The 72,089-nt window shown below is 36.7% G+C and overlaps 1 protein-coding gene, 1 long non-coding RNA gene and 6 gene segments (V, D, J or C); all 8 read left to right on the top strand.

The window, feature by feature from the left end:
* Positions 1-9,663: 9,663 nt before the first annotated feature.
* Positions 9,664-10,135, top strand: LOC120439852. The segment is given in 2 exon segments: positions 9,664-9,725; positions 9,822-10,135. Coding segments are annotated over 2 exon segments (360 nt in total).
* A 17,202-nt stretch (positions 10,136-27,337) lies between these two features.
* On the top strand, positions 27,338-27,771 carry LOC120439899. The segment is given in 2 exon segments: positions 27,338-27,389; positions 27,458-27,771. Coding segments are annotated over 2 exon segments (360 nt in total).
* Positions 27,772-29,690: 1,919 nt separating this feature from the next.
* Positions 29,691-30,158, top strand: LOC120439851. The segment is given in 2 exon segments: positions 29,691-29,752; positions 29,845-30,158. Coding segments are annotated over 2 exon segments (360 nt in total).
* Positions 30,159-37,191: 7,033 nt separating this feature from the next.
* LOC120439895 lies at positions 37,192-37,861 on the top strand. The segment is given in 2 exon segments: positions 37,192-37,414; positions 37,510-37,861. Coding segments are annotated over 2 exon segments (360 nt in total).
* A 3,230-nt stretch (positions 37,862-41,091) lies between these two features.
* On the top strand, positions 41,092-43,634 carry LOC116328192. 2 transcript variants are annotated; one of them, XR_004200065.2, is made up of 3 exons: positions 41,092-41,665; positions 42,029-42,360; positions 42,668-43,634. It is a non-coding gene; the product is annotated as an uncharacterized LOC116328192 (long non-coding RNA). The 2 variants fall into 2 exon arrangements; XR_004200066.2 differs by having other exon boundaries at positions 41,093-41,665; positions 42,843-43,634.
* Positions 43,635-48,644: 5,010 nt separating this feature from the next.
* Positions 48,645-49,198, top strand: LOC120439893. The segment is given in 2 exon segments: positions 48,645-48,773; positions 48,862-49,198. Coding segments are annotated over 2 exon segments (360 nt in total).
* A 9,980-nt stretch (positions 49,199-59,178) lies between these two features.
* LOC116328187 lies at positions 59,179-61,111 on the top strand. The gene is made up of 4 exons (XM_031749912.2): positions 59,179-59,376; positions 59,739-60,062; positions 60,392-60,421; positions 60,551-61,111. The coding sequence occupies exons 1-4, from the start codon at positions 59,331-59,333 to the stop codon at positions 60,904-60,906; spliced, it is 756 nt and encodes a 251-aa protein (XP_031605772.1). The 5' UTR covers positions 59,179-59,330; the 3' UTR covers positions 60,907-61,111.
* Positions 61,112-70,159: 9,048 nt separating this feature from the next.
* Positions 70,160-70,635, top strand: LOC120439892. The segment is given in 2 exon segments: positions 70,160-70,229; positions 70,322-70,635. Coding segments are annotated over 2 exon segments (360 nt in total).
* Positions 70,636-72,089: the final 1,454 nt, after the last annotated feature.

Raw genomic sequence — 72,089 nt, 5'->3', positions numbered from 1 at the left:
CTGGAGTGGATTCTCATCATGTGGAGTGGTGGGAGCACTGACAAAAATGATGCTTTAAAAAACAAGTTCAGTGTCAGCAGAGACACTTCTGCTCAAACGGTGACAATAACAGGACAGAATCTGCAGCCTGAGGACACAGCTGTTTATTACTGTGCACGTTACCTCACAGTGATACAAACCACTGACAGACCTGTGCAAATACTCAGCAATAAACAACAGACAACCACACACATGTTGTAAAGGGAATATGAATAATGTCTAGAGTTTGTTCATGGTGAAAATACAGAAAACCTTCCAAAACATTGGAAACAAACATAGAAAAACAGAAAGTTTTTAAGACCAGTTTACCATTTCCAAAAACAACAGTAAGTGGATCTAAATTAAAAAAAGTAATGCAAATACTGCTTTTTATCAACAGAAATAACCAAATAACAAACTGAATCACATACCAGGCTTTACAGGGAGTGCATGTGGAAGAATTTCTCTTCTACAGATAGGAAAATGTTTTACCAAATTCCTTTACAGGCACTCATTCTTAAGGCTAAAGTGTGAGTCAGTTTCTGAACAATAAACCTGATTATTTGTAGCTTGAGGTCACCAGAGGAGGAGCTCTCAGACCACTATAGATTGTGAAGAACAGTTTATCTTTCCAGTAATGAGGAACAAAGTCTCACACAGTTTCAGAAGTAAAGTTTTTAAACGTTTCTATCAGACAGAAATTTTCTTTCTCTGCCTTCTTCAGTACCAGTGTTAATTTCAACATGCATATAGAGGACAAAAACACTGTTTAATATTGAGATATTTCCCCACCAACACATACTGCCATTACTTTTTTTATTCTTAACTTATTTACAGTTCTGCACACCAAAATTACATTTGCTATATGTTGAACTTAATGCACCTCTTATTTCAGCATCATAAACTCAGGTATACTGTCAATTGGCTTTTTCAGATTAGCAGTGCATCCAAAAGTTTGTGTTTTCATCATTCAAGTGGTCTATATTACTTTCTCAAGGCACTTTTCTTTATTTAGTTTTGTTTATTTTCCTTTAAGTAAAAAAGAAAACAAGTTAAACACAAGCTTTACTCAGTGCTTTGAAATCTTTTTTGCTTGAGACATCATGCAACGTGTGATGCTACTTGATGTTGAATGTTTTAGCCATTTACATGATGGAAGAATTTTCTATTTATGCAATTATGAATAAAGAACATCGCATTAAAAAAGGATTAGACTTTTAGTTTTCTAATCTTTTTTAAAAAGTCTAACGATGTCCAGGCAATGTTTAAGAAGCACCTGAAACTGCCATGTTTGCTTTGATATAAGAAACAAGACCCTTTATTTCAGGTGTCTACACAGTCTGTTTACTTTTGTACCTATTTTTATGGAAACCAATACTTGGACGTTCGCAGTCGAGTGTGTCTCTGGCAATTCTTGTGACTTGTTCATATTCCCTGAGCTATATCCTGCATTCTTGTTTGACCTAATGTCATCATGAAGGTGATCATGTAAGCAGCACACTTAATAAACCACTGTGGTAGCATAATTAATTTGTTTGTCTTATGCGGGAATCATTTGGGGCTCACTCCTCTGATGGTGAAGGAGAGAAAGAATGATGCAGAAATGCTGACAGTTTGAATTAGTTTCTCCACATCTTTCTAGAAATCCATGCTGTTAAATTCTTGAAGAAAAAAGGATCGCAAATAGCTGTAAATAGAATCACTTTACATCTAATGCAGGATTTAAAGACTATTATAGAGAGATCTGCAAGAACATCAGTGCTCTTTTTTTAGAATTGATGAGAGTGAAAATAAGAAGCCAAGTTAAAAAAGAAAAATGACACTTTTTACACAAGAGAAAATGTATCACATAAAAAAATAACTAAAAAATACAGAACATACACATATTTCCAATTTTTAACCAGTCACTGAATCTTCACATTGAATTTTTCAAATGTAAATGCAAAGCCCCTTTATTTAAATGACCACCATGAACTTCCTCATAATTAAGCCTGTGACTGCTCCAGTGAGACTGAAGAGATGAGTCCAGCTTCATCATCAACCATGTTCTCAGTGGCTCTGATCCTGCTGCTGGCTGCTGCATCTTGTGAGAAGATTTCTTGAATTCACAACACTAAATACAATAGAAATGCTAAATAGTTAAATGAATAGTGTTTTAAATGCTGATTTCTGTCTCCACAGGTGTGTACGGTGTTGATCTCATTCAGCCAGATTCATTGATTGTGCAGCCTGGACAGTCTTTGACCATCACCTGTCGAGTCTCTGGTTATTCTTTGACTGATCGCAGCTATGCAACAAACTGGATCAGACAGCGGGATGGAAAACAAATGGATTGGATTTTTACCATTGGGTATGATGGGAGCACAAGCAAGAATGATGCTTTAAAGAACAAGTTCAGCATGAGCAGAGACACTTCTGCAAGAACAGTGACAATAACAGGACAGAATCTGCAGCCTGAGGACACAGCTGTTTATTACTGTGCACGTGACCGCACAGTGATACAAACCACTGACAGACCTGCTCAAATACTCAACAGGCAGCAACACACAACAATACAATGTTCTGTAAATATGGATATTAACAGTGAACCTCTTCCTACTGAACCACACATAAATCTATAAATGTAACCAGTATTGTGTGGTAGCATTTACAATAAAGGCAAGGAGAGTCAACAAGCTCTCACCTCACAATACCATTCAAAAACGAAACACAAAATAAATAAATAAATAAATAGATAGATAAAAATAACTAATAAGATGAACTGGGTCACAGTAAAACACATTGCTCTGTCTCTTTCTGCACATTCCTCCTGGTTGTAGAATCATTGTAACAACTGCAAGTGGTGGATGATTTCCTTTTTTTAATCATTCATTTAGCAAAAGGAACAATAAAATGCTATGAAAACATGTCACTACTACTTTTTATTCTAGAGAGAAACATCCTTCATCAGTCTTATATGGACCACTGTTACTGCCGCAGACGTTTATGAGAGAGGACCCAGGAGCAGACAACACAGGAGAATAGGAACTGGTTTAACAAAAGGCGAGCTGCTTATTAGGCAGAACTTTGAAGTACAAATTAAGGAAAACCAAAATGCAATAACTAACCTAAACTGGGAAAACACTAAAGAACATGGCACCTGAGAGACACAAGGAGTGAAGAACAGGCAACCTAACAAGGGATAAGGGGGAAACTCACACAATATATATACACACAAGGGTGATTAGGGAGAGTGGTGACACATGGGAGCACAGGAGGGATAAATCAGGCATAACAATACAGGCGAAGCAAAACTGAACATGGACACACAAGTGTCCCAATTCAGGTGCTGCATTTGAAGGCCGATTACGTCACAGCCAGGCGACGAAGGCTGTCCCAATTCTTAGGCTGCTCCAAATGCGGCTGAAAAATGCATCCTTCATTTCCCCGGATTTAAAGGATGGGTCAGGTGTGTCCTCGTGGCCCAACCTATCCCAGAATTCATAGCGCAGCCCAGCCAATTCCAGTTTCCAACAATGGTGGCAGCTACCTAGTTTTAATATTACTCTTATTATTCTTTCTGGGTCACAAAATAAACTTTTAACATATTTTCAGGGAAGAATATAGCTGTGTAAACTTCAAATATCTGCTCAGTTTATCAAGACTTCACATGTTTGCAAAGGTGCTCCGACATTTTCGGAGACGTCTGTTATGCACCAGCTCGATAGCTGACTGAGTGGTCAAGGCTCACTAGAACCAGCGAGAACACTGGACAGCTGGTGACGCAAATCTGAAGGCTAGACCGTCCCATTTCACAACCTTGCACTTCCGGCCTTCTTGGTCTTCGAAGTACCCGGCCCACGTAGACTCTGAAGGCTGGATCCTCCAAAGGATGCAGCCTCTAAATTGGGACATAGCTCAGGAGGACAATAGATTGTCAGAATAAAACAGGACATAAAAGAAATACACACTAAGACACACACTGACCAAACACAGGGAACAGACGAGGAACACTGAGGGAAGATTACATGAACACAAAGAGTAAAAGAACAAGACTCTTTTCTTTTTGATTTTACAGGTGTTGATGGTCAGACACTGATGGAGTCTGAATCAGTGATTAAAAGGCCTGGAGAATCACACAGTTTCACATACCTTATTTACCTTATTTATAAAAACAGCTGCAGTTTTTTTTAATGAACTATAAACTTTGTAAATGTGTTTTTGAGAAGAAACCTGTAAAAACTTTAAAGTTTTGGTAACATGAGATCAATTGAATAAGTAAAGGTCATTGTTGTGATTTGCCAGTCCTCTCCTACTTTTAGGAAATGCAAATATGTCATTGTCTTCACCTCTACTTATCTGGCAGCTTACAGAGTCTGACACAACAGTGGGCCGACACAGTTAAACAAGATGGACTATTGGACAGCACTGCTAATTTTAACTGTCTGTTGGGCAGGTGGCACTCTTTCTCTGTTTTTATGTTTTTATTTACTTATTTATATTCATGAATATACTTTATGTTTATTTTTTAATATGTTCCTGTTTGTGACTGTTGCCAGGTGCTGATTGTCAGACTCTGACAGAGTCTGAACCAGCAGTTAAAAGACCAGGAGAATCTCACAGACTGACCTGTACAACATCTGGGTTTAACTTTGGAAGCTACAGCATGCACTGGGTCAGACAGGCTCCTGGAAAAGGACTGGAGTGGATGGCCTATATCAGATATGACAGTGCTTACATCTACTATTCTCAGTCAGTCCAAGGCCGGTTTTCTATCTCCAGAGACAACAGCAAACAGCAGGTGTATCTGCAGATGAACAGTCTGAAGACTGAAGACTCTGCTGTTTATTATTGTGTTCGATACCCACAGTGAATTAAGTTGTTGGAGCCCCTGTACAATATCCTACACTCCTCATTATGCTTAATTTATCATGCATCTTTCAGGCATGCTCTCCATTCTTGTCTCCACTAAATAAAATAGAAATGCTAAATACTTAACCTTCCTCTCGTGTTAGGGTCGGCACTGACCCATTTTAAATTTCAAATGCATAAAAAAATCACATACATTTGTTTATTGTATCAAGGCTTTTTGACTTTGTCAGGAACCTCTATTTCTACAAAATAAAACAAAAAAAAATCTTTTCACTAAATTATAAAATGCCCTAGTTAAAATTATGACCTTTGTGTTGTTAGGGTTGGTTTCGACCCAGGTATAATATTATGAGTATAAAGCAATAATTAAAGCCAAAACTGAAATCATAAGTGCACTGTCAGCTAAAACACTGACAGCAAGCTCCTCTCCTAATCATGTGAGCTTTAGGGGATTCTTATTTTGCGTGTTTTTGCAGTATACCTGCACAAAAACAAAATAAAACAAAGACGTGCATGTCAAGACATGTGAGGTGAATTCAGTCATTTGAGTGGCCATTTGACTTCCAGAGTGCACATTTACAATTTGCAGCACACAAAAATGAGAAGAAGATTTACAGTGAGCCAAGTTCTGGATCATATTTTTGATGAAAATGAAGGCGAGGACACAGAGCAGCACAGCCATTCAGATGGGCAGGTTTCTAAGGAGGAAGACAATGTGGAGTATCATCCAGAAGACACAGACACATCTGATCAGAGGTGGAGGTCGCTGGTGCTGAAGCTACTCCTGCTGAAAGATTCAAGTCCAAAAATGGTAAGATCTTTTGGAGCTCAGTACCTCATGATGTACATAGCAGGGCAGCTGCTGCAAATGTCATCAAAATGACCCCTGGAATCACAAGGTTTGCTCTGACCAAAGTCAGTGACATCAAGAGATGTTTTGAGTTATTTATGCCATTGTCACTAAAAAGAATCATCATTACTAAGACAAACCTTGAAGGAAAAAAGTCCATGGCGACATGTGGAAAGATATTGATGAGGAATACCTGGATGCTTTCATTGGTGTTCTTCTTCTTGCTGGAGTGTACAGATGCTGCAATGAGGCCACTGATAGTCTATGGGACGCATCGACAGGCAGAAATATTTTCTGGGCAACGATGTCACTTCACACATTTGATTTAATTTTGATTCAAGAGTCCTCAGATTTGACAACAGAGAGACCAGACCGAGGTCTGACAAGCTTGCTCCCATCAGGGATGTCTGGGAGAGATGGGTGCAGCTTCTTCCGCTGATGTTCATCCCAGGGCCAGAGGTGACAGTGGATGAACGTCTTGACCACTTTTTGAGGAAAATGCCAATTTGGTGTGTCACACACACCAAATTGCAGCTCAAGTAAAAGGCTAAAAATGCTCAATTTCATCTTATAACAAAGTACATTTTTCATAGTTTTATTACAAGACCTGGTGAATGCTACAGATTGACCAGTCTCCTGTGGACATCAACTATCACTTTCAGTTACTTCAGGGCTAGTTTACCATCTATTTGCAAATAAACAGGCGACTGAAGATTTTATTTATTAGTGCACTCAGAACTTACAGTGGTAGAAGCCAACAACTGCATAAAATCTTCAAATTGCAAATGCGAGCTCTCATCATGAAACAAAATGAATGAACAGAAAAATGAAAGAAAAATGGATTTGAACAGAACAATCTGCAACCTGACGACACTTGACGTACTGTTGATAATGCACAGTGATTTTAGTGCTGAAAAATAAATTTCAGCATGGGAAAAATGACTGCAGTGGTTTAATGCTGTCACATGCGACAGGACCTACTGACATCCATTACTTCCCCAACACTGACACTTATAAAAATGATACAAGTCTGTGCTTGAAAGCAGTTTGGTTGCTAAAATCACTGTTGATCTAACACTATCAGAAATAATCACACATTTTGGGAGCTGGACTGAAAACTATTGTTGCCAATTATTGGAACACTAGAGGGCAGTCAGTGTCAAGTCTCACCTTTAAATAACTGCCAAATCAATAAAGGCTGACATTTAGCTGTGGTTCACAAGCCTGAATTTCAAAGAAAATGTGGAAGAATTACATGGCTTCTTACTGGCTGTCATTTTGAGACAATGACTTTAAATTCTAGCAGATGAAGAGTATGTTAGATTTGTCTGTTTAAGGTGAGATTTAGTGATAGCACCTTTTGTCTGTATCACATTTATCTTATGCTGAAAATCTGATAGCTTTGCTGCCATAATCAGTACAAAAGGTTACCTTTAAAAAAAAAAAAGATTAGTACCCAAGATACAGTTAAATCTCCATTCATCCTATTAAAAAAAAACATACGATGGGGCAGTTGATATTAATCTGCTGACTGATAAGTTTTATTAGTTCAGTATTATAGAATTTTTTTTTTAGGTTTTTGTTAATAGACTATAAGAAAACTCTTTAAGTAATGTTTCAATTTTTTAAATATAATTATTGACATTCTGATTTCTCAGTGTGCTGTGTTTTCTTGTAGATGACAGAGCTAAGGATATTAAAGATATGAGGCGTGAAAGTAATAGCCACATTCATTTCTGCTCAGTCTATCGAGTGAGGAGGAGTTAATGCAAACTCAGATGTCTTTTACTTCTACTTATCTGACTGTAGCGACAATGACGGATCAGTAGAGTCACATTTTGATATGATGGACTACAAGACAGGACTGCTGTTTTTAACTCTCTGCTGGGCAGGTGAAGGTTTTCACTTATTTTTTAACTGATTTGTCTTCATAAAATTGCTACTTATTATAATACACTGTTTGTTTGTTTCTGGTTTATTTTGACAGGTGTTGAAGGACAGACTCTGACTGAGTCTGAACCAGTGGTTAAAAGGCCTGGAGAATCCCACACACTGACCTGTACAGCCTCTGGATTCACATTCACTGACTACTATTTAGTCTGGGTCAGACAGGCTACTGGAAAAGGACTGGAGTGGCTTGCAAGCCATTATAACAGTGCTAACATCTATTATTCTCAGTCAGTCAGAGGCCGGTTCACCATCTCCAGAGACAACAGCAAACAGCAGGTGTATCTGCAGATGAACAGTCTGAGCACTGAAGATTCTGCTGTTTATTATTGTACTCGAGAGCCACAGTGACTGAAATTCTTTGAGCAGCCGTACAAAATCCAACAGTGGTCACTACACTTCATTTATCATATGGCAATTGTAGTATAATAAGGATATTTCTAATACTAATACTATTTATACTGATAAAACTAAGACATTTCTGTTGCACTTGTCCGAGAACCGTCTTTATCTTTCTTTACGCTATGCTCTCCTCTCTTGTCTCCTCCAATGCCATCGTAGAGCGTAGCCACTGTTCAGTTGTTCAAATGATTGGGGATTATTACAGAGCTCATCAAACATTCCAGCTGTATGAATGGATTTCCCTGTCAAGGTGTAACAATTTCTTTACCCTGATAAAAAAAACAACAAAACAAACAAACAAAAAAACAGACACACATTGTCATTTATATTTTTAAGAACCAGGATTTCAGCAGCATTACATCTTCAGTAAACATTGTTTAACTGAAAGAGAAACTTCATTTTATTATCATTATTTATCAACACTTTGAAATGTCAAGACTCCGCAACATTTTGCAGTAAACAATCAGTCTAAATCAAATAAAGCTAATTTTTAGATGATGTACATCATATGGATTAATTAATTATTTATGACTATCAGTTATTTTCTGGTTATGGCAAATCCCTTACTTACTTATGCAGGACAATGTTCCATCACATGCAATGAAGCGCCATTAAAGGCCGTGACTGGATTGACCAAAAGCATTCCAGTTATTCGAGAATAAAATTAATCCTTAAAAATAAATGCTTGTGGAATTTCTTTACTAAAATGGCAACGAAAGGGTGAAGTACTGTGAAAAATTATTGAACCACTTCTCACGTCCTTGTTTAGATAAAATTCAACGTTTATTTTATTCCACTGACTTTGTTTGAATAGCAACCATGAGTGGAAGACAGTGTTTATCTGATATTTGCTCAAGCATTAAAACTATTTCACCAGGAAAGAAAGAAAAAAACAGAGAGAGAAAATTTTAAATCTACTCAATCGTCAATCAAGTCTATCTACAAAGACTACACAAACAAACTGAATCAATCAAATGTAAATCTATTCAAATTAGCACCAAGCTAAATTATATATTATATGATAATATTATATATAATTCATCACTTACCACTTGTCAGAAAAAAATGCACCAAAATGAACTAATCTATGAGAAAAGACACGGGTATTATAAATATAGAGAAATATAATCGCAAATGAATCACCTATATTTATTTTCAATGACAACACTGTTATCATTGGAAATACATGTATAAATTTAAATAGTATACATGGTTTGATAAAATGTATCAGTAAATCTTTAAGGGACAGTGGGTAGAAAATCCAATCAAATTACGAGACATTTTCCTTTAAAATGAGCTAGATGTTAAAATTAAACAAAAAATGTACCTGTAAACACTGTAGGGCAAAAGGTTCCTGACTACAAGATACAACTGACAAAATTTATTCACTAGCAGTCAGTAAATTATGTAAATATGCCTTTGTGGTTTAAAATTAAAAGAACTAAAATTTTTATTTGTGTGACTAAAAGCTTTTCAATAGTATGTCAGCTTTCTCCTACTTTTGAGGTGGAGTCAATGCAAATATTCAGACTTCTCCTTCGTCCTCCACCTACTTATCTGTCTGCTGTAAGTATGCAGACAATAGTGGACAGACAGGCAAAGTGAAACAAAATGGACTGTAGGACAGCACTGCTACTTTTATCTGTCTACTTTGCAGGTAAAACTTTCCACTAAAACTAATTTAATTTTTTTATGTCATTTTACTTTCTAAATAATTAATTTTTTTCTTCATTCATTTTATTCTTATTGACAGGTGTTGATGGTCAGACTCTGACAGAATCTGAACCTGTGGTTAAAAGGCCTGGAGAATCCCACAGACTGACCTGTACAGGCTCTGGATTCACATTCAGCAGCTACGGTATGAGCTGGATCAGACAGGCTCCTGGAAAAGGACTGGAGTGGATTGCTCGCATTTACACTGATGGCAGTAGAACTTTCTACTCTCAGTCAGTCCAAGGTCGTTTTACCATCTCCAGAGACAACAGCAGACAGCAGCTGTATCTGCAGATGAACAGTCTGAAGACTGAAGATTCTGCTGTTTATTATTGTGCTCGAGTAGCACAGTGACTCAAAGTGTTTCAGCAGCTGTACAAAATCCTACACTGTGCTCCTGATTGTTGCATCTGTTTTGCATGATTGGTGTCTTTGGATGTGACATTTTACAGAATATTTTTAATAATCCTCTGTAAAGTCATGCCTGAATGGAAGTAGTGGCACCGAGAATGTCACCTCATTATACTCACAGTTAATAAAGCAGTTGTTTATTTATTTTGATGATCATTTCAGGCCTCATGACTCAGGAGATGAGAACAGTTAGGCCAACAGTCTGAATTGTCACTGTTCTTTCAGTAACTTTCAGTAATTCAAATTATTTAGCTGAATTAAAATGTTATTTTTTATTCCATCCATCCATTTTCTTACTCTTATCCAGTTCGGTGTAGCAGGGCCCTGGAGCCTATCACACAGGGTGAGAGGTGGAGTATACCCTGGACAGGTCAGCAGGCTGTTGCAAGGCTATTCATTATATGTAATTTAACTGATTATGTATTTCTTACACTTCTTTATTGTTAGAGTTTAAAATGGAAAAAAAAATCTAAAATTGCAAATACTAAAGTAGCAAAAAAACCATCAGCACAAAATTAATAGAGTTATCTGTGGTTGGCTTTTTTAGTCAATGTCCACAATAATTTCAATCTTTGGACAATTTTCAAAATGCTTTTGCTTACAGGAAATTAGAATGAGATCAGACTGGCCCAGTCTCTCTCAGGTTAAAAAAACAAAACAAAAAAAAAAAAAACAGTCCTGCAGACACGGTTCCATGTAACACATGGGTTTATGAAATGAGCCAGAGGACACTCTGGATTGGGAGGATGAAAGTTTTCTCCTTAAAGCCATTTCCTCCACACTTTACACATCAAGCAGCACAAAGTACGTCAAAGTCAAAAGGTTGGATGAAGGAAATTCTAACTTTTAATTCTGTGCTTGAGACACAAACACAGCCAGTAAAGAAAGTGGCAGAACTGCATAAACACTCCAGTCATCTGTTGTCAGCCACTAGACTGACATTTAATATTTAACCACTGAGTACTGAGTGAACTGCTTCACAGCAAAAACTACTATAAAGTAAAAGTGAAAAAAAAATAGCAAACAAAAAACCCCTTTAAAATCAGAGAAAAAGCATCACATCAAAAATAAGTAAGTGCAAATGCACAGTCCCTTTATTCAAATGGACATAATGCACTTCCTCATAACTGTGAAGTTTGTGGCTGCAACAGTGAGAGGACAGAAGAGTTCAGTTCAGCTTCATCATCAACCATGTTCTCTGTACCTCTGACACTGCTGCTGGCTGCTGCATCATGTGAGAACCTTTGGGTTATTAACACTACTGAAGACAACAGACATGAGAAAGTTTAAATTGATCATTTAAGTAATATTGATTTCTGTTTCCACAGGTGTGTACAGTATTGATCTCATTCAGCCAAACTCACTGGTTGTGCAGCCTGGACAGCCTTTAACCATCACCTGTCAGGTCTCTGGTTATTCTCTGACTGATAGCGGCTATGCAGCAGCTTGGATTAGACAGCGTGAAGGAAAATCCATGGAATGGATTTTCCACACATGGTATGATGGGAGCAGTAACAAAAATGATGCTTTAAAGAACAAGTTCAGCATCAGCAGAGACTCTTCGGCTCAAACAGTGACAATAACGGGACAGAATCTGCAGCCTGAGGACACAGCTGTTTATTACTGTGCACGATGTTACTACACAGTGATACAAACCACTGACAGACCTGCACAAATACTCACTCTTCAGACTGAAATATGATGATTTTATCCTAATCAAAGATAACAGCCAATGGAGTCACATTAAGTAAAACCTGGACGGTTGGGGTCAGGTGCCTGAAAAAGAACTGGAGTCGCTTACTGCTGTCACATGACTACATTCATTACAGTCTCTCAGCGCTAACCCTTGCTCACAAACATGACACAAGTCAGAGCTTGTGAAACTATTTGGTTCCTAAAATCACTGTTTTGGTATCACTAACTGATGTAGCCATATGGTTTAGATGTGGACTGAAAACTAATGTTGTCATTCTCTTTGGAACACTAGAGGGCGTCCAGTGTCAAGCTCACCCTCTAGGACAGCTAGATTATCAAGTGTCTTCCTGTTGGTTGACATTTGGGGGCAATGAATTTGGTTTCCAGCAGCAAAGAGAAACTGTTCTTTGGGTGTCTTCTTACTCACTCTCAACTACTGTCCTGTACAAAGATTAGCAGTCCTGTACATCCCTGAAGCTCGAGGTCAAAGGTCAAGACAGCAAGAGAATATTATGTCCTTTATCTATAGATAGATCTGCATGTATTTATTTATTAATTACTTTAATATTTATAAATTAAATATTTACATCATGTTATTGTTGGATTTCTGTCCTCAACAATTGTGCAATTAAAATTATACTGTAAAACAAACAAAACAGGCTTTAGGTTGTGTGAACAGTGGCAATACAGTCAGATCCCTGTGCTTCTTAAAAAAGCTCCTCCAGTGGAGACCTGTAACATAACAGAAGTTAGAGATTGTCATTAAAACTGTTAGTCTGAACAACAGTTGATGCTATTACTATTGGTTATATCTGAAAAAGATTATTGAGTTTATTTAGTTATTTTTTCGGTAGCTGAAAAAAAAAAAACAGTTTTTAAAAGTTACCGACTTGACAGATGTTGATGGCCAGTCTCTGGTGGAACCACTGGTTAAAAGGCCTGAAGAATAAAACAGACTGAAGTGCACAGCTCTGAAAATCTCATTCATCAGCTGGATCAGACAGGCTGTCAGAAAGTGAGTAGAGGTGATTGTCTGGTTTGACAGTTACAGCTGTAGCAGCAAATATTACTCTCAGTCAGTCCAAAGCAGATTTAAATCACCAGTATGAAATTATTTTATTTATTATAATTACTTTGTGCCTGGGAGCCACTGGAGGATATTTTTAGTTAATACACTTGTTAGTAGAAACAATGTCTGATCTATTTAAGGGAACTCTGATTTAAAAGCATTCAAATGTTATCTCATGTACCTTTTTTATTTTTTGATTTTTATGCTGTGTTTTCTTGTAGGTGACAGAACTGAGGATGTTATTGAGCTCAGTGTGATTTTAACACTTAAAAGTGTTGACTATATTAATTTCTGCTCAGTCTATTCAGTGAGGAGGAGTCAATGCAAACTCAGATGTCTTTTACTTCTACTTATCTCACAGTAGCGAGAATGACACATCAGTAGAGTCACAGTTTGATATGATGGACTACAAGACAGGACTGCTGTTTTTAACTCTCTGCTGGGCAGGTGAAGAGTTTCACTTCTAATTAGTTGTTTTGCCTTGAAAAATAACAACTTGTGTTGTAACTATGTTATTTTTCTTTTTCATTCATCTGACAGGTGTTGATGGTCAGACTCTGACTGAGTCTGAACCAGTGGTTAAAAGGCCTGGAGAATCCCACACACTGACCTGTACAGCCTCTGGATTCACATTCAGTGACTACTGGATGGTCTGGGTCAGACAGGCACCTGGAAAAGCACTGGAGTGGGTTGCAAGCCATTATAACAGTGCTAACATCCGCTACTCTCAGTCAGTCCAAGGACGGTTCACCATCTCCAGAGACAACAGCAAACAGCAGGTGTATCTGCAGATGAACAGTCTGAAGCCTGAAGATTCTGCTGTTTATTATTGTACTCGAGAGCCACAGTGACTGAAGTTGTTTGAGCAGCTGTACAAAATCCTGCAATCATTATTCTACTTAATTTATTTTGCATGGCAATTGTAGTATAACGAGGATTTTACTAATGCTACCAAGAAGTTCATATTGCAGATGTGTGGGAACGTTCTTTATAGTACTTTCAGCCATGGTCTCCTCCAGTTGCATCATGTAAACGATCTCATTATCAGAGGTACCCACAGTTCAGACAGTGTGGTGATTAGATGGTGGTGAGTTAACAAGCAGTTGTTCATATGTGTGGAGATCATTTCAGGCCTCATCAGACATTCCAGCTGTTCAAAGGTATTTTCTCAGGATTTCAGTATTATTACATTTTCAGTAATCTATGTACAGTACAGTTTACAGTATAGTACAGTGGTCTGAAAAAAGTCTTGAGATGCATTTGCTTATAGGGGTTAAGGAGTTTATGGGAAAAAAAAGAAAAAAGTTTTAAACCAAAGAATATTATGAATACAAAAAAGAGAAAATTCACATATTTCCAATCTGTATTCAGTTTGTAGATTTCATTATTAAATTTTTAAATTGCAGATGTACAGTCCCTTTATTCAAATGGACATAATGCTTTTCCTCATAACTGTGATGTATAAGAGGACAGAAGAGCTCACATTGGTTCAATTCAACTTCATCATCAACCATGTTCTCTGTAGCTCTGACACTGCTGCTGGCTTTGTCATCATGTGAGACGCTTTGGTCAATTCACGCCACTGAAAACAACAGAAATCCTAAATAATTAAATAAATCATTTAGATAATACTGATTTCTGTTTCCACAGGTCTCACAAACTGGGCCGTACGGTCATGACAAAAAAACCCACCACACATGGTTAGGAATGTATTCCAGGCTGCTTTATTCTTTTAAACAAATAAAACAGAAAAGAAACCCTACTGTCAAAAACAAACAATGGTGTGTGTAATCAGTACCATCAGTAGTATGTGAAGGAATGGATGAGTGGAAGATGATGCATGTAATAGTGTCAAAAGTGAAAACCAAACCTAATGCAGCCAAAGACCAACCTGGTGTCTCAGAGCCCACGAAAACTCGGCCCTAAAAGCTTTTTATATAGAGTCCTGGCACACTGGCCCAGGTGTTGCCAGTGTCACTGATTGTAAACGGGAACTCCGCCTCTCCACTGCCTGCAAACAAGACACACATGAGCCAAAAGGAAGGCAGGATGCAGTGGGTCGTCACACAGGCGTGTACAGCATTGATCACATCCAGCCAAGCTCACTGGTTGTACAGCCTGGACAATCTTTAACTATCACCTGTCAGGTCTCTGGTTATTCTTTATCTGATAGTGGCCATGGAACAGGTTGGATCAGACAAGGTGAAGAAAAACCACTGGAATGGATTTTCTACATATGGTATAGTGGGGGCACTTACCAAAATGATGCTTTAAAAAACAAGTTCAGCATCAGCAGAGACACTTCTGCTCAAACAGTGACAATAACAGGACAGCATCTGCAGCCTGAGGACACAGCTGTTTATTACTGTGTATGTTACCACACGGTAATGCAAACCACCACGGACCTGTGCAAATACTCCACAGCAACCATGCTTGTGCTGCAATTATGAATAGAAATAATACCAGTGTGAGACAGAGAGCTTACCGTATGGCAAAGGGTAGCTTTAGCTCAGGAGGGAGAACAGATAGTTTGCTAATTACAGTCATTTCATTGGAGTATAAATGTTTGTGAATATTCAATAGAAAACATACTTGGGTAAATGAGAAATGTCGTATAAAGTAAATAAGTGCCATATAAGAAACAGCTTGTTTATATGTGGTTAACTTTGTAAAATAAACTACTGTGTATTACTGTGCAGAAGTTAGCTAAAGGAAATTCTATCAATATGCCTGAGGAAATAAAAATCTTCATAGTGAACCACAACTATATATTTTTCTATATCATTTATCAGAACTTTTATTCAGTTTTGTGCTGAACAATATGAGCCAAAGAACGCCACTGACTGAACTGTATAGCCTCAGGATTCACAGTCAGTAAATCAGTAATAACACGTGTCACAAACTGGGCCACATGACCATAATAAAACAAAAAAATGCACACAAATTCCAGTTAAAAGAAGCTGTTTATTATAAGTAACAAACAAATAAATAAATAAACAAACAAACAAATAAATAAATAAGAGAAATTCAAACTAACCATAGTGTGTGTACTCAGTACAATCAGGACGATCAAAGTATGCAACATCGTTTGATGCAAAAATCCATTTGCAAATAACATATTTCTGAATACAGCTGACAATTTACTTTTTTTTCCTATAAACTTTCTAAATGTGTTTCTGTGAAGGAATCAGTGAAAAGATGACGGACTTCAGGTTAGTTAATGTAAAACATAAAACATTATCAAAGAATCAACACTTCTTCCTAGTTTTAAGGAGGAGCCAATGCAAATATTTTAATGTTTTTCATTTATACTTATCTGACTGCTTAGAGCATGACAAAACAGTGGGCAGTTGTAGTTAAACAAGATGGACTATTGGTCAGCATTGCTACTTTTAACTGTCTGCTGGACAGGTGAAACTCTTCACTGATGTTCTTTTGTTTCTATAATTTACGATGAAACTTTATTTTGTTATGATGTCCTTTTTTATTTCTGTTGACAGGTGCTGATGGTCAGACTCTGACACAATCTGAACCGACAGTTAAAAGACCAGGAGAATCCCACAGACTGACCTGTACAGCATCTGGATATAACTTTGGAGACCGCAGCCTGGTCTGGGTCAGACAAGCTCATGGAAAAGGACTGGAGTGGATTGCTTACATATACTGGGGTGATGGCAGCACTTCCTATTCTCAGTCAGTCAGAGGCCGTTTTACCATTTCCAAGGACAACAGCAAACAGCAGCTGTATCTGCAGATGAACAGTCTGAAGACTGAAGACTCTTCTGTTTATTACTGTGCTCGGATCCACAGTGACTGAAGTTGTTGAAGCAGCTGTACAAAATCCTACACTCCTCACTATGATACATTTATCTTCAATGATAATTGTAGTATAATGAAAATTTTACTAACAATAGTTCTATTCATAGTATTACTGTAAGAAAAGTGTCTGTAGTTAATATACAGACACTTTATATTTCACTCTGCTAAACTTTCCTTTGGTGTCTTCTTCAGTGACATCTATAAGGTGATTCCATTATCAAAGTTAATAAAACATGGAGGTCAGCTAAAATGGTCACAGCCAGTTTTTCTGGAGATCTTTCTTAGGTCTTATCAGGTGATTCCAGCTGATTTAATGAATGTCCAAGCTGTAACAGTGTGTTGCCCCGATGAAAAGAAACAGAACAACAAAATATCTTTTTAACAGGACACAAAGTAAAAAAAGTGCGTGAGCACACACAAACACACACCCACACAATTAATAAAAAAAAGACTTCCCTGCATTTTTCCATCACTGGGCTCCAATCAATCTAAAAAAATAAGTAAATAAATAATATCAGGTTTCAGACATGATATTTGATGCTTATGAGACACACTCTTCTTTTCTGCTAACGGGAAATTCTCTGTTCTCTTTTGTTTCTCAAACACACGGAAATGTTAAAAAGAAAAAGCTTGAATGACATCACCAAGTGACAATAATGAACCATTCTGACAGCACAGTCAGTCTCTCCATTGACATTTCAAGTGAGGGAATTTGATTTCCAGATGAGAATGAAAAAAATGATCTTTGGATTTCTCTTTTTATCACTGTCAGCTTACTATGTGTCTGATACATTAGACCAATAAAAAAAAAAATTATTCCACGATTAAAAATCTTTTCATTTATCATGGTCTACAGTGTGCACTATAGTTCCAATTTCACATTTACAATACTGTCTAAAAGTTTAATTATTTGGTTTCCAGGAAGTTTTTCTTTGGACACTGGTTGTGTTTTCATTCATTTTGAGTCCAGTTCTTGTTGGACTCAAAATGAATGAAACCCTTGTTGTGTCTATACAAAAACAGGGAGTTAGCAACAAACAATTTTAAATGGTAACATTGGGCAGTTTGTTGTCAAAACACAATTTCTGCAAATTTCATGTGTTGACTCTATGATGAATGCCACTGATGACAGTTTGACACACATAAAATAACTGTTGAACCAACAACATGATTACTAACGAGCTTTTAGCTGAAAACTTGTGTGAGTTGTGTCCTTAAAAAAAATAGGAAAATGGATTTTAGGACAAAAAAGAAGTCCTTGGATTCACATCCAGCAGCAACGTACACTCAGATCAGAGGAGGAAAGAGTTTCTGAGTCCAGCTCTGGTTAATCACCTGTCATCTGAATTAAATGAATTCTCCTCTAGACAGTTTATTTATAAAGTGCTTTACAAACCCAAATATTACAGCTAACAAGTGGATTTTCCAGTTTCAGTGCAGCTAGCCAAATAATGAAAAACCACTTACTGCATAAGAGACAGCTAGCCAAAGTGGACAGTATATCCTCAGTTTCTTAACATAATGCTCATTCTTGCTGCCGGGAGCATTTTTAGTGTTCTTATTTTCCACTAGATTATTGGTTCTGGTACTGGTTAGCTAACACACACTATGCACTGGTTTCCATTTGCACAACAGCAGACGACAGTCATATCTGCAGATGAACAGTCTGAAAACTAATTTAAAAAAATACTGTTTAGAAATCAAGTCAAAATGAAATGCATTATGAAAGACATAATAAGACAAATATCTTATATCTGTCATCAGTCACTGAAGCTTTGTGTAAATGGACAGTCTGTTTATTCAAATGAATTTAAAGCACTTGCTTATAACTTTGAGGTGTGTTGCTGCATCAGTGAGAGGGCAGAAGAGCTCACATCAGTTCAGTTCAGCTTCATCATCAACCATGTTCTCTGTTGCTCTGATACTGCTGCTGGCTGCTGGTTCATGTAAGAAGCTTTGGTCAATTCACACTAATAAATACAACAGAAATACTAGATGATTAAATTAATAATTATTATATCTGTTTCCACAGGTGTGTACAGCATTGATCACATCCAGCCAAGCTCACTGGTTGTACAGCCTGGACAATCTTTAACTATCACCTGTCAGGTCTCTGGTTATTCTCTGACTGATAGTGGTTATGGAACAGGTTGGATCAGACAACGTGAAGGGAAACTACTGGACTGGATTTTCTACATATGGTATGATGGGAACACTTACCAAAATGATGCTTTAAAGAACAAGTTCAGCATGAGCAGAGACACTTCTGCTCAAACAGTGACAATAACAGGACAGCATCTGCAGCCTGAGGACACAGCTGTTTATTACTGTGCACGTTACCTCACAGTGATACAAACCACTGACAGACCTGCACAAATACTCAGCAACAAGCAACACACAACCACACACATGCTGTAATTGTAAATCTGTATAATGAGAACTCTTTTGCAGCCAATATCAGGACTGTGTTTATTTTTTAACTTAATTCTAACCATATGTGCTACAACACAGGAATGTTGCTTTTAACTAGTTTTCATCTTCATATAGTTACCAACTTAAAGCAAATTAGTTTTCTTTTCTTTTATATTTGAAAAGTGCTTACAGTCAGACTCTGATTCAGGCCTTGAGAACTGGCTCCTGAAAAAAGACTGAACTAGAATGCTGCTATTCTACTGACAATCACAGCCAATGGATTCACATTCAGTAAATCTTGGATGGAAGAACCGAAGTTGTTTGCTGCTGTTACATGTGACAGTGATTACACCAATTACTCTATCAGCTCTAATCAGGTTAAGCCAAAGGTTGGACCCAGGGTGCGAACTCACAAACACGAGTTTGAAGTGAATGCAGTCTTTATATACAGTTGCAGTGTATTTAAACAGACAGAAATGACACAGACTTCTCTGGGAAAATCGGAAACAGGGAGACCGGGAGGGGGGCTGGCAACTGAGTGGGAGATAGACCGGCTGAGCAGGTCTGCAGAGGAGAACAGGCTGGAAGGCAGGATGACAGTGGAGGAAGCTGGTTGATCTGAGGGCTCGAGCGCAGCACATCACCCAAACAGCTGAGGCAGTCAAAGGATGGAGAACAGGCGCTGGAGATCACACATAGATAGGTTAACAGGAAGCTTGGAATAAAGATGGTAAATAACGGATTGAGGAGACAAGTGTTACCACAGAGGTAGTAGTACAATGTGGTGGAATTTGCCTCTTAAGAAACGCTGACCTGATGAAGGCAATCCCGAACAGTTGGGAGAGGTCCTCATCTGAGGCAGCTCCACCCTGGTAACGTCTGCTTACCGAACAAAACACTAAAGGACAAAACAACAACACATAACCCATCCTGCTCATACCCTAACAGAGCTGACTCTTGCTCAAATGACACAAGTCAGAGTTGTAAAACTGTTTGAATTCTAAAATAACTGTTGACAAATCGCTACCATAAACAAAAATATACTTTAGGATTTAGACTGAAAACTAATGTTTTCATTCTTTTTGGAACGCTGGAGGGCAGTCAGCGTGAAGTCTCACCCTTTAGATAACAGCTAGATGAGCAGACAGAGAGGTTTGCTGTGATTGTAAAACAGTTAGGTACAGTTAAGTACATCTTCTTCAATTTTAAGAGAACTCCGAAACTGATAAAGTAACTTTCAAATGTTTTATCATTTTACCTTTTTAATTATTTAATTTCTGTGCTGTGTTTTCTTATAGGTGACAGAACTGAGGATGTTATTAATCACAGTGTGATTTTCAACTAGTAAGACTCAGTCCATCCAGAGAGGAGGAGTTAATGCAAAACTGTCTTTCACATCTATGTATTTGACTGTAGAAAGAATGACAGATCAGTTTTCACATTTTGATATGATGGACTGTAGAATTGTTGTTTTTCACTCCCTGCTGGGCAAAATCAATGCTGATTATGTGGGTTTTATTGAAACTGGTAATATTTAATCTTAGAAAGATGAGGCAAAAAGAAAAAGGAAACAAAAACACACGTCTTTTGTACAGTAAATTGTGCTGCTTAATGCATTGTCCAAGTATGAGAAAAAAACAACACCAACAACAAAACAAACAAACAAAAATAAAAACCCCACTAGAGGACAGTCAATGTCAAGTTGCTCCCTTTAGAGAACAGTGAGTGTAGCTGTAGTTCACTATGTTAAATTTGTAGAGCAGCAGTCAGAAGACTGTGAAAGCCGATGTTTATTAAACCACAATGACTGCGATATTTTTAAAGATGCAATAGCCTATATTAGATTGGAGTGTAGAATGAAATGTGTAATAAGCTGTTTCTTTTTCTTTTTAATAGAAAAAAAAATCTTTATCACATCAAAACAACAATGATTTAGAAACGAATATGAACCATAATAGATACATTTGTTCTAACAGAAGTTTGGAGAGTTAAATAAAATTTTGAAAAGACCCCAAAATATCATATCTGTGTTTGCTACAACAGGAGAAATCCAGTGTATGGCCGAGGCTAGGAAAGTGTTTTGAATGGATACAGGTGGAACAGCATTCCCCTCACTGTCAAATCTACTCTCTCCACTGAATCTTTTAAAACAAGGCTCACAAAACTTTTTTTCATTGGCATTTGAGATCTGAATTGCCCACCGTCTCTTTTGTGGCTTTATTGCCACTATATGTTTAGCACCTATTAACATGTATTTTACTTTCCATTCCCTTATGTATTTTATCCATTTTATATTTAGCAGAGCACGTTGGTTAACATGAGTTGTTTTATGTGCTTTATAAATAGATTTGAGTTGAGAACTTGAAAGAATCACTTCCAGCTGTTGGATCTTCTCAAAGCAGTTTTGTCAGAACTAAAGACGTCCTCAGCAGCACTTCATACCTGAAAGTCAAACACATTACAGCAGATAGCTTTATAGTGTAATGTTTTTTTTTTATTTGGAACCACTAAAAACTACTGGTTCACACTGAAGTTTTTGTAACTTCACAATAAAATAGTTCATTTTACGTTAGAACCACTTGTTAATGACTTACTAGTTCTTTCCTGCTTTTAAGGAGGAGTCAATGCAAATGTTTCATTGCCTTCTACATTTATTTGTCTGACTGCTTAGAATATGACAGCATAGTGGGCAGGAACAGTTATACAAGATGGACTACTGGACAGCACTGCTACTGTTAACTGTCTGCTGGGCAGGTGAAACTTTTTGCCAAAGCTCTTATGTTTTTTTAATTTATGATAGTACTTTCTTTGTCATGATTTTTTTTATTTCTGTTGACAGGTGTTGATGGTCAGACTCTGACACAATCTGAACCAGCAGTTAAAAGACCAGGAGAATCCCACAGACTGACCTGTACAGCATCTGGATATACCTTTGGAAGCTACAGCCTGGTCTGGGTCAGACAGGCTCCTGGAAAAGGACTGGAGTGGATTGCTTACATATATTGGAGTGATGGCAGCACTTCCTATTCTCAGTCAGTTCAAGGCCGGTTTACCATCTCCAAGGACAACAGCAAACAGCAGGTGTATCTGCAGATGAACAGTCTGAAGACTGAAGATTCTGCTGTTTATTATTGTGCTCGAAATCCACAGTGACTGAAGTTGTTTAAGCAGCTGTACAAAATCATGCAGTCCTCATTATGCATCATAATTGTAGTATAATGAAAACATTATCCATACTAATACAATTAAACCTAATCCTGAGAGAGGAAATGGGCACATCAAGGCCTGAAGATGAACTTATATCCAATCTGTGTCAATATATTATCTGATAATAAGGGAGCCAAATCCTTGGAAGTTATAATGTAGCAGGAGGCTATAGTCCAACATGGGAAAGAAGAGCAGAGAAAAAGACAAAATATATAAATCCAGTTTGTGAGTCCACAGTGTTTGTCAGTGGTTGATCCTCTCGTGTTTCTTGGTTTAATCTAAGAGATGGATCTTAGGAAGTTATTGTCTGCCCATCGAGGGAAATTAGAGGAAGAATAAAATATTCCTCTAGTCAGCAATCCACAGTCATGTCACTCTCTGTCCCTCTCAACACTCATATTGTTGAATATGTAAGGATCTGATGTTTTCAAATGTCTGACTTGCTCCAGTTAAACTGCAATACAGATCAGAAACTAACTTAAACGGGGCTTCACCAAAGAGGTCAGGGCAAACTCTGGATTGGACTGGGAAGATTAATCAGGGTTCAAACTTTGTGAGTGATGCGAGTTTTCTGCAGAGCTTTGACTTAACATGTGTCAACCAGAACTTTTTACCTTCAGGTCAAACACTGGAAGAAGAACCTGCTGCTATTCCTCTGTACAAACCTCCAGAGCACCGCCATATTCTAGATTCATTTTGAAACAGCTGCTGCTGATTACTAATGTTATTATCAGCAAATATTACTCTCAGTAGCAGTCACTCACTTCAACAGCTCCACCTCCAGAGTTGACAGCAGATAGCAGCTGTTTTTGCAGGTGCAGTGGTGAAATGTGAGATTAACAAATTTAACAGTTTCAGTTCTGCAAAATCCAAAAAGCAAATTAGAGTATTAAGCAATCTTAAAATAATAAGTCAGTTAGCATTTTTTAACATAAAATCATAAGCTTGGAAGAAAAAGGAAGAGCAGTTTCATATCAATTTATTTTTTAAAAAATGAGCCAGAACCATAAGCAGTATTTTTATTTTTATGTTTTTGCACTCAGTCACACCTGTTTCATTTCCTGAATTATTATTTTCTGTGGTGCAGTATTTCCTGGTATTTCTGTGACTGAAAAGACAATTTGAATACTGAAGCATTCTTGACTTTTGGTGTCATGAAGTTTTAACTTTCAGTAGCGCAAAGGTATGAAAAAAGAACTAACTGACCTACTAACTAGTCTGGTTTAACAATATATATTTATATATTTACATACATTTAAATACATGTAAATGTATGTATTTACATACATTTCTGTCGCAGGTGTTCTCTCTGCTGTACTTTTGAGTTTCAGTTTAATAAATGTAAGTAGGAGGAGCAAACTGGGAACACATTCTGAGAGGAATCCAGTTTAAATCCAGTTTATATCTTATTTAAAGGGGAATTCATGGATTTGAAAACACAACAGGCACTCTCTTATCACGTGTTACACAAAGCAAACACTCCTGTTGTTTATTCTCTTTGTTTTCCATGTTGCTCAAGATGGGACCATAACAGAGTCTGACCCAGTTGTTAAAAGACCCTGAAAATCCCACAGACTAATCTGCAAAACATCTGGATTTAGCTTTAGAAGTGGTGTATGGAACTGGATCAGACAGCCTCCTGAGTGGATCACACACACACACACACACATCTAGTACTCCTGTCTATTACTCCCAGTCAGTCCAGGGTAGATTCACTATCTTCAGAGATGACTCCAGCAGTAAAGTCTATCTACAGATGAGCAATCTGAAGACCGAGGACTCAGCAGTTTATTACTGTGCCAGGAGAGACATAGTGAGTTGAGTTCCAGAGGAGTGATACAAAAAATATTTCCTCTATTTCTTATTACAACAATGCCAATTTGACTTCTCTTGTATAAAATTTATAGCTGTGTTTATTTCAGTGAACATGTTTAGTTATTAAAATAAGAATCCCTACTATTCATAAAAAGCTTCACTTACAAAGTCTGGTTGTTAACACTTCATAGCAAATAAGAAAAATATTTTGAACTCAGTAAATCATGAAACTAAACCTTTACTCTAGTCAAGTTAATATATCTGAGGGAGTTTGAAGATAACCAGCTTCATTAGCCACTCTTTGTTGGTTCACATTGTCACTGACAAGGAGCATTACTCTGTGACATACAGCTGACTGATTATCTCACACTAAAAATTCCTTTACAGCAAAAGATATCCAAGGGGTATTCAGGCTAAACACATCAGAGGGAAAAACATCTGACAAGTTCATTCCAAGTGAATCCTTTCTGGGAGGGGTCAACACTAATTCAGATGTATTTTACTTCTATATATAAGAAAGATCTGAACTCACAGTTCGATATGGTAAACTATACAATTGCAAAGTAGTTTTTTTCCCTACAACTAATAGGAAAAATTTGCATTATTATTTGATTTGATAGACTGTAGGACAGTGTTGCTGCTTTTGACTGTCTGCTGTACAGGTAAAACCGTTTACTGAAATTTTATAGTTTCTTTAAATTTATTATGAAAATCATTAAGATGCCCACAAATTGAACTTTACAAGATCTGGATAAAACTGTGTCACACAGGCTACTGGAAAGGGGCTGGAGTGGATTGCTCACATCTGGGCCAGTGGTGGCACCACGTTCTACTCTCAGTCAGTCAGTGGCCGATTTACCATCTCCAGAGACAACAGCAGACAGCAGGTGTATCTGCAGATGAACAGGCTGAAGACTGAAGATTCTGCTGTTAACACTCAAAGTTACTGAAGTACTTTAAGCATCTGTAGAAAGTCCTACTTTTCTCACCTTTACTATCAGTCTTAATAATAATAATAAAGGTTAAAATCATTTGGAGGGGAAGATTGCCAGCACAAAGATATCACCATTATCACTGACCGCCAGAAAATCTGTGGAGAGCAGTGTCTGAGCTATAGTTAGCTTTAAAACCTGACTGGAACCTTACAAAGAGTTCACTTCTGTGTATTCAGCCACACACTTTACTAAAACCTTTGGAGACAATATGACGTTTGTAAATGAGCCTAACATTATCAGGAAAGTGTGGTGGCAGATTTCTTTTGTCATGTATTAATCATATATTTTAATCATATCACATTAGTCATAGTAATGTCACTTTCTCACTTAGTTGTATGCATGTGCACTATAGATGGGCCTTATGCTCTACACACACAGTGAGGCCATTGTAATGGGAGACCTTAAACAGGTCGTGATTGTCAGGGATGTAAATCCTTAGGTGACGGCCAAGCAGAAAACAAGGTCATAATTCTCTCTGTGAGGGAGGGGGTTTTAAGGATGGGGCTGATGGTATAGCTCCCCCCCACCCCCGTGAGATGGGCCAACATGTAAGACTTGTGGAATGTTCTTTGTTTGGGAAGCTATTAAGTAGTTCAGGTCGGTGTCCATCCTCAGAAAATTGTTTGGTGGTTGATCTGAATGTTTTCTCCACTGCAGTGTTTTTTTTCTTTTCCTTTTTCTTTCAATAAACCTCACTTCAAAACACACACTCACCTGGTGGTTGTAATTTTATTTAAGACTTTCCATAACAAAAGTCAGGGATTTTTTTTCATAAGGTTTTACCAATGTTTTCTTTGTTTGTATTAACAATGGAGAACCAGTCACTAGTGGCACAATAATTGTGGATAGATAATTAATTTCAAATTCCATTCCAATTTTAACAAATCTCTTAATTGGAAGAGAATTACATTTTTATTTAAAAAAAAATATTGTTAATCTGATTTCACAACTTAAAATTTGATTTTAGAAACAGAATTTGAATGTGATAGGAGGAGCTTAATGTAAACACAGTGTCAGTGATGTAGTGAGAATCTCATTACATGATCATATTTAAAGGAGTTCTGCAGAGTTGTAAACATACCCAACACACTGTCAGTTTGGCTTACAGAAAGCTAACACTCCTGTTAGTTGCTCTCTTTGTTTCAAGTTGTGTTCAAGGTCAGACCATAACAGAGTCTGAACCAGCTGTCAAAAGACCTGGAGAGTTGCACAGACTCACATGTACAACATCTGGATTTAGCTTTGGAAGCTCAGAGTGGAGCTGGATCAGACAGGCTCCTGGAAAAGGGCTGGACTGGATTGCATCTCAACTGTCCAGGTTCAACACACATTAACAGTGACTTCCAAATTCATTCCAATTTATCTGACAACATAATGGAAGGCAGAGAAGAATATACTTCTCTAATATCATTCATAGTTTTAGTACCAACTACAAGACGGGGCCATTGCTTCGAAGTCTCTACTTGGAAGGGGAAGATTTTTACTTATATTTTGTGTAAGAAAAACTAACAGCCAACAGGAGCAGGTGTGAGAAGTTATGACATTGCTAAAGTCTGTTATTCTCAGCCAGTTCAAATTTACCTTCTCCAGAGACAAAAACAGAGAGCACCTGTATCTACAGATAAAGAGGCTAAAGATTGAAGATTCTGCTGTTTATTATTACTATTACTGATAGTGACAAAAGCAAATTTTAACAGCTACACAAAATCCTTCAAATCCTTCTTGATGTATAAAAAATAAATGAAGGGAAAAGAGAAAACAAATAGTCTCCACCTTTAGAAAACAGGGAGATCAGTGATGACTCCAGCTTAGTGTGTGAACTAAGCTGTTCCCCAGATTTAAACAGCCAAACATAATCTAGAGGAGTCTGTGCTCCCTATATTTACATGCTCCACATTTATTTTTAAATTATATTTGAAAAACTCTATAAGGACTGTAACAAAGTATGAATTTTTATAAGAAGGAAGAACATATATATATTCTTGAGTGAAGTACAGTGTCTTTGAGTAAAAACTCTTTATTTATTCAACTTTTCTGTCTTCTTGTTGAGGAGGAGCTGATGCAAATATCCTTTCTTCTGCCTCTACTTATCAGACTGCTCAAAGCATGCAGGGAATAGTGGACAGACAGTTAATCAAGATGGACTGTAAGACAGCGCTGATACTTTTGACTGTTTGCTGTGCAGGTAAAGCTTTTAACAAAAAAATCATTGTATTTTTTTTTTTTATTCTCTCTCTTTGTTTCTATTGACAGGTGTTGATGGTCAGACTCTAACTGAGTCTGAACCAGCAGTTAAAAGTCCTGGAGAGTCACACAGGCTGACCTGTACAGCCTCTGGATTCACATTCAGCAGCTACCAAATGGGCTGGATCAGACAGGCTGCTGGAAAAGGACTGGAGTGGATTGCTTTCATTTATACTGATAGTAGTGGCATCTTCTACTCTCAGTCAGTCAGAGGCCGCTTTACCATCTCCAGAGACAACAGCAGACAGCAGCTGTATCTGCAGATGAACAGTCTGAAGATTGAAGATTCAGCAGTTTATTATTGTGCTCGAGACTCACAGTGACTGGAGCTGTTTCAGCAGCTGTACAAAATCTTCCATGTGTTTTTGAAGTTCTTGGTCCACGGTGAAAATATAATAAGACAAATAAGCACAAATACTCAGCAACCTGCAAGACACAACCGAAAAACTCTGGCAAATGTGAATAATGATTTTATGAATTAACATTTGCCTCGTCAGTTCATCTCTGATAGACAGAATATAAATGTATTTGACCAACTTTTGGAAAACACACCACTGTGTCTAACTATTTACGAGTTAGCGTCAAAGTATTATAAACAAACAGACCTGAAAAATGCGCTTCATACTGAACCACACAAACACTAAATTTATAATTCATCACAATGTTCTGACAAATCCAGTGATGTTTAAACGCTGTATAAAACAAACACAGAGATACACAGAGTTTTATGATAAATATGAGGATCAATTTACAGCAGTGATTGTAATGCAGGGAGAGGAATAAAGGTACCATAAAGACACCATAACAGCAGCTCTGCATATTTGATTTGGCTGATTCTGACAGAACCTCCAGGTAGTTTGCATCTCTTCTTGGGCACAAGCCAGGGAACGTGTAAACCACTACACCACACTTCCTAACAATTTAAGTAAAGTGTGTGACGGTGGATCAGTGAGGAAACAAAGCAGGTCACATCAGTTCAGCTTCAAGACCAAAAATGTTGTCTGCAGTTCTGATACTGAAGCTGCATCTTATTTTACTGGGTTCACTCAAATAATACATTAGAAACACAAAGTACTTTAATGAATCTGTTTCCACAGATTCTTTTCAGTGACCCTTACACACAGACAGCAAAACTAGTATCAATACATAATTAAACACAAATAAAAACATGTTTTAGAATTTCGACTCAAAACTAATGTTGCAGATTGTATCAGGACACTAGAGGGCAGCTGGTGTTCAGTATGTCCCTTTAAGAAACAATTACTGTAGATCAGCAGTGTTTACAGCTTCATGTGTGATTCAGCTGTTGATGAGTGACAATAACAGGACAGAATCTACAGCCTGAGGACACAGATGTTTATTACTGTGTGAGTCTGTGGGCCACACAAACCTGCACAAATACTCAGGAAGAGTTTGGAGAAAGACAATGTTACGTGATTTGTCACAAACCTTGATATGTAAATATGTGATTTGATAAATATCTCCCCGTGCCAGAGCTACTCTCTTATCATTAAAAATAAATAAGTTCATGTAGACATCTATCATCACATTTTTAGTAAAGATCTCTTAAATTCTTCTCTTCTGGGTATTGTAGTCTTTAGTGAAAAACCCTTTCAGCTACATGGGGTAGAAAATGTAACCTGTTGCCTTTACCTCATATTGTGGAGCAAAAAAATATTGTTCCCCGTCTACCAAGAACCACTTATTTAAGGAAACACATCACTGGCCAGTCTCTATGGTGCTGGCTGCAGCTCAGCAGGTAGACCAGGTCATGTAATGACATGTAATAGGAAAGTTGCTGGTGTGATCCCTTGCTGCTCGATTCTGTATCTTTAGGCAAGACGTTGAATCCCAAGTTCTCTCTGACGCATCTCTCTGGTCCATTGGAGCGTGAACGTTAGATAGTAAGCACTTAAGTGCAGAAAAAAGTGGTTGTGCGACTGAGTGAAAGAGGAATGTTGTGTCTTTTAAATGTGAATGACGCATCACTTAGAAGAATTTTAAGAGAGATAAACTAGGCAAGTACTCCTCTGAGTTGAAAACATGAGGCGAGACATTGCACATATCTATTATAGATAGATTTGCCATAAAAGACGAACATTTACCAGAAGGCAGTAGACAGAGGACTGATACAGATCTTAGTCTCCTAGTTTTAAGGAGGAGTCAATGCAAATACTTAGATGTCTTTGACGTCTATTTAACTGCCTGCTGTCAAGTGTGAAGAGAATAGTGGACAGGCAAAGACACAGTCAAAAATAATGGACTTTATGACATTGTTGTTACTTTTGATTGTCTGCTGTGCAGGTAAAACTCTCCACTAAAACTCTTTTTTTTATATTCTTTTAATTTATTATGGAATTAAATTATTTTTCATTGTCGTTTATTTATGTTGACAGGTGTTGATGGTCAGACTCTGACACAGTCTGAACCAGCAGTCAAAAGACCAGGAGATTCCCACAGACTGACTTGTACAGGATCTGGATATAACTTTGGGGGCCACGGTATGCACTGGATCAGACAGGCTCCTGGAAAAGGGCTGGAGTGGATTGCTTACATTTACAGCGATGGTAGTGAAACTTTCTACTCTGATTCAGTCAGAGGTCGCTTTACCATCTCCAGAGACAACAGCAAACAGCAGCTGTATCTGCAGATGAACAGTCTGAAGACTGAAGATTCTGCTGTTTATTACTGTGCTCGACACTCACAGTGACTAAAGTTCTTTCAGCAGCTGTACAAAATCCTACAGTCCTTGTGTATTTAGCAGCGGGTGCTGTGACACCTGCTTTTTAGGACAGGACCTATTGCAACATCCCCTTCACTCCTACCCACAGCCTTGTCAGCAATTCTTCAAAATTTACTTTTAGTTCAATATTTAAAAAGCATTTTAAATTCACTTTGACATGAACCAGCAAGCAAATGCCTGAAGAGAAGCAATTTGGTTTCTAATTGGTAAATTTTTCGAACATTAAATTAGTCCTTGTGATTTTGTTAAAAGGAATGAAATAAAGCAGAAATGAGGGGAAAAGATAAGTTACAATATATATTCCTTATATTCCAATGAGGAATATATGGGCTAACAAGGTAAAACAAAATTGCTGTAAGCTAAATTTGTAACAAAATTAATACATTTAGTCCACATTATGTGTGTACATTAATGTAGACGCATGTGTTAGTGTCATGAACAGACCCGGACAAATACTCAACTTTACTAAGCCAAATATTTGCTTTAAATACCAATAGCAATAACTACAGATACTTAACCACAGTTTTCACTGTAGTCCTTAATGCTAGCAAAATGATGTCATCTACACGTATGTGCCCATGCCTTTATACAAATGTTTTTGATTGTTTGTTTTTGTCTAGAGGGAGGGGGACTCATCAAAGTCCCCAAAAATCTCCTGTACTGCATCGCTGAAAACAATACTCAGAAATAAAGTCATTACCCAACAAAAGCAACAAAGCTGATTTTATAGTTTGACAAAAAGTAAATTCAAACGAAACACAGATCAAGCTAGAGGCCATGAAGGCATTTCAAAACCCAGAGATGATTATAAATAAGAACAAAAAGAAGAAGAAGGTGAAAAGCATTGGAAAGCTATAACTGCAAGCAGATGGGGCATAAAGAGGATTAAGAACCTAAAAGAGGGTCGATTAAAAGCAAATATAAAAACATTATAATTGTTAAAAATCATCAGTAGGAAGAGATGATAAAACATTATAAAAGACATAGTTAAAGTAACTCAAACTAGAGGCACAGAGCAAAGAGCGAAAGCAATTTAAAGGGATGATAATCTCATTAATCTCTGGCCCAAATAAACGTAAATCCAGTTCAAATCCAGTGCTGCACTTAAAACTGTTGGCATCTGCAGCTACCAACAATAATTGATCATTATTCTGTGAAGCACCATCTCTGTGCTGTGGTCTGTTTTATACAGGTAGGTCGATGGGAGCATTTCTGTTAGTTCAGCAACAACCATTTTTTAAATCCTTAAGGAGAAAGGTGTTTAAAAATTTGTTATTTGTGTCCAGAGAGGATTTTTAAAATTTGATTTTAATCAGAAGAGTTTGAACAACTGATTTTTGTAAACAAACAGGGACACAACCTGTCAGTAATGATGTATTAATTAGATTAGACTAGACTTTGTGGGCTGACAGATCCACAAATTTCCTTTACGGATCTCATCAGCAGGATATCAAGTGCACAGGAAGAGGGCTTCATTCTGTCAATTAGCTAGTAGGAGTCTCTCCAGTGTCCTTAGCAGGGAAGGTGACGGGTTTTTTCAACAAAACAGGATAAAAGAGCAAAAAAGAATAAAAGAAAAAAGTAAGATAAAACAGCAGTGTAATTAAGAAAAGAAAAGAAATATTAATCAGTGTCTCTCTACCAGAAACACATATATTTCAATGTGACCAAACTCACTGATTGTAGGTACTAAGCGTCCATATACAGCATCACAATGCTGAAACTAACTGTAATCAAATGTTAGAAGAAGAAACATTAAATACTTCAACGTATTACAATGTATTAATATATATTACATCTGGTAAATCTCATCATACAACATATTTTAATATTTAATACCAACAACATTTTCTCCACAATTATTTATATTTATTTTCACAGTAAGACTCAGATCAACATAAAATAACCACCTTAAAGCTCTGAAAGCAGGTTAAAATTCACAACATTACAGCCAGGAATGGAATATAAAATTTATCAGGTGTTAAAAATACATTTACAGGAAAAAAAAGAAAACTTTTGTCAAATTTATCTGCAGCAAGTTTCAAAATTTTCATTTAATGTGGCTTTTTGATCTCTCATGTTTGTGCTGCCTTTCCCTTGTTTGTTACGCAAGTTAATAAGAAAAAACTAACCACCTGTGAAAAGGAGTATTACAGTTAATATTATCAGAACTGTGAACCCTCAGTGATCAATAATGACTCATGTATGACCTGTGGTTCAACTTTAAATGTTGTAAATGTACTTTTTGAGAAAAAGCCAAATGTCTTAGATTAAAATAAGTTTTAAAATGAAAACATTTGAAATCTCAATTTTGAGTGAAAAGACTCTCCTACTGTTCGGGAGGAGTCAATGCAAATATTTAGAAGTCCCCACCACTATTTAAGTGAACTCTATTTAGCTCAAACTTGAGACAATTGTGGACAGACACAGTTAAACAAGATGGACTGTAGGACTACTACAGTGTTTCTACTTTTGACAGTCTACTGTGCAGGTAAACCTCTTCCTTAAATATATATCATATAATATGTTATAAAAATCATTTACCTTCCTTTTTTTTACTGAGTTTTTTTTATTTCAAAAAGGCATAAAAGGTCAGACTCTGACACAGTCTGACTCAGCAGTTAAAAGACCAGGAGAATCCCACAGATTGACCTGTACAGGCTCTGGATATAACTTCGCTGGGTTTGGTATGCACTGGACCAGACAGGCTCCTGGAAAAGGACTAGAGTGGATTGCTTCCATCTGGAGTGATGGTAGCAACACTTACTACTCTCAGTCAGTCCAAGGCCGTTTTACCATCTCCAAAGACAACAACAGACAGCAGGTGTATCTGCAGATGAACAGCCTGAAGACTGAAGATTCTGCTGTTTATTACTGTGCCCGACACACACAGTGACTGAAGTACTTTGGGCAGCTGTACAAAAACACATGCTTTCCTCATCCTAACTGCATGTTTCCTGGAAACCCTTCACATTTAACTCTGTTTCAGTTGTTATGTACTTTTTTATAGATTCGAGTTAAATCTCCCCTTTATACAGGGAGTGCAGAATTATTAGGCAAGTTGTATTTTTGAGGAATTATTTTATTATTGAACAACAACCATGTTCTCAATGAACCCAAAAAACTCATTAATATCAAAGCTGAATGTTTTTGGAAGTAGTTTTTAGTTTGTTTATAGTTTGAGCTATTTTAGGGGGATATCTGTGTGTGCAGGTGACTATTACTGTGCATAATTATTAGGCAACTTAACAAAAAATAAATATATACCCATTTCAATTATTTATTTTTACCAGTGAAACCAATATAACATCTCCACATTCACAAATATACATTTCTGACATTCAAAAACAAAACAAAAACAAATCAGCGACCAATATAGCCACCTTTCTTTGCAAGGACACTCAAAAGCCTGCCATCCATGGATTCTGTCAGTGTTTTGATCTGTTCACCATCAACATTGCGTGCAGCAGCAACCACAGCCTCCCAGACACTGTTCAGAGAGGTGTACTGTTTTCCCTCCATGTAAATCTCACATTTGATGATGGACCACAGGTTCTCAATGGGGTTCAGATCAGGTGAACAAGGAGGCCATGTCATTAGTTTTTCTTCTTTTATACCCTTTCTTGCCAGCCACGCTGTGGAGTACTTGGACGCGTGTGATGGAGCATTGTCCTGCATGAAAATCATGTTTTTCTTGAAGGATGCAGACTTCTTCCTATACCACTGCTTGAAGAAGGTGTCTTCCAGAAACTGGCAGTAGGACTGGGAGTTGAGCTTGACTCCATCCTCAACCCGAAAAGGCCCCACAAGCTCATCTTTGATGATACCAGCCCAAACCAGTACTCCACCTCCACCTTGCTGGCGTCTGAGTGGGACTGGAGCTCTCTGCCCTTTACCAATCCAGCCACGGGCCCATCCATCTGGCCCATCAAGACTCACTCTCATTTCATCAGTCCATAAAACCTTAGAAAATCAGTCTTGAGATATTTCTTGGCCCAGTCTTGACATTTCAGCTTGTGTGTCTTGTTCAGTGGTGGTCGTCTTTCAGCCTTTCTTACCTTGGCCATGTCTCTGAGTATTGCACACCTTGTGCTTTTGGGCACTCCAGTGATGTTGCAGCTCTGAAATATGGCCAAACTGGTGGCAAGTGGCATCTTGGCAGCTGCACGCTTGACTTTTCTCAGTTCATGGGCAGTTATTTTGCGCCTTGGTTTTTCCACACGCTTCTTGCGACCCTGTTGACTATTTTGAATGAAACGCTTGATTGTTCGATGATCACGCTTCAGAAGCTTTGCAATTTTAAGACTGCTGCATCCCTCTGCAAGATATCTCACTATTTTTGACTTTTCTGAGCCTGTCAAGTCCTTCTTTTGACCCATTTTGCCAAAGGAAAGGAAGTTGCCTAATAATTATGCACACCTGATATAGGGTGTTGATGTCATTAGACCACACCCCTTCTCATTACAGAGATGCACATCACCTAATATGCTTAATTGGTAGTAGGCTTTCAAGCCTATACAGCTTGGAGTAAGACAACATGCATGAAGAGGATGATGTGGACAAAATACTCATTTGCCTAATAATTCTGCACTCCCTGTAGGCTACATATAGCAAAGGTTGTGTCCCTATTGAGAGAACACAAAGCCCTTAATGAGAGGGAAAATAGGAGTTGAAATACTTTTTAGTTCCTGCACAATTAAATTTACCTTTTACTTCTGTATATATAAAAAAGATGGTAAAATACCAAATGAGGTAAGCTAGCAAAAGCTTCAACCAACACAACAAAATTGGATTATTTGCTCATTCATTAGTGATGAAGTTGAGATGTGACATTATTTTTTCTTAGTTTGTTTAAAAGCTATGAAATAAACCAAATGGACAGGAGATGCTAGAAAAAAATAAGAAAGAAAACCCATTAATTAACCCTTACATAATTTTCAATCAAATGTCTGTGTTTTCACCAAATATGCCCAGATTTGCCTAGAGACAGGTACTTGCTGGTCCTAAAAGGTCATGGGGTTATCTTAAAACAATGAAGGCGTAACAAAAAGCATAAGCGGGATCATATATGGTGCTCATAAAAACCACAGGTCATACAGAGGTCTGAGGGCTCTGAGAGGTTCCCAGATCAAATGTATGTTCTGTACTTGTATGGGTTTATGTCAGCTTTCTCCCACAGACCAAAGACATGTTTGTTAGAATGACTGGTCATTCTAAATGTATTGTTAGAGTGTGACTTGTAGTTAAAAGTGGTTAGTAAAACTACAAAAATGCTATTTAAATGTGAACAGTGTACATTTGCAAGCACACATACCTGTAGTGAGTTAACTCAGTTTATTTTGAGATAACTGACAGTTAACTAAGATTAAAACAAAGACGACAAAGATGGCTTGGTAGATTTTAAAGACAGTTGAGCTGAGTCATTTGGGAAACACATACGGAACTCACACGCGCAAGGTTTCCTCTATGTTTTGATTAAAGCTGGTATAATTATGAGTTTATTATTGTCTAATGATTTTAACGCTTATATGTGTTTATATAATAAAATATTTCCAGTATTTTCTTACCATTTCCATTTTCAATAAAAGGGATATAGGAATAGTGACCATCAGTGCTGCCAGGTACTGTTATGTTTGGGCTCAAATTGGACTCTGAAATCAGAATCAACAGATCAACTGCGGTTTTACAGTTTTTGAAGAGGGTAGTTATTATGAGTGGGTGAGAATGAAAGGATCTTGCAATATGTGTGATAAAGATCCTTAGACCTTACTGTAGATTTTTGTTTCTTGGATAGATGATCTGTGGGGATTATTGGCAGGTAGGAAGAATTCTGAAGTGGCTTTGAAAGTGCAGTAGTAGAGGGTGGGCACTGCATTTTCGAAATCTTCTTAGCAGTTCTTATTTATTGATGAATGTGTAACTTTTACACTTTACGTTTATTTGTAAGTTGTAGTTGAAATAAAAAAACAAAACAAAACAAGCAGATGTAGCCGCGCCAGAGGAAAATCAGTGAAAGTACACACATCAGGGGTCAAGAGGAGCAAAGAAGAACTCTACTCGAACTGAGCTCCTAACTGGGAGACCAGTTTGAGGAAAATAGAAAAAAAGCACATGAATATTCACATTTACACCATGTAAAGCACGTGACATGCATCGGAGGCGTGTTGTGGAAAATCTTAAACAAAACTGCAACTACTAGGTGAGCGTGTCTTTTGAAGTGAGGTTTATTAAGAGAAAAAGAAAAGCACTGCAGTGGAGAAAATGTTCAGATCAAACACCAAACAGTTCTCTGAGGATGGACACCGCCCTGAACTCTTTTATAGCTTCCCAAACAAAAAACATTCCACAACTCTTATATGTTACCCCATCTCACGGGGGGCTATACCTCCTCCCTCACGGAGAGAATTATGACCTTGTTTTCTGCTTAGCCGTCACCTAAGGCCCATCTGTAGTGCACATGCATACAACTAAGTGACAGGAGTGCTCTTGCTATACTAATGATTAAAATATGTGATTAATACATAAGAAAAGAAATCTGCTTCCACAGGCATTTGGGATGAAGGAGGGTGGGTGAGTGTGTATCTGTGCCAGTGTACGTGCCAGTGTACGTGTGTCCTGTGTTCAGCTTCAGAGAGTGTGCTTTCACCCAGTTAAGTGAAAGTCAACAGTCCGCAGCCCACGCAGGTGGCCTTGGAAGAATCTGAACAAATAGTTAAACAGTCCCGATATCAAGTAGAATTTTTTGTTGTTCCTGTCAGCCTCGGCCTACGGGCGTCCACCTTTTTGATCTTGTATGTGCATTTTGAACTTCATTTTTTAAAAATATGTACTTTTTTTCATTTTTAAACATGGCAGGATATAGAGTGACACATCAGTGTCCAAAGTGGTGGTTTATCTGCAAGTATACCATCAACACTGACACAAATACAAGAAAACAGCCTTTGAATAGCTGCCAACTGTAGTGACCACTATGCGTGAAAGGGTTAATGTCCATCACTGGTCACCAGGTCTATCAATTTCCCGTTGAAGAGCCGTGAGCTTCTCCAAGATTTTATCCGTATTGTGTTCATGTATTTCTACCTTTGATGTTTCCTATGCAAATATTGAGATGACTTCCACCTACTTATGTTACTGCTGAGAGCCTGCAGAGAACAGTGGACTGACAGAGTTAAACAAGATGGACTCTAAGACAGTGCTGCTAATTCTGACTCTCTACTGTGCAGGTTAAACTCTACTAAAACTATTTTAATGTTCTTTTTACATCTGCTGAAAGTATTTAATTTTCTTTTCTTATCTGCCTGAATGTTTCTATTGACAGGTCTAAATTGTCAGACTCTGACAGAATCTGAACCAGTGGATAAAAGGCCTGGAGAATCCCATAAATTGACCTGCACAACCTCTGGATTCACATTCAGCAGCTACAGTATGGATTGGATCAGACAGGCACCGGGCAAAGGGCTGGAGTGGGTTGCTCACATCTGGGGCAGTGGTAGCAACACTTACTACTCTCAGTCATTCAGAGGCCGGTTTATCATCTCCAGAGACAACAGCAGACAGCAGCTGTATCTGCAGATGAACAATCTGAAGACTGAAGATTCTGCTGTTTATTATTGTGCTCGAGAGCCACAGTGACTGAAAGTGTTTTAACAGCTGTACAAAATCCTATTTGAACTCACCCTCAAAACAACATCCTTGTTTTGAGTTTTGCTATGTTTTTTTAAGATTCAATAACAATAATAAATTCTGCTAATGAAACATTTTTTCCTGCTTTGTATCTATCCCAACAAAACACTTAATACAAAATGTTTTGAGTTTAATTCAATTCAATTTTATTTATATAGTGCAAAATCACCACAAAGATGCCTCAAGGAACTTTATATTGTAAGTTAAAGACCCTACAACAATACAACAAACTGAGAAATAAAGAGAGATTAAAATCAATAAAAACTCATGTAGATTTGCAATGTCTTAAGGTAGTAAAAAAAAGCGTAAATATAATAAAACAAAACAAAACAAAACAAAATTTATATCCGTGGGTTTCAACTGTTCACCTGTGGTTTCAACTATGGCATTTCAAACGCACAGTCCTTTTAATCTAATAAACATCAAGCACTTCCATAACACTGTGCAGTTTGTGGCAGTACGTTTGGCTCTAATTTAGTTTGCTGTGGATAACACACAGTAAAAAAAAGTTGATAGACAAGCTTATCCCATTGTTATCCTGGAGTGAAGAGGATTCAATGCAAATATTGGATGTTTTCTATCTTTACGTACAGAGAGAACACAAATGGACTCCCAGTGGGTTTCCTGGGTTGACAATTTTAATGGTAGCAACAAATAAGACTCTCAGTCAGTTCAAGGCTGGTTTACCTTTTTTCAGAGACAGCAGAGAACAATTTCTGCAGATATCTGCAGATGAACAGTCAGACAAGTGAAGATTCTGCTGTTTATTATAGTGCTCAGCCACCACTGTGACAGAAGTCCGTTTAAAAACTACAAAAAATCATTCAGTACCTAATATTTATGTAGCAATATTGTATTTAATAGTGAAAAGATAGCTAAAATATCAACAAATTTCTATTCATACTGAGTAATTTTCCCTGTGACAGGGATCAGAAAAAGGGATCACATCTTTTTGTTAGCTACTGATTTCACACTAATGACACATAAGCAACATAGATTTTCCATTACTGCTGACTGATTTCTTCCTTAGTTCAGCTTAAAATTCACTTTGTAGATTTCAAACATGAACAGAATAATTTTAGTATTATTGTATTATTTTATTATCATGTTCCATTTTGATCTCTCTGAGTGTGTGACTCAATTCACAGTCTGAGCTTTAACATATGAGATTAAAAAAAACCCCAATGTCCATGCTAAATTTAGCTACAGTCATCCAGTGAGGAGGAGTTAATGCAAACTCAGATGTCTTTCACTTCTACTTATCTGACTGTAGAGTGAACGACAGAGCAGTGGACTCACAGATCGATATGATGGACTGTAGGACAGGACTGCTGCTTTTAACTGTTTGCTGGGCAGGTGAAGATTTTTGCTGATATTGTATTTTTTATTTTTTATTTTTTTGGTCTCCCTATAGTTACAATAAGACAAATGCAAAGTTACTTCCATTTCTTTTGATTTTACAGGTGGTGATAGTCAGACTCTGACTGAGTCTGAACCAGTGGTTAAAAGACCTGGAGAATCCCACAAACTGACCTGTACAGCCTCTGGCTTTACATTCAGTGACTACTGGATGGCCTGGGTCAGACAGGCACCTGGAAAAGCATTAGAGTGGGTTGCGAACATCAAACATGACAGTGCTTACATCTATTATTCTCAGTCAGTCCAAGGCCGGTTCACCATCTCCAGAGACAACAGCAGACAGCAGCTGTATCTGCAGATGAACAGTCTGAAGACTGAAGATTCTGCTGTTTATTATTGTGCTCGAGACTCACAGTGACTGAAATTCTTTAAGCAGCTGTACAAAATCCTACAGCCCTTCATGCTACATTTATCTTTCATCAAAACTGTAGTATAATGCCTGTGTTACTATTACTAAATCTATTAAGGCTATTAGTGTAAGAAAGTCTTGCACTTGTCTGAGAAGTTCTTTACATTTCACACAGTTAAACTCTCCACTGGTGTCTCCTCCACTGTCATGATGAAGGTCATCTCATTATCAAAGGTATTCAAAGTCAGTAAAACAGAATGGTAAGTTAAAATGGTCACAGGAAGTTGTTCATATATGAGACAATCATTTCAGGCCTCAACAGACATCCTAGCTGTTTAAATCGATGAAATACAATAATTGCAGTGTTTCAGTATCATGACATCTTCAGATGTCTTTGTCTAGCTAAAAACTGAGCTCCATTTCATTCCACTTATCATGTTTGAACAGCATCTGTGGGGAAGACACTGTTTACCTGCACAAGCATTTAAACTGCTTTAAAAATGAGAGAAAAACAGAGAGGAAATGAACAGGCATACTGTCAGGATGGTTTACAGAAAGATAACACTCCTCTTGGTTGCTCTCTTTGTTTCAAGTTGTGTTAAAGGTGGAACTACAACTTTCATGGTTGGACGGGCCTCGCCAGTCGACCTGCCTGTCTTTGTTTTTGTTTGTGTTTCTCCTCTCCATTTTGTTCTTCGCCATCCTGTGGCACATTGTTTATGGAAGTCACACTTCCAGAAGTTGGGCACGAATGGCATCCGACCCGGAAGCGCTTCGGAGTTGGAGCCACCACACCTGCAACTTATTCCGCGTCCAGATGCTTCCAATCATCCAACATTTTGAGCAGAGCTACTTAATGGTGTGGTTAGATGACAGTCAGAGCTGGTCTATGCCTGGTAGTAGCCCAAGTATCATGTTGTGAGGAAAGTGTGCGCCTGCAAGAAGAGAGACGTACTGTTTGCTGTGTTTGTTTCCACTAGGAACAGGGACGGAATGGATTTCGTGGAGGCGCACTGGAGTATTTCTGGAAAGGGGACAGAAATGCACTGACATGCACTATCTCGGAACTCGGACGAGATCCCATGGATTGTTTGCACATTGAACTGTTTACTGAACTAACTTTAACTGTAAATAAACGCACTTTCTTTCATCAAAGACAGTGAGTCACACAGACTGCAATAGATAGATAGAACGATTTTGCTTCAGAAGCTCAGTTTGTTGCTGGATCAGACAGGCTGCTGGTAAAGGGCTGGAGTGTATCAGATTTATACACACAGATAGTACTCTTATTACTCCCAGTTAGTCCAGGGTAGATTAACCATCTCCAGCAATAAGGTCTATCTACAGGTGAACAATTTGAAGACTGAGGACACAGCAGTGCATTACTGTGCCAAAGGATACACAGTGAGTTGAGCACAAGACAAGTCATAAAGATTTGCTCCTTTTATCACAATGTTAGAGAACATTTGGCTTTATCTGCATTGTATCAGGTAGAGTGCTTTTAATTGATTATAATATATTGATATTTTAGTCTCTACAATTGATACTTGGATAAATTGGATTTTTCTCTCTTACATTTAATGACTACTTGTTGTACACTGTTGCCTCAAAGACAAAATACAGTTTCAGAAAAGGTAATAGTTATTAAAGGATTCACATTAATTCATAGCTGTAATCCAGCATTAAAATGCATCTTAATTTTCAAGGTTCAATACAATAGAAATGACTGCCAATTCCATTCTAGTTCTGCTTGTTTGACAACAGAGAAGAATATGCATAAATGAATAATTTACAGTTTTTTTCTCTCTTTTTTGTGGGATGGGGTAATTTATTCTGTGTAAACACTCTTTCATTATTCAAGTTTTCTGTCATGTGTTTGAGAAGATACAAATGCAAATATTCTTTCTTCCACCGCCACTTTTCCGAATGCTGAAACCATCCAGAGATAGTGGACCAACACACACACAGTTAAACAAGATGGACTGTAGGACAGTGCTGCTGCTTTTGACTGTCTTCTGTGCAGGTAAAACGTTTTACAAAATAATTAAATACAAAAAACTCCCAAAAACTATTTTTATGTTCTTTAATTCATGGTAAGGATAATTTTCTATAAAATCTATTAAAATTAAATCTAGACGATTTAATTTCCAAAGGAAAGGGTGGCTACTTTCAGGAATCTGAAATATTAAATATAGTTTTACTTATTTATCAAATTTTCTTTGCTACATAATTCCATATATTTTGCTTCCTTTATATTCGATGTCTGCAGTATGTGTATACAATGTAGAAAGTAGTAAAAATAAAGAAAAACATAATGACGAGAAGATGTGTTCAAACTTTTCCATGCTTTTCCATACATACATTTGTGTCCATCTTTGTTTTTCAGAGGGGTTTGAGCAGAATCCAACTGTTAATACAACAGTTATTATCTTTTCTGACGGCACCAATACCACCCAATGCGTTGTGAAAGAATTTGTACCAAAGAAACATGACCTCAAATGGCTGAAAAACGGGAAAGACATCACCAGCGAAATAGATCTGCCGTTTACAGTTGTGACTACAGTTTCTGATCAAGAAAGGATGGAAAGAAGGTGTACAATGCAGAAAGTCGTCTCATAGTAAATTCCAGTGATGTGAATGCAGATGCTGAATTCACTTGTGTGTTAACGGGAGGGCAAAATGCATCTTTGAATAAAACTGACAGAGACAACCCAGTAGGTGAGTAACTGATACTTTTCTTTAAAAAAATCTAAACCCTTTCATTCTGTAATAAAACCAGGTGAGCCTTATGATAAGTCATATATAATTTATTTTAGTAGTTTATTTCAGCTCTTATGTATTGACATGAAAGTGTTAGTAATATATTTAAAAAGTAACCCTAATATTTGAAGCGATTAAAAAAGATTTAAAAAAAAGTAGGAGTTTGATGAACACTAATAGCAAATAATTTGAGGTCTAATACTTTTTAAATACAGCAGCTTTTTAAAATAAAATTGTTTTGTTTTGCATTTTTTCTCCTCAACAGATTTTTCCATAACTGCAGATCTGAAAAACAGAATGTTACAATTACAGACACACATCTTTCTGTCTGTTAACATATATGCATAATGTCAATACATAATGTCAAAACTCAATGTCTTCTCTTTAAACTTATATAGTAATATCCCTGTTTAATTGAATATCTCTTTCTGATGGGACAGGGCCAACAGTGACCATCCACATCCTCCCACAGTCACGCACTGACCCATATAAGCCTGAAGATGAAATCACTCTGGTGTGTCTGGTCACCAGTACTGTGGATAAGAGGTTTACAATCGAATGGTCAGAAAGGAATGGGAGACAAGGAGGTTATGTTACAGGCACTGACTTCCCTGCACAGCAGAGCAAAAATGACCAGAAATGGCGAAGTATGAGTCTTTACACCACCAGTAAGGAAAACTGGTACAAAAAAGATCCAGCCAAAACGTTCACCTGCCATGTCCGATCTGAACATATTTCAATAACAGTGTCCAGCAGCTCTGGTAATTCCAAAGAATGTGACTGTAACTACTAAGCTTTAAATATGATATGTCATCATTTTGTTTTTCAACCTGTCTAAGTCACAGTGTCATTTAGTTGATATGTGTGATGTCTGTTTGAAATAGATGTTGCATGGAGACTCTTTGGTTTATGTGTAGATGAATAACTTGAAGTGTCACTTAAAAAAGACAATGTCACCGCTGAAGAGGATTTTAGCATCCTATGGTTGAGATTGTTCTTTAATACAATGGTAGATATATCTAACCTAAATATGGGTCCTGTGATTGGAACATGCAGGTTAAATCCTTAACACAGTGACTCCACTATATAAACACTTCACTGTGAGTATGCATAGTATATATGAGTATATGTGATTCCACACAATTTATAAGAGTAACTATGATTACATGTCTAGTGTACACAGGTATATATGTCATAATAAAATCCACAACACCAGCTGTGGCAAACTATCAGTCAGTGCTGGATCATTGTGTGAAACCACTGTTTTCATCAAAGGAGCTCTGTATAGGAGTCCATTTATTCCACACCAGCCCTGACAAACAGTGAGGGTTGAACTGGCAGAGTTCACTGGAAACAAGTCAGAGTGGCAATGCCAGGTGCTGTAATATCCAACCTCTGTGGATAAAATGAAATCTCAGGATCAGTGTTACAGGTGTCCAACCCTGAAGCCAGACCGGGGGAGCGAATTCATCAAACCATCACATTTTGGTCCATATCAAACTTCTCACATCCTCAAATCCATTTTTCCTGCTTCACATCAAACAAGGAACATCAAAGTAGACAGCAAAATGTTTACTTGCTCCCTAATATGTCTCACACAGGTGCCATTATATTTATTCACTTCACTTGTCAGTGGTTACATTGTTATGCCTGATCTTTTTATTACCAATTTATTGTAAATGACAGTTTTATTATATTTAACAAGTCATGACAGTCAGACTGTGAGTTTGAACCTGTGAATAAAAGGTCTAGAGAACCCAACAGATTCACAGTCAGTAAATCATCTTGTCTAAATCAAACCGACACCTGAAAAAGGACTGTAGAGGGTTACTAATATGATAATATCACATATGACAGTGACTACATGTAAAACATTTTGCTGGCTAATATTACTGTCAAAGTTTCACTTTGACTTGCTGCTCCCATCAGACCACTAGAGGGCAGGTGCTGTCAAGTATCTTCTTTTCAAAAATGGCAAAGATCAGCAGAGTTATGGTTCATTATGTAAATTTCAGCTTAAAAAGTTAGGAGGACACAGTGATCAACTTTACTTTCCTGTGCTTCTGAGACTTTGCAATGAACTCAACGTTCATTTTATGGAATATTTATTAGCTATTCATGTTAAATCTTTATTTTCATTTTCTCACAAATACAAAAATCTTAAAAATGAGAAAACTGAATAAGACAGTCCTACCTATTCTGCCAACGAGTACCTTTAGCACTGCTGCTATTCTTCAAGTCCAAAAGTAGAAATTGTTTTTCTGTTTTTGTCATTTCAAGAAACTACATTTGGTTTTCAGAGGAGGAAGCAGAACTGAACTTTGGGTGCTGCTTATACGCCATCAACTAAACTCTGTGCCTGTTTTTAGCTGTTCTGGAAAAGGTCCATTCAACACATAGCAGAAGAATCAGTAGATGTGTTAGAACTGAAATAAATATTTTTTTTTTTTTTTGTTAAGACAGTTTCTGATAATTCAGTTCTTTGTCTATATTGAAAAAAATAAATTCAGTGAAAATATTATTTAAAATGCTCTGTATCATACTGTATTCAGTTTATATGGAAATAAACACAAATTTGATTTGACACATTTGTAAAATTAATTTAAAACAAAACAGGACTTCAGGTTTATTAAGCTGATAACTGCTGTCAGTCAGAGGCTGAACACTGACAGACCTGCACAAATACTCAGCAACAGTCAAAAATGTTTAGTTTGAACCTGTAAATAATTCATTATTAAGTCTTTAAAAAAAACAATAAAACAAAACAAAACAAAACAAAACACACTTTACTATGCAGTCTGGTCAAAAAGATAAATAAAAATTTATTTAAATTTAATTTATTTAAAAATATGCAAATGAAAAAGTTACTTAAAAGGGAGTGGTGCTCCTGTGTTTCAGTGAGAGGGCCAACGAGCTCACATCATTTCAGCTTCAACATCAATCATGTTCACTCTGATACTGCTGCTGGCTGCTGGATCCTGTGAGGAGCATTTAGTGGATTCACTCTAATAAACACTGAATAGTCAGATAAATGATGGTAATAATGCTGATTTCTGTTTCCACAGGTGTGTACAGTATTGATCTCATCCAACCAGACTCAAGGATCGTGCAGCCTGGACAGTCTTTGACCATCACCTGTCAGGTCTCTGGTTATTCTGTAACTAGCTATGGAACAGGTTGGGTCAGACAGCGTGAAGGAAAGCCACTGGAATGGATTAACACTATTTGGAGTGGTGGGAGCACTGCCAACAATGATGCTTTAAAAAACAAGTTCAGCATCAGCAGAGACACTTCTGCTCAAACAGTGACAATAACAGGACAGAATCTGCAGCCTGAGGACACAGCTGTTTATTACTGTGCACGTCACCGCACAGTGATACAAACCAGTGGAGACCTGCACAAATACTCCGCAAGCAGAGACACACCTACACTCAATAAATGTGAATATGAATAACAGTATGAATTAGAGAAGTCAAATGGAAACATAATAAAATAGAAATACAATAGTAACTGTGTATTATTAAAGATTTTCCTACACGTTCCAAATATTTGCTAGCAATCACTTATTAGCCACTCAAGTCACCCCCCACACTGAGGGGCCAAGGGATGGAAGCCATGTACTGTAAGGTCTTGGATGAGAACTGCCTCAGCCAGAACACTTAAGATTCGTTGCAGAAGAGTCTTTCAGCATGGCATTGACTCATAGTGCTGAGGTAACAAAGGAATAGCTTAAGAAGCATATAAAGGTCATGCAGTGGCCAAGTCAGTTTCCAGACCTATAGGAAATCTATAGAGGGGGGTTTAAAATTCAAGTTCCTCAGCAGCAACCAAGAAACCTAAAAGATTTAGAGAGGTTCTGCAAAGATGAGTGGACGAAAATTCCTCCTGGGATGAGTGTAAACCTGCTTATCAACTACAAGAAATGTTGTAATGCTCTGCTTGCCAACAAGGGTTTCGGGACAAGCTGCTAGATAAACTTTTGCTTGAGGATCAAATACTTATTTCACTCAGTGACATGTAAATCAGTTTAGAACTTTTAATGTATGTGTTTGTAAAGGATTTCTTGTAATGTGTTTTTTTTCTAAATTTTTCCTTGATATTCTGTTTTACTCCATTAAAACGAAACTACCAGAAAAAATCTGATTCATTTCTTTGCAACTGAGTAAACTTCCAAATTCAGTAGGGAATCTAATATCTAGTTCCCCCATTTTATTTTAGGACACTGTACATTTTCCTCTACGGCCAAAGAATCTTCTTATGGATCTCATTTTAAAATGGAAGAAGAAGAGCTATGCAAAGTTTTCCTCTCTTATGAAAACATCATGTGCCAATCTAATACAGTTTATAGAATATCACTGAAAGAGACATTTTAGCAATGCCTTCACAGACCTAGGAAATCTAGTATTTTTAAATGAATTTAAAAATTTTACAAATAATAAAAAACATACATGTCTGGAGTTTTTATAGTCAGTGTTCATCTAAGAAGGTTTCTGCTTGGGTTCACTTGTAAATGTTCTTTCTGATTTAGTTTCTTTAAATTTCCACATGAAATATTAAAAACTTCAAAACTAAAAAGGCAGAATGAACATATTTTGTCCTTAAAGATTTTAAGATATCATGTATTTCTGTCCCCATTAAAAGTAAAAGTTATTATTACAGTACTCTGTTTATAGTAACCATTGTCCTTAATGTAAATATGTAAGAAAAACTGTGTATGTTTCTGTTCTGTGTCCTGTGTACTGTTTGTTGTATATGTGTCTTTCAGGCTGCTGTTACACCAAATTTCCCCTTGTGGGACAATTAAAGGATTATTCTATTCTATTCGATTCTTAATATGGAGAATTTTAAAAATTGTATTCATAACATTAAAGCTTTCGAACTAAAAGCTGTAATTTAAAGATTACTTAGTGGTGATTCAATTGGTTTAGATTTCGTTAGATTTCAGCAAAACAAGCAGAACACTAGAGGAGCTGGCATTTGTTAGTCTTCCTTGATTTTGTTTTGTTTACATTTTGTTACACCAATTTATCAAAAGTCATTGGTCTATGCTGATAATAAAATAATATATTTAGTGGCAAAACTTAAAATACTCTGTTTTCAGTTTCCATGAAAATAAACTACATTCTATTTGACATAGCTTTATAATTGAAAAGAAAAAAAAGGTTTATTAAGCTAATCATTTACATGGTCACATTAAATAAAAACGCAAGCATGCAATTAAAATAAAAGCACTTTCTCTGGTCAAAAAGAACATGTAATATTATATGTAAATATAAGTTATTTAAAAATATGCAAATGAAAAAGTGGTTTTATCATCTTCCAAGATGAAGAAACTCACTTATGTTTGTGTTCTAATGTGCATCCACTAAACTGTTTGGATGCTGCAACGTAGCTCAAATCAGAGGAGGAAAGAGTTTCTGACTCCAGCTCTGGTGAATCACCTGTCATCTGACTCAAATGAACACTTCTCTAGACAGTCCTTATTTATAAAGTGCTTTACAAACCCCAAAATTACAGCAAAAAATCTTTATCACATCAAAATAACAATGATTTAAAAAACAAATATGAACCATAATAAATGCATGTGCTCTAACAGAGGTTTGTAGAATTAAATAAAATGTTGAAAAGACCCCAAAATATTGTATCTGGGTTTGCTACAACAGAAAAAATCCAGTGTATGGCCAAGGCCAGGAAAGTTTTTTGAATGGATACAGGTGGAACAGCATTCCCCTCACTGTCAAATCTACTCCCTCCAATGAATCTTTTAAAACTAGACTTACGAAACATTTTTTCATTGGCATTTGAGACTGTCTGAATTGCTCACCGTCTCTTTTGTGGCTTTATTGCCACTATATGTTTAGCACCTACTAACATGTATTTTACTTTCCATTCCCTCATATTTTTTATCCATTTTATATTTAGCAGAGCACGTTGGTTAACATGAGTTGTTTTATGTGCTTTATAAATAGACTTGAGTTGAGAACTTGAAAGAATCACTTCCAGCTGTTGGATCTTCTCAAAGCAGTTTTGTCAGAACTAAAGACGTCTTCAGCAGCACTTCATACCTGAAAGTCAAACACATTACAGCAGATAGAAATGTTTTCTTTTTTAAATTTGGAACCACTAAAAACTACTGGGTTCACACTGAAGTTTTTGTAACTTCACAATAAAATAGTTCATTTTAGGTTAAAACGAATTGTTAGTGACTTACTAGTTTTTTCCTGCTTTTAAGGAGGAGTCAATGCAAATGTTTCATTGCCTTCTACATTTATTTGTCTGACTGCTTAGAATATGACAGCATAGTGGGCAGAAACAGTTATACAAGATGGACTACTGGACAGCACTGCTACTTTTAACTGTCTGCTGGGCAGGTGAAACGCTTTGCTGATGCTCTTATATTTCTTTAATTTATGATAGTACTTTCTTTGTCATGATGTCCCTTTTTATTTTGGTTGACAGGTGTTGATGGTCAGACTCTGACACAATCTGAACCAGCAGTTAAAAGACCAGGAGAATCCCACAGACTGACCTGTACAGCTTCTGGATATACCTTTGGAGACTACAGCCTGGTCTGGGTCAGACAGGCTCCTGGAAAACAACTGGAGTGGATTGCTTACATATACTGGCTTGATGGCAGCACTTCCTATTCTCAGTCAGTTCAAGGCCGGTTTACCATCTCCAAGGACAACAGCAAACAGCAGCTGTATCTGCAGATGAACAGTCTGAAGACTGAAGATTCTGCTGTTTATTATTGTGCTCGAAATCCACAGTGACTGAAGTTGTTTAAGCAGCTGTACAAAATCCTGCAGTCCTCATCATGATACGTTTACCTTGCATCGTAATTGCAGTATAATGAAAACATTATCCATACTAATACTAATAGAATTAAAACTAATCCTGCTGTAAAGTCTCTATTGCACTTTTCTGAGAAGTTCATTACATTTCTCTCACCTAAATCAGAATCAGAATCAGAATACTTTATTAATCCCGAAGGAAATTAGGGTTACAGCAGGCAGCACGCTAATGGCGCCTGCACACTTACAAAGGAACCTTCTGACCAAACTTACACAAACAACACATTGGGAAGACATGTCAGAGAGGTAGGCTGATAGGTAAAAAACAACGAAAATACATAACATGAGGTAAGAGGAGGAGAAAAAACTCCACTCAGACTGAGCTCCTAATGGCAGAACAGTTTGATAACAGAAAAAACACACCTCAGCACAAAAAGCACATGACTGTCAATACACCATAGAAACACAAGACAAGCAACAGGGGCGGGTAAAGGGTAAGAGAAAGCCGGTGTAGACAGCGCATCCGGTCCTGCAGCATGTCTGCGCTGGTCCAGTTGACCGCCATCTTCCCCGGGAGGGGACAAGCATCGAAGGCGTTTGGAAAGGGAGGAGGGATGAGTGTGTATCAGTGTATGTGTATGTGTGTGTCCAGAGTTCAGCTGAGACAGTGTCCTTCGCCTTGCCAGGCTAAGTAAACAGTCTTCCAGCCAACCCAGGTGGCCTTGCATAGGGGAGGAACAGTCTAAGCACAGTCTGTTATCAGGTTGTTTTTGTTCAGCTCCAGCCTTGACACCACAGCTGGCGCCGAAGTGGTAGCCGTATGAAGTGATGGTGGTTTATACTTATAATAATACTACTATATACTTTATATATACTATACTGGTCTCTCAATCTCCCGTTGGAGAGCCGTGAGCTTCTCCACCATGCAGGTCTTCTGTAGTTCCATGAGGACCTGAATTAGCTGAGAGAAAATGTACTTTTGATAATGGAAGGTGATTCCATTATTAAAGGTGTGAACCACACAAACACTAAATTTATAATTCATTACAGTGTTCTGACAAATCCAGTGATCTTTAAATGCTGTATAAAATACACACACATAGTTTTATGATAAATATGAGGATCAATTTGCAGCAGTGTTTTTAATGCAGGGAGAGGAATAAAGGTACCTTCAGCTGTTCACCATGAGAAATAGCTCTGAATATTTGATTTGGCTGATTCTAACAGGACTTCCAGGTAATTTTTCTCTTCTTGGGCACAAGCCAGGGACCATGTAGACCACTACACTACACCTTCTAACAATTTAAGTAAAGTGTGTGACGGTGGATCAGTGAGGAAACAAAGCGGGTCACATCAGTTCAGCTTCATGACCAAAAATGTTGTCTGCAGTTCTGATACTGCAGCTGCATCCTATTTTACTGGGTTCACTCAAATAATACATTAGAAACACAAAGTACTTTAATGAATGATGGATACATTGCTGATTTCTGTTTCTATAGATTCTTTTCAGTGACCCTTACAGACAGACAGAGAAACTATCAATAAATAATTAAACATAAATAAAGACACGTTTCAGAATCTCGACTCAAAACTAATGTTGCAAATTTTATCAGGACACTAGAGGGCAGTTGGTGTTCAGTCTGTCCCTTTAGGAAACAATTACTGTAAATCAGCAATGTCTCTGGGCCACAGTGACAAAAACCTGCACAAATATTTAGGAAGGTATGATCAGAGTTTGGAGAAAGACAATGTTACATGTGATTTGTCACAAATCTTGATATGTAAATATGTGAATTTGATAAATATCTCCCTGTGCCAATGCTAATCTCTTATCATTGAAAATAAATAAGTTTGATTATTTTACAACTTGTGAATGACACTGTCATTAAAAATCTTAAAATGAATGAAAGAGAGAATGAATGAGAAGATTACTCTAAGAGAGATAAACTGGGCAAGTCCACCTCTGAGCTGAAAACATGAGGTCAGACATTGCAGATATGTATTATAGATAGACTACTCATAAAAGACGACATTTACCAAGTATGAAAGAAGGCAGTAGACAGAGGACTGATACAGATCTTAGATCTTTGATTGTTAAAACAGCAGATGTGTGCAGCAGCAGCCAATACTCAAGAACCTTACAGTAAATAGTGAGATTCCTTTTTTTTCAATGCCTGTAAATTTTGTTAATGTGCTTTTTGGAAAAGAAACTAGTGTAAATATGGCTTCACATTAATTATTGAATATTTTAAATGTCCTAGTTTTAAGGAGGAGTCAATGCAAATACTTAGATGTCTTTGACGTCTATTTAACTGCCTGCTGTCAAGTGTGGAGAGAATAGTGGACAGGCAAAGACAGTCAAAAATAATGGACTTTATGACATTGTTGTTACTTTTGATTGTCTGCTGTGCAGGTAAAACTCTCCACTGAAACTCTTTTCATATTTTTTAACTGATTATGAATTTAAATTATGCTTCAGTCATTGTTTGTTTATTTTGGTTGACAGGTGTTGATGGTCAGACTCTGACAGAATCTGAACCAGCAGTTAAAAGACCAGGAGAATCCCACAGACTGACCTGTACAGGATCTGGATATAACTTTGGTGGCCACGGTATGCACTGGATCAGACAGGCTCCTGGAAAAGGACTAGAGTGGATTGCTAACATCTGGAGTGATGGTAGCAACACTTACTACTCTCAGTCAGTCCGAGGCCGGTTTACCATCTCCAGAGACAACAACAGACAGCAGGTGTATCTGCAGATAAACAGTCTGAAGACTGAAGATTCTGCTGTTTATTATTGTGCTCGACACTCACAATGACTGAAGTAATTTGGACAGCTGTACAAAAACATATGCTTTCCTCATCCTAACTGCATGTTTCCTGGAAACCCTTCACATTTAACTCTGTTTCAGTTGTTATGTACTTTTTTGTAGATTTGAGTTAAATCTCCCCTTTATAGGCTACATATAGCAAAGGTTGTGTCCCTATTGAGAGAACACAAAGCCCTTAATGAGAGGGAAAATAGGAGTTGAAATTGTTTTTAGCTCCTGCACAATTACTTTTTGAAATTAACCTTTTACATCTGTATACATATACAGGCACACACACACACACACACACACACACACACACACACATACCTACACGACATACAGACAAGGTACTCTTTGTTCAAATGTATGCCTATGTAAGACGTCATATGTTAATGGACTTATGCATATTCATGTAACCTCAATAAAGAACAGTGCTACAGGGGAAGCTGGCTGAGAGAGACTGGGGTTCAAGCAGAAGGAACGGCGCTCGTCACAGTTCGCTCCCTCGTGCACGAGATCACACAAAGAGCTCTGCTTGGTGTCCAATGCATTTTGCCATTGTAGTAGAATTGTCTCTAATTGTTCCAGCGAGGGGTTTGTGCTAGACAGACCCATCAAAAACCACAGGTCATAGAGAGGTCAGAGGGCTCTCCGAGGTTCCCAGATCAAATGTATGTTCTGTACTTGTATGGGTTTATGTCAACTTTCTCCCACAGACCAAAGACATGTTTGCTAGAATGACTGGTCATTCTAAATGTATTTTTAGGATGTGGCCTGTAGTTAAAAGTGGTTAGTAAGACTACAAACGTGCTATATAAATGTGAACAGTGTACATTTGCAGGCACACATTCCTGTAGCGAGTTAAGTCAGTTTATTTTGAGATAACTGACAGTTAATTGAGATTAAAACAAAGACGACAAAGATGGATTGGTAGATTTTGAAGACAGCTGAGTTGAGTCATTTGGGAAACACATACGAAACTCACACGTGCAAGGTTTCCTCCCACTGCACAAAGTAGTGTGAAATAAGATTTTTCTTTTTAGTATTCTGTATCCTATGTTTTGATTAAAGCTGGTATAATTATGAGTTTATTATTTTTTAATGATTTTAATGTTTATACATGTTTATATAATAAAATACTTCCAGTGTGTCTTACCAGTTCCCTTTTCAATAAAAGGGACATAGGAATAGTGGCCATCAGTGCTGCCAGGTACTGTTATGTTTGGGCTCAAATTGGACTCTGAAATCAAAATCAACAGACCAAACTGCAATTTTACAGTTTTTGTAAAGAAACAATGAGGTAACTAAAAAGGCAAATGGCTCAGGAGAAGGGTCCTACAAGTGGAACACAACTACACATCTACCAGAGAAGAGGGGAGTTATTATGAGTGGCCAAGGTGAGTATGAAAGGATCTTGCAATATGTGTGATAAAGACCTTACTGTACATTTTTGTTTCTTGGATAGATGATCTGTAGGGGTTATTGGTAGGTAATTGGAATTCAGAAGTGGCTGTGAAACTGCAATAGCGGAGAGTGGGCACTGCATTTTCTAAATCGTCTTAGCAGTTCTTGTCTATCGATCAATGTGTAACTTTTACACGTTACATTTATTTGTAAGTTGTAATTGAAATAAAAAAAACCCCCAAAACAAAACAGTTTCGTATGGATTGACTGTCGTTCTGTGCTACCCCTGTGTCAGACTGGTGACCTGTCCAGGGTGCACCCTGCCTCTTGCCCTATGATACCTGGGTTGGCTCCAGCCCCCACACCACTTTGATAAGGATAAGCAGGATGGATAGATGGACTTTCTGTAACATTTACAAAAGCTTTTGCCACCTGTCCAGCTTGCGCCCCACATGCCCCAGCTTATCCCTGGGTTGGATTAGAAGAAGAAAATATGTGGATGGATGGACAAAAGTCTCCATTACACATGTTTTTGTAGAATGGAACAATTATGTTTACTATTGTGGAAAAAAATAGATTTTCAAATATCTAAACTCAAAAACATATGATGTAAGACAGTCAGAATTCGTCATGTACAGGAGTTTGAAGAAAGCTAAAAGTGAGGTAAAACTGGATAAAGATATTCTTTTCTGAAAATATCACCATTTATTGTAGACACAGTAATTATATTAGGAAAAATAACTAAATTCGAAACAAAAGACTGCATTTACTAGATATGATAGAGGCCAGTAGACAGAGGATTGATAGAGGCAGTGTCCTTGCCAGCTATTGGATGTTTTTTGTCAGCTGCATTAACCACAGAGACATATTCCACTTACAAAATTCATTTGACTATAGTGTTTTCTTATAGCTTGCAAGAGTTGTTTGATATATCCACATTTGCTTTCATCATTTAAAAGGCCCGAATACACAGTTACTCTTCATTTGATGCAACATTGCATGACTTTTTCAAATGTTGAGGAATAATTTGAAACTACATTTTCTGTAAATTTTGTAAATGTGGTTTTGAAAAGGAATTTTGGAAAATTAATTTCAGTTTTTAATTTCAGGCTCATTTTAAATGTAAAGCATTCATTGAATTGAATTGAATTTATTTGTCGCATACACAGTCATACAAAGTACAACATGCAGTGAAATGCTTGTGTCTAAAGATTGCGAATGGGGGGGGCAGGCTGCAGATGTAGTCACGCCAGAGAAAAATCAGTGAAAGTACAAAAGGGGACAAGAGGAGAAAAAAAGAACTCTACTCGAACTGAGCTCCTGACTGGGAGACCAGATTGAGGACAGTCCAAAAAATACCTTAGCACAAAAAAAGCACATGAATATTCACATTGACACCATGTAAAGCACTTGACACGCATCAGGACTTCATTTTCTTAAACATACTTTTTTTCAGTTTTTTAAACATGGCAGGATATGGAGTGACACATCAGTGTCCAATATAGTGGTTTATGTGCAAGTCAACACTGACAAAAAAAAGACTTTAATAGCTGTCCACTGTAGTGACCACTATGTGTGAAAGGGTTAATGTCCATCCCGTTGAAGAGCCGTGAGCTTCTCCAAGATTTTATCCGTATTGCGTTCATGTATTTCTACCTTTGATGTTTTCTATGCAAATATTGAGATCACTTCCACCTACTTATCTTACTGCTGAGAGCCTGCAGAGAACAGTGGACTGACAGAGTTTAACAAGATGGACTCTAAGACAGTGCTGCTAATTCTGACTCTCTACTGTGCAGGTTAAACTCTACTAAAACTATTTTAATGTCCTTTTTACATCTGTTGAAAGTTATTTAATTTTCTTTTCTTATCTGCCTGAATGTTTCTTGTTGACAGGTGTAAATTGTCAGACTCTGACACAATCTGGACCAGTGGATAAAAGGCCTGGAGAATCCCATCAATTGACCTGCACAACCTCTGGATTCACATTCAACAGCTACAGTATGGATTGGATCAGACAGGCACCGGGCAAAGGGCTGGAGTGGATTGCTGACATCACAAGTGTTAGCACCACTTACTACTCTCAGTCATTTCAAGGCCGGTTTACCATCTCCAGAGACAACAGCAGACAGCAGGTGTATCTGCAGATGAACAGTCTGAAGACTGAAGATTCTGCTGTTTATTATTGTGCTCGATACTCACAGTGACTGAAAGCATTTGAGCAGCTGTACAAAATCCTATTTAAAAGACAACATCCTTGCTTTGAGTTTTGCTATTTAAAAAAAAAAGATTTAATAATAATAATAATAACTTCTGCTAATGAAATATTTTTCCTGCTTTGCAACTATCCCAGCAATACACCTAATACAAAATATATTGAGTTTAATTTAATTCAGTTTTATTTATACAGTACTAACTCACAACAAACGTTGCCTCAAGGCACTATATATTGTAAATTACAGACCCTACAATAATGAAAAAACCTGAGAAATAAAGAGATACAATCATAAAAACTCATGTGGGTTTGCAATGCCTTAAGGTAGTAAAAAAAGCACAAATATAATAAAACAAATAAAACAAAATAAAAACAAAACAAGTGCAGGTTTCAAATGTTTAACTGTGGTTTCAACTATTGCGTTTAAACCTGTCATCAGTCACTGACGTTTCACATTAAAATGTATTATTAATTATTAACTAATTATTAGAAATTAATTGCATTTTGTGCAAATGCACAGTCCTTTTATTGTAATGACCACAACGTAATTCCACAAAAATATGCAGTTTGTGGCTGCATCAGTGAGAGGGCAGAAGAGCTAATATCAATTCAGCTTCAGTAACAACCTGCTGGCTACAGTATCCTGTGAGAATCTTTGGTCAATTCACACTACTAAACACAATAGAAATACTAAGTATTTAAATTAATCTAATGAAAATATATTTAAGTCAGCAACAAGCCTTCCCTCACCTGCCTGTGTTTGTTTTTGTGTGTTTCTCCTCTCCGTTTTATTCCTCTCCGTCGTCTCCATTGTTTGTTTGCACATTGAACTGTTTACTGAACTAACTTTCACCTCTAATTCCACTCTCTGTGAGAAAAACAGAGTCTCAACCAGCTGTAAAAAGACAGCGTTACAACTTCCCCCACTCAGTGATGAGTGTGCAAATCTGAGTTCACACCTTGATTTTCACAATTTGATTTTAGAAATATAATTTGAATGTGATAGGAGGACCTTAATGTAAACACAATGTCAGTGATCTAGTGAGAATCTCATTATCTGATCATATTTAAAGGAGTTGTGAACATATCTGACACACTGTCAACATGGCTTACAGAAAGCTAACACTCCTGATGGTTTCTGTCTTTGATTCAAGTTGTGTTAAAGGTCAGACCATGATAGAGTCTGAACCAGCTGTCAAAAGACACGGAGAGTTACACAGACTCACATGTACAACATCTGGATTTAACTTTGGAAGCTGAGAGTGGAGCTGGATCAGACAGGCTCCAGGAAAAGGGCTGGAGTGGATTGCTTATATAGATATACCTAGTACTCCTATCTTTTATTCCCAGTCTGTCCAGGGTAGATTCACCATCTCCAGAGATGACTCCAGCAGTAAAGTCTATCTACAGATGAACAATCTGAAGGCCGAGGACACAGCAGTGTATTACTGTGCCAGATAGTACACAGTGAGTAAAATACTAGAGGAGTCATACCAAACATACTTCCTCAATTTATCACAGTGACACAGAGCATTTGATTTTGTCTGTATAATCCTCATTTCAATGAACATGCCATATGTTGATGTTTAATCCAAAAGAAATTTTCTCCACAATGATTTATGCATTTCTTGTGAAATAACATTAATATATAAATTAATATATAAACATATAAAACTTAATTACGTTACATTACCTTTAATGGTAATTTCCCATACATTCTTTTAAAGCATAAATCTGAAAGACTAAGCTTTTAAAAAATGTAATACATTTTTACTTGTCAAATGATTCTATTGCTGCAATCCAACATTAAAATGCAGCAATAGAATAATTTGACCAGGTTAAAGACAATAAAGATGACTTCCAAGTTCATTCCAATTTATCTGACATCATAATGGAAAGCAGAGAAGAATACATTTCTCTACAATTCATTCATAGTTTTAGTACCAACTACAAGATGGGGCCAGTGCTTTGAAGTCTCTACTTGGAAGGGGAAGATTTTCACTTATAGTTTTTATATTTTGTATTTTTACCAGCTTACCTAAAGGACAGGAGCAGGTTGTGAGAAGTTACGACATTGCTAATGTCTATTATTCTTACTAAAACAAAACTGAATTAAACATAGAAAGTCAAAATGAAATAAAATTAAAAAACTAATTAGAAAATGCAAACCTATAAGAACTGTAGTTGCAAGCACCAAATGTAACAGTGTTTGTGTTTATTTTTCTCATGCAGCCGTAGCCAGAGACAACAAGAGAAAGCAGCTGTATCAGCAGACGAAGATTCTGCAGACTGTTTTTGATCTCGACACCCACAATTTAGCAGCTGTAATTATCTCAGACAATATTTTAGTTTTATTGGTTGTGATGAAAACCACTAAGGTAAGGACAATAAACAGAAATTTAAAAACAAGTTGACACAATGATTTTATGAGAACCAGTTTTGTAATTTATACTCATCAGAACATTAGAGGGCAGTGGCTGCAGTCTAGAAAACAGGCCGATTAATGTTCACTCTACCTTTGTGTGTGATTGAGGATGGATTTCAAACTTACAGTTTTAGGAGACAACTGTGTGCCTTTGTTTTTTTAAAACAAAGTTGATAAAGCAGAGAGCATAAAGAAGGCAAAACAAAATTAAACTAAAGCAAAATAGAAGTGGAAAACAAAACAAAAATTTAATCAGAAAAGAAACATATTTCAAAGTTTGACCAAACTCACTGTCTTTAGATCCTGGACATCAGTGTAGAGCAACCCAAAAAAGAATAACTAGTTGTATCAAAAAGTTAAAAAAAGAAACTTTTTTTAATCCAATTTAAACAAAATCTTTCAATAACATCATTTTGGAAGATAATTAATTTTTCTACATCTTTTGTTGACTCTCACAAAGATTTGTTTACCTATTTATCACAATGACAAAGAACATTTGGCTTTATCTGCACTGTATCAGGTAGAGGGCTTGCAATTTATATATCTTATAATGTTTTTTTAATTTTGTTTTAATCTTTAGAGTTATTTAATTATTTGTTGACAAGTGAAACTCAGATAAGGCAGTTTCACTTGTCTGAAACAGGCACTTTACAACTATGAAAAATAAGCAAAATTAATTACAGAAATGTAAAATTTAATATATTATATTATATTATATTGTATTAGGTGTTGACACAAGTAGAAACTCTTTTAACTGTCAGCTTCATTTAGTCAGAGTTGATTTGATGATACATCTTTCTTGCCTGTTTTTCACTTATAATGGCTAAGTTATTAAGCACAATGTCTGTTTTTACTTTTGATTTTTCTCTCTTACATTTAAAGGCAATTTCCTGTACACTGCTGCCTCAGAGACAAAACATAGTTTCAGAAAAGTTCATAGTAAATTACATTAATTCATAGTTGTAACCCAACATTAAAATGCAGCTTAATTGTCCAGGTTCAACACAATAGAGATGACTGCCAATTCCATTCTAGTTGTACTTATGTGACAACAGAGAAGAATGTGCACAAATTAATAGTTCAGTTTTTAGCACAGTTTTTTTCTTTTTTTGGGAGGCGGGGCAATTTATTCTAAGTAAAAACTCTTTATTTATTATTAAACATTTCTGTTATGGGTTTGAGGAGGTGCAAATGCAAATATTCTTCCCTCCACCTCTACTTATGAGACTGCTGAAACCATCCAGAGATACTGGACCATCACACACAGTTAAACAAGATGGACTGTAGGACATTGATGCTGCTTTTGACTGTCTGCTATGCAGGTAAAACTTTTTACTTTAATAAATAAATAAATACAAACAAATGATTTTCATGTTCTTTTTATTCATGGTTAGGATAATTTTCTTTTCTACAACTTTTCCACAACTACATAGCAATGCTGGCAACAAAGTAAAGGATGGCTCCTTTCAGGAATCTGAAATATAAAATGTATTTAAAGTCATTTATCTTTTTTTTCTTTTCTAAATAATTCCATATATATCGTGTTTCAAATATTTGATATCCTCAGTATGTATCAACAATTCAGAAAGTAGTAAAAATAAAGGAAAACAATTAAATGAGAAGGTGTGTCCAAACTTTTCCATGCTTTTGCATAAATACATTTGTGTACGTCTTTATTTTTCAGAGGTGTTTGAGCAGAATCCAACTCTTAAAGTTCTTTCCTCCTTTATTGAGGACGGTACCTATACTGCCTCCTGCTTTGCCAAAGAGTTTGCACCAAAGAAACATGAGATCAAATGGCTGAAAAATGGAGCAGACATCACCAGCAAAATAGATTTGATCACTACAGTTTCTGAATCAAGAAAGGCAGATGGAAAGAAAGTGTACAACGCAGCAAGTTTTCTCACAGTAAATTCCAGTGATGTGAATGAAGATACTGAATTCACTTGTGTGTTTACGGGAGGGCAAAATGCATCTTTGAATAAAAGTGACAGAGACAACACACTAGGTGAGTAACTGACACTTTTCTTTATAAAAAAAAATCCCCCCAAAGCAAAACACTTTGATTCTGTAATAAAACAAGGTATGACCATGAAACCAGGTAAGCTTTATGATAAGTCATAAATCATATTATTTTTAGTAGTTTATTTCAGTTCTACTGTAGTGACATTTAAGTGTTAGTAATATATTTTAAAGTTACCCCAAAATCTGATAGGATTTTTTAAAAAATGCAAAAAAATGTAGGAGTATGATTAGAACTAAATGCCAATAATTTGAGGTCTAACACATTATCAAATACAGTAGCTTTTTAAAATAATTTTTTTATCTCCTCATCAGATGTTTCCACAACTGCGAATCCGACAAACAGTATGTTACAATTACACACACATACACACATACACACACGGTGTGTTCACATATTTACGTAATGTACTCAATGTCTTCTCTTATATAGTAATCTCCCTGTTTATTGAATATCTCTTTCTGATGGGACAGGGCCAACGGTGACAGTCCACATCCCCCTCCAGCTCCACACTGACCAGTTAAATCCTCAAGATGAAATCACTCTGGTGTGTCTCGTCACCAGTACTGTGAATAAGATGTATAAAATCAAATGGTCAGAAAGTAATGGAAGAAATCCTGGACGTTATGTTACAGGCACCAACATCCGTGCACATCAGAGCAAAAATGACAAAAAATGGCGAAGTATGAGTCTTTACACCACCACTAAGGAAAACTGGTACAAAAAAGATCCAGCCAAAACGTTCACCTGCCATGTCCGATCTGAAAATATTTCAAAACAAGTGTCCAGCGCCCATGGTAATCGCGATGAATGTGACTTAAACTACTAAGCTTTAAATGTGATATTTTCTGCTTGCGTCATTCTTTGTCTGTGATAGTTTTCTAAATGAAAACCTGTGCACTTGTGATGTCAGTCACCGTGAGAGAAAATCAATGCTTTTTGTTGTCATCATGTTGTTCTTCAGTCTGTGTGAGTCACAGTGTCTAATTGCTTGATATGTGTGCTGTATGTTTGAAATAAATGTTGCATGGAAACTCTTTGGTCTATATGTAAATGAATAACTTGAAATGAGACTAAAAGCAGACATACGCATAAACCACTCCATTTTTCAACTTTTCATTAAGACAAATGGGGAAAATGTATTACTGGCATGACTAGAAAAGTTTGGTTTACAAAACCTTAGCTGGCAAATAGTATGGGGACTGTTATTAATTTTAGATCACTTTGATAGTTAATTGCATACTGAGGACTCGAAATAAAATAAGTAGAAAAGTTATTGATTTACATGATTTGAGAGTTGTTTGTGAGACTGAGTGAAAGGCTGTGTGCAAGAATGCGGGAGTAAACCAGGGCAAGGTTAAATAAAAGCTCACAGATAATAGGTATAAAAATAAGCTCTCACAGACAGATGCTGCCTCGTCCGTATGAAACTAGATAACAGGTTAGGAAGAGACAGGCCAGTGTGTGTGTGTGTGTGCGTAAGAGTGAGAAGAGATAGCTGGAGAGTGGCAGGAGCAGCAGGTTTCCACCACTAGGTGAAGCTGCACACAATGGAGGAAAAGAAGACGGCAAGGAGGTTGGGACTAACCTGTGTGCCTACTGAGGGGGCTACATCTAAACCATGGCCCTCCCCAACGGTTTTTTAACCAATCAGATAGTAGCACATTTTTCATATATAAGTTTGTGTATGGTTAAGTAAGGGCACTCTCTTCCGGAAGTTGGCTTTAGAATGCTCGCAGACTGTGGAGGGGATCCATATACATTAATTATTTTTGAACTGCTTGAGGCAACAAATGAGTGAAAACTTGGTGGGACTGAGACTTTTACCTTAGATAAAAATTACACACAACATTAGCCTGATAAACAAAAAGAAAACAAATACACATAGATCTCCTCTAACCAAGTGTACTGTACCTTCCACTTCTTAGATGATCTTTGTGATCTGAGTTGGGACAATGTCATCGCTGAAGAGGATTTTAGCAGCCTGTGGTCCACAACTTCCTCCTTCATATTCCTCTTCATATTCTCTCTCTTCTATAGCATAATTATCAGCCTTCTTAAGGTAAACATAGAGACTGTGTTTTCTGCATTTCAGTTTTATTGAAGACTAAAGACTGTGAGTCGCAATGTAGTATAAACTCAATTACAAGAAAATGCAGTACATGGAAACTCACATCTCACAAAAGCAAACTTTCATGATGGAAATTATATAATTTTGCTTCTTAAAGAAGAATAAAAATATTTGTGTTTGAATGGGTGCATCATTATTTTTCATCTATTATTAAAATCAGTTTTCATTCTCGTTTTCTGTGCATAATCATTTATTTATTTTATTTAATGGCTGCAATATACAAATACCCAATTAACAAATTTGTGAACTGTGGAAAATAAATCAATAAAATGAAACTGCATTACTTAAAATTAACATTTTCCTACATTTTACTTTAAGTAATAGTAAATAACCAAATGAAATTACTGTTTGTTCTCTTTAAATGATTCATTAAATTCAGTAAATAATATTTGGCACCTTAAAACTTAAAGCGAGTATGAATGTGAGCATGTAATAAGCATTGAAAGCATTTCAGGATGTTGCTTTATCATTTCTCCAAGGGTTCTAAGAATATAACAACAATCGAGGTCATTATACAGTAAACTTGCGTTGTCAGTAGTGTCTGGAGTTTTTTAGTTTCTTGGTGGACCTCTCTGGCCACACCTGCACAAGTAAAACTGTGCAGAAACCATTGCAAGTGTGGATTTATTTCCCTGAAACAAGATACTCATCTGACAGCATACTTAATATTTACATATCACATCTGATTTACACTTACAGACAAACTAATGTTATCAGTAATGTTCTAAACATGTCATTTTAGAGAGCTGCTTCTCTGCATCTTTGGGGCCACATCTGCACCAGTGGATTTCTTCATACCAGTAAAAATCAAAATAAAACTTTACTAAAACCTTTGAAACACATGTTTTTAGAAGGCATAAATGTTTTTAGACAAAGCCAGAACATGGAGCCTCAAGAACTGCATCCAAGAGACAATTATAAAATTATAAAAAGTAATGTATAAAAATGAAATTTAACCTCTTAGATGTATAAGAGAATCAAAAATGACACACATTAATTTTCTATGGAAGTTCATGGAATCTTTTGATTTCTATCAGCTGTGACTGTCAGGAATGTATATTTTGTGGACCACAATGAGTACCACCCCTTAAGAGGATTTTTCTTTTACATAGCAAGTACTAGCAAGCAGCCCACATTCAGCATTCAGACAGCAATTTACCCCCAGTGATTGTGTCACTATAGACGAACAACTTGTGCCATTTGGGGGAGCTACAAATTGCTACAGTACATGCCAAACAAGGCCGTCCTGGGAGGTTTATAACACAGAGTTTGGATTCACTGGCAGTCTTAGCATGGTCAGCAAGAGAGAAATGGCTGTTGTACTCCTGAACACGATGTAGCACAACAAAATGGTGGATAAAAATACCAGAAAGGGGAAAAAAAGCACAACTGATTGCCTTGTAAAACAAAACCAAAGGAGATGTAGATACTATGGACCAGGTGTCTGCCCTTTATTGTACACCTATAAAACCCAGAGGTGGCCTATGGTGCTGTGGTACAGCTTCAGAATGCCACTTTGAATACCTACAGCATCGGTGCACAGTGTTGGGAAGGTTACTTTTAAAATGTCAACTACAGATTACAGAATACATGCCCCAAAATGTATTTGTAACATATTCCGTTACGTTACTCAATGAGAGTAACGTATTCTAAATATTTTGGATTACTTAATATATTATCATGCTTTTTATAACTACATGAATGTACTATTGCTGTGTGATTATTACTATTACTGAAGGTTACTCGCCATACCAATACCAACTAAATTTTTAAATCTTAATATAAAATTTTATTAGGGTTAAGGACAGTCAATGGTTCAGTTGTATTCTAATTAACATTCATTAACATATATTTTAATATCCATTCAGATTTGCAGTTTTATCCATTGCATTGTTTGGAAACTATGAAAATCTAAAAAAAACAGCGCCTCTATAAAAAGTCATATATAAGATACCGAATGTGTATGTTAATCCTCAGGAGCATACAGCAACAAAGATAGAAAATACATTAATGTATTTGCATTCTCATGCAAAGAATAATGATTTTGACATAAGGATAAAAGAGTGCACTCAACACTAAAGCTAGAAGTTGTGGAAACAGCTGTCCAATATTTGTTTACTACCATGCCACGGATAATCAGAAGATAACACAGAAATATTCTCTTTAACCTTTTTAAAATATTATAAGGGTTTGTTGCATCTTAACTACAACATCCTGTTGTCTTCACAGTCTAAAACTATTAAGATCTAGCAAGAGTGGGAAGGTTTTGGTAAGAGCTTGTTTCACTGTGTAGCACAACACAGTGTTACATACCTCATAACAAATACCACATAAAGAAACACCTCTACAACTTCCTCTATCCTATTAATTGTGAAGCACAGTACTCAGTCAGTAAAACTAATCAGAAAAATTATTATTTTTTCTAAAGTACATACATACCAATAATTTGATCATTAATTGTTTATTTATTAATTAATAATTAACATTAGGCATTTTTTTTAAATACATGGTAAAAATTAAGAGATAGGTACAACAATAGTGAAAATCTACAAATTATTAGAATATAGCAAACAAAAAACTTTTTTTTAAATGTGTTTGCTATAACTGCAAAGACAATGCACAATATAGTAATAACAGGGTAGTAACTCTTCTCATTAAGTTATTGCTAGATGATTTTTTTTGTTTTCATTTTTGTTGTTAAACAGTGTGAATTTATGTTCATGAAAATATAATGGTCACTAAAATAGCACTATATTTTTTCATCTTTTCAAACTTTTATTTGACAAATTATTTGTCTTCTATGGGTGACAGCTACACAGTGGCAGAGGTTTTTGAACGAATATGTGTCACAGTGTGGAGTGGCCACACTGATTTACACAGTTACAAAAACATCCTTGAGAGGCACTTGTACTTGCAGCAATAGAATAATTTGACCAGGTTAAAGACAATAAAGATGACTTCCAAGTTCATCCCAATTTATCTGACAGCATAATGGAAAGCAGAGAAGAATACATTTCTCTACAATTCATTCATAGTTTTAGTACCAACTACAAGATGGGACCAGTGCTTTGAAGTCTCTACTTGGAAGGGGAAGATTTTCACTTATATTTTTTATATTTTGTATTTTTACCAGCTTACCTAGAGGACAGGAGCAGGTTGTGAGAAGTTACGACATTGCTAACGTCTATTATTCTAAGTAAAACAAAACTGAATTAGACATAGAAAGTCAAAATGGAATAAAATTATAAAACTAATTAGAAAATGCAAACCTATAAGAACTCTAGTTGCAAGCATCAGATGTAACAGTGTTTGTGTTTATTTTTCTCATGCAGCCGTAGCCAGAGACAACAAGAGAAAGCAGCTGTATCAGCAGACGAAGATTCTGCAGACTGTTTTTGATCTCGACACCCACAGTTTAGCAGCTGTAATTATCTCAGACAATATTTTAGTTTTATTGGTTGTGATGAAAACCACTAAGGTAAGGACAATAAACAGAAATTCAAAAACAAGTTGACACAATGATTTTATGAGAACCAGTTTTGTAATTGTAAAAAAGAAAAAGTGTAAAAAAAAAAAAAAAACATGGCTGTGCCATGGGCTCCCCGTTGTCACCTATTGTAGCCAGCCTTTACATGGAGGAAGTGGAAAGAAAGGCTCTTGGCTCTTTTAAGAAGAGATTACATTAGAGCTTTCAAAAGTTGGCTTTTAGAGATTACTTTCTTTTTGTTTTTGTTCTGATCATCAGTGGTGATTTGATTGGTTTCGATTTAGACAGATTTCAGCAAAACAGTCAGAACATTGGAGGAGCTGACATTTATTAAATCTTCCTTATTTAGACACCTTTTCATTGAGTTAAAAAAAAAACATAACAAACAAAAAAAATAAAGTAAGAGTTTAAAGTAAGGATTTTTTTTTTTAACATTTTGTTACAAAAATGGATCATAAGTCGTTTCGTGATCTAAATTCATAATAAAATAACATATTTAGTGGCAATGGAAAAAAAAACAACATACTCCTTTCAGTTTCCATGAAAATAAACTACATTCTATTTGAAATAGCTTTAAAATTGAAAAAAAAAAGGTTTATTATGCTAATCATCTACATGGTCACACTACAATAAACCCAGCCTATGTCATTAAAATAAAAAACACTTTGCCATACAGTCTTGTCAAAAAGAAAATATAATATTATATGTAAATATAAGTTATTTAAAAATATGCAAATGAAAAAGTGGTCAAAAAGGGACTGGTGATTCTGTTTCACTGAGAGGACGAATGAGCTCACACCATTTCAGTTTCAGCATCAATCATGTTCGCTCTGATACTGCTGCTGGCTGCTGGATCATGTGAGAAGCTTTTGCTGGATATAATCTAATAAACACATTAGAAACACTGAATATTCATATAAATGATGGTGATAATGTTGATTTCTGTTTCCACAGGTGTGTATTGTATTGATCTCATCCAACCAGATTCAAGGGTTTTGCAGCCTGGACAGCCTTTGACCATCGTCTGTCAGGTCTCTGGTTATTCTTTGACTGACAACAGCTATGCAACATGTTGGGTCAGACAGAGGCAAAGGCAGCAAATGGACTGGATTAACTGCATGGGGTATGATGGGAGCAGTAGCAACAATAATGCTTTAAAGAACAAGTTCAGTGTGAGCAGAGACACTTCTGCTCAAACAGTGACAATAACAGGACAGAATCTGCAGCCTGAGGACACAGCTGTTTATTACTGTGCACGTGACCACACAGTGATACAAACCACTGACAGACCTGCACAAATACTCAGCAACACACAAACACACAACCACACACAAGTAATAAATGTAAAAATGCAGGTGTCATGAAAACTTTCTCATATTCTATTTACATTTATTTGCAAAAGTACATACGAGGTTTTGTTTATGATTTATGATGCTGAGCATGTACTTTTAATGTGTTTGAGCAGATTTACCAAGAAATGAAAAACAATAATGTTTTTAAGAACTAAGCAATTTCTTACAATCAATGAATATACATTGTAAATTGATTTTTTTTTTTTTTTTTTTTTTTGGGGGGGGGGGTAAATAGGCATGTCCATAATAATAATAATAATAAGAAGAAGAAGAAGAAGAAGAAGAAGAAGAAGAAGAATATATTTGAGATTATGGAAACATTGCAAGTATTACAGTCATTATAAAAGATGGACACAGCTGAGATATTCCTGTTTTTGGTACTTGATAGCTGAATTCTCCTTCTTGTCAATGTGTGGGAACTTTATTTGATTACAGTGGATTCTTAATCTGCATTTGTTTTCTCTATTTGCATGTGTTTTTATAAGCTGCAGTGCACAGAACTATCAGTGTCATTGTACTACAAAACAGTGATGAAGTGTAATCTATTATATGGGCAGATAAGCTGATGGAGTTTTGAAATCAATATATTGTATACATATATTCCAAGAATTTTTTCACAGTTACACTGATGCTTTAAATGTTTGAGTCTATGTTCCTGTTATTCATAAAGACATGACATCAGACTGTGGAGTGGAGATCGCAGCACATCAGGTTCACAAGCAAACTGTGTTAGTGCTCTTGACAGCTGAATGTGAGTCTGTTTAAATCTGTCATGTTCAGCAGTTCTTTTTATTATGAATTGAGAATTTATGACAAAACATTTTGTTTTTCAACATGTGTGAAGTGTGAATAGTTGACACAGCCAGTCTGTGTCTTAGTGCAGCCAGGTCAGCATCTGACCATCACCTGTCAGGTCTCTGTTCTGTTGATAGCTACTACACAGCTTGGATCAGACAGCTTGCAGGGAAAGGACTGGAGTGGATGAGTCAGGACTGTGTTCAGAGTTCAAAGTTCAGTTTTGAATTAGATTCTTCCAACAACACAGTGACTTTAAAAGGACAAAATCTGTAGCCTGAAGACACAGCTGGGTATTACTGTGCCAGACAGCCACAGTAACACAAACCATCAGCAGATCTGTACAAAAACCTTTCAGAGTCTAAGCAGCAGCAACATGACACCTTTCTACATGTATCTGCTAATATATCTCACCAGTAGCACCTACACTTATTCAAAGTCTACTATCTCTAAGACTGGTGATAAGTAGTTGTTCATCCTGTGTTCATCTCATTCAGTCCTCTAAGAAAACAATTATAATTAATTTTATCTTTGCACCTGGAACAACATTTTAGTCCAAGTGAATCCTTGTGGAACGCTCACTACAAACAACAACTGCAAACAATATCCATGTGCATGATTTCAACATCATTTGTGTTCAATTAATTTGATTGCAGTTGCAGTTTATCTTGTTGAATAGTTATTCTCACACTGCAGCCACGACCAGACAGATTCACATCTTTACAAGCATTAAAGAGACACGTGTATGTGTAGTAAAGAACAAATATGCACCATTCTGTTTACATAAGAAACGGCAAATCAAATTTCCTTTTCCCAAACAGACACCAGGAACATGCTCATAACTGAAGTAAAGTGTGTGACTGCATCAGTGACAGATAAACTCTGACACTTTAGAATTGTATTTTGTGTCTTTTTGATTTCTCTTGTGGCTGACAAGAGTAACCAATTAACACAGTGTAATTTTTTTATCTGGATTCACCTTCAGCAGCTACTATATGGCCTCAGACAGGCTCCTGGAAAACGACTGGGGTGGCTTACAAGCCATTATGACAGTCGCAACATCTTTTATTATCAGTCATTTCAAGGCCGTTTTATCATCTCCAGAGACAACAGCAAACAGCAGCTGTATCTGCAGATGAACAGACTGAAGACTGAAGACTCTGCTGTTTATTACTGTGCTCGAGAGCCACAGTGACTGAAATTCTTTGAGCAGCCATACAATATCCAACAGTGGTCACTATACTTCATTTATCATATGGCAATTGTAGTATAATAAGGATATTTCTAATACTAATACTATTTATACTGATAAAACTAAGACATTTCTGTTGCACTTGTCCGAGAACCATCTTTATCTTTCTTTAAGCTGTGCTCTCCTCTCTTGTCTCCTCCAATGCCATCGTGGAGGGCAGCCACTGTTCAGTTGTTCAAAGGTTTGGGGATTATTACAGAGCTCATCAAACATTCCAGCTGTATAAATGGATTTCCCTGTCCAGCTGTAACAAATTTTACCATAATAAAAAACAAAAAAATGAATTTCAACACACATTATTATGTTTATTTTTAAGGAACAGGATTTCAGCAGGATTACATTTTCAGTAAACGTGGAATGGAATTATTGACATGGAATTATACACACAAACGCACACACCTACACACACAGACACAAACAAATAATTTAAAAATATACACACACAACAAGTCGTGAAGTTGCTGAAGTTTGTTCCTTTGCAACACTTGAGATGTCAAGACTTCCAACATTTTGTATTAATCAGTCTAAATGAAAAAAGCTAATTATTAGACATCATATGCAATGAAGTGCGTCACTGCAAGGCTAGCCAGTAAAGGCCGTGACTGGATTGACCAAAAGTATTGCAGTTGTGTGAATGACGCATCACTTAGAAGAATTTTAAGAGATATAAACTTGGCAAGTCCTCCTCTGAGTTGAAAACATGAGGCGAGACATTGCAGATATCTATTATAGATAGATTTGCCATAAAAGACGAACATTTACCAGAAGGCAGTAGACAGAGGACTGATAGAGATCTTAGATCTTTTCCAGAGCTTTTGTTAAAACAGCAGATGTGTGCAGCAGCAGCCAATGCTCACCCTTGCAGTAAATATTGAGTTTCCTTTTTTTTTCAATGCCTGCACATTTTGTTAATATGCTTTTTGAAAAGAAACTAGTGTAAATATGGCTTCACATTATTATTGAATATTTTAAGTCTCCTAGTTTTAAGGAGGAGTCAATGCAAATACTTAGAAGTCTTTGACGTCTATTTAACTGCCTGCTGTCAAGTGTGAAGAGAATAGTGGACAGCCAAAGACACAGTCAAAAATAATGGACTTTATGACATTGTTGTTACTTTTGATTGTCTGCTGTGCAGGTAAAACTCTCCACTGAAACTCTTTTTTTTATATTCTTTTAATTTATTATGGAATTAAATTATTTTTCATTGTCATTTATTTATGTTGACAGGTGTTGATGGTCAGACTCTGACACAGTCTGAACCAGCAGTTAAAAGACCAGGAGATTCCCACAGACTGACTTGTACAGGATCTGGATATAACTTTGGAGGCTACAGTATGGGCTGGATCAGACAGGCTCCTGGAAAAGGGCTGGAGTGGATTGCTCACATTTACGGTGATAGTAGTGGAACTTTCTACTCTGATTCAGTCAGAGGCCGCTTTACCATCTCCAGAGACAACAGCAAACAGCAGCTGTATCTGCAGATGAACAGTCTGAAGACTGAAGATTCTGCTGTTTATTACTGTGCTCGAGAGTCACAGTGACTAAAGTTCTTTCAGCAGCTGTACAAAATCCTACAGTCCTTGTGTATTTAGCAGCGGGTGCTCTGACACCTGCTTTTTAGGACAGGACCTATTACAACATCTCCTTCACTCCTACCCACAGCCTTGTCAGCAATTCTTCAAATTTTACTTTTACTTCAGTATTTAAAAAGCATTTTAAATTCACTTTGACATGAACCAGCAAGCAAATGCCTGAAGAGAAGCAATTTGGTTTCTAAGTGGTAATTTTTCAAATATTAAATTAGTCCTTGTGATTTTGTTAAAAGGAATGAAATAAAGCAGAAATGAGGGGAAAAGATAACTTACAATATATATTCCTTATATTCCAATAAGGAATATATGGGCTAACAAGGCAAAACAAAATGGCTGTAAGCTAAATTTGTAAAAAAATTAATACATTTAGTCCACATTATGTGTGTACATTAATGTAGACGCATGTGTTAGTGTCATGAACAGACCCGGACAAATACTCAACTTTACTAAGCCAAATATTTGCTTTAAATACCAATAGCAATAACTACAGATACTTAACCACAGTTTTCACTGTAGTCCTTAATGCTAGCAAAATGATGTCATCTACACGTATGTGCCCATGCCTTTATACAAATGTTTTTGATTGTTTGTTTTTGTCTAGAGGGAGGGGGACTCATCAAAGTCCCCAAAAATCTCCTATACTGCACCACTGAAAACAATACTCAGAAATAAAGTCATTACCCAACAAAAGCAACAAAGCTGATTTTATATTTTGGCAAAAAGTAAATTCAAGCAAAACACAGATCAAGCTAGAGGCCAAGAAGGCATTTCAAAACCCAGTGATGAATATTATTAAGAACAAAAAGAAGAAGAAGGTGAAAAGCATTGGAAAGCTATAACTGCAAGCAGATGGGGCATAAAGAGGATTAAGAACTTAAAAGAGGGTCGATTAAAAGCAAATATAAAAACATTATAATTGTTAAAAATCATCAATAGGAAGAGATGATAAAACATTATAAAAGACATACTTAAAGTAACTCAAACTAGAGGCACAGAGCAAAGAGCGAAAGCAATTGAAAGGGATGATAATCTCATTAATCTCTGGCCCAAATAAACGCAAATCCAGTTCAAATCCAGTGCTGCACTTAAAACTATTGGCATCTGCAGCTACCAACAATAATTCATCATTATTCTGTGAAGCACCATCTCTGTGCTGTGGTCTGTTTTATACAGGTAGGTCGACGGGAGCATTTCTGTTAGTTCAGCAACAACCATTTTTTAAATCCTTAAGGAGACAGGGAGTTTGGAAATTTGTTATTTGTGTCCAGAGAGGATTTTTAAAATTTGATTTTAATCAGAAGAGTTTGAACAACTGATTTTTGTAAATAAACAGGGACACAACCTGTCAGTAATGATGTATTAATTAGATTAGACTAGACTTTGTGGGCAGACAGATCCACAAA

Source organism: Oreochromis aureus, linkage group 4, assembly GCF_013358895.1.
Source record: "Oreochromis aureus strain Israel breed Guangdong linkage group 4, ZZ_aureus, whole genome shotgun sequence".
In the NCBI taxonomy this organism is placed as follows: domain Eukaryota; kingdom Metazoa; phylum Chordata; class Actinopteri; order Cichliformes; family Cichlidae; genus Oreochromis; species Oreochromis aureus.
The sequence above is the reverse complement of the archived record's forward strand: the minus strand, read 5'-3'. Positions and strand labels throughout refer to the sequence as shown.

Excerpts from the sequence above, each read along its gene's own strand:
- LOC116328187 (XM_031749912.2), top strand. The coding sequence starts at position 59,331 with ATGGACTGTAGGACATTGATGCTGCTTTTGACTGTCTGCTATGCAG. Across the intron at positions 60,063-60,391 it reads TGACAGAGACAACACACTAG|ATGTTTCCACAACTGCGAAT; the intron begins GTGAGTAACTGA and ends TCTCCTCATCAG. Across the intron at positions 60,422-60,550 it reads AACTGCGAATCCGACAAACA|GGCCAACGGTGACAGTCCAC; the intron begins GTATGTTACAAT and ends CTGATGGGACAG.